This window comes from Symsagittifera roscoffensis, chromosome 8 (genome assembly GCF_963678635.1).
Source record: "Symsagittifera roscoffensis chromosome 8, txSymRosc1.1, whole genome shotgun sequence".
Taxonomy (NCBI): domain Eukaryota; kingdom Metazoa; phylum Xenacoelomorpha; order Acoela; family Convolutidae; genus Symsagittifera; species Symsagittifera roscoffensis.
Window position 1 is genome coordinate 20,058,841 of NC_087069.1, and position 72,089 is coordinate 20,130,929.

Sequence of the window (72,089 nt, forward strand, 5' to 3'; positions counted from 1 at the left end):
CGTCGAAACTCTCAATTGCCTTGACTATGAATTGCTCAGTGTAATTTGAAAAAAGTAGTGCCTCAAACTTAGGACTTCTTGACAAGTAATCGGCTATTCCTATTTTAGAGCCTGCAAGGTGGGATGTTGTGTATTTGAATGGCAACATGATGTCTGCCCATCTGATTAATCTGCACTGGTAGCTCTTATTTCCACGGTTTTCTGTCAACGCTGTAACCATAGTTTTATGGTCGGTTACAATTTGAAATTTGCTCTCAACATAGTTTCTGAAAAATCGCATGACCAAACATTTTAGAGCAGTTCTAGCTCGTTTGTGCTATACTTTTGCTCGGCTGTATTCAGAAATTTTTCCGTGAAGACAATTGGTACCCATTTGTCCTGTTCTAACTCTTGCTCCAACGCTGATCCCACTGTCTTGTGATTTGCGTCACATTTTTTCCTGCACCCTTTGGTTGCGTCGTAATGGTACATTTTGGCTGTGTGGGCAATCAGTTCTATTATCTTTTGAACAACATTAATCGCCTCTTCACTCCAAATGAACTTTGTTGCCTGCTTTTATTGATGATCGCAGTGGCTAAATGTATTTTTGTATATTAGCGACAAATCTGAACAAGCGATTCAGTGTACCCATAAAGGATCTGAGCTTTTCAGAGATTTTGGTGACTGTAGAGCCATTACTGCTTCTATCTTTGAGTGTTTTGGTCTTTTCCCTGTATCATCGATCTCGAATCCCAGCCAGATTAGGTTGGTTTTGAAAACATTTGCTTTTACTCAGTTTTAAAGCGAATCCTTCTTTGTCTAATCTTGATAAAACTTCGTCGACTATTTTGTTATGGCTGGTAATTGATCCTTTCCACACTATTAAGATATCATCTAAGATACAGAATACTTCTTGTACTCCTTGAATTGTGTTGTCCAACGCCTCCAAAATTCCTTCGGCATGTCTGTTAATCCATGAAATCCGCTTTTAAATATGTTTGTTTCTGTAAAACCCCACATAATATGCTGAAGTTGCAGTGTTTGCTGACGGATTCATCTAATGGAAGTTGACTAAATGCGTAATTCAGGTCTAACGACGTAAACCAAACTGTGCCTTCTGAATTGGACGTGATGATTTGAGCCGCAGAATCAAAAGTTTTAACAGGTTTGGCATTTGAAATTTAGTTTTCTAGATTTAAGAGTTCATCGGTTTCGCGTCCATCGCTTTTTTCACTGTGCCATCCTTTTCAGCTGTGATTACTTCTGAAGCTACAAGTTTATCACTTGTGCATTTTTGTAGATTTACTATATGGCCTTCTTTTATAATTTTTTTGATTTAAGCTCCCAATTTTGCTTGAATCTGGATTGGCACCCTTCTGCCGATTTATCGAAATAGAACTAGAGGTGATTTGAATAGAAAAAACACCTTGTGGTTTTTTGAAGCTCCGAGTCTATGGAACATGCCATTGTATTTGGTGACAAATTGGTTCTTACAAAAACCTGTTTCGGCTGATTCGAGGTCTTGATCTTCTGCAACTGTGTTGATTGAATTTGTAGGAGGCCTTAGCTGCGACGTTAGCATCCCCAGTTCTGGTTGAATGGCTAAACCTTATGGACATCTAGTCCTATTCTCGGAGGTTAAAAATTTTGCACCGTTAAGTTTCCAGCCGTTCGAACAATTATCAATTTCTTTTCAAATGTACCATAGAGTTTATAGGCTTGTGGTTACAATCAATGTACGTTGTACTCATTGGGTTCTTATCCAGAGATAGCGTTCTTCCGTAAGGATCTTTTGCTAGCAATAGTAATGTCGTACGTTTGTTACCGATTGAGGCTGGATCCCAGTATCAATGGTGCCGCTGAACAATGGGCCTCTTGATTTTAGCATTGCCCGGAGGCACTTATTTTCGCCTGTGGTAGAATTAATTACATCTAAATTTTTGACTGTTTCCGTCTGAAGAGCTAATTAAGAGATTTCTGAGAGTGAATAATTCTCTTCACTCTCTGAGTCTATGAAGTTGCGTGCTTGTGTGCTGTGTGCTGTTACAACGTGCTTGTGTGCTGTTACAGCATTTAGCGAAATGTCCCTTTTTCCCGCAGCTTCTGCATAATGCTCCCCTGGCTTGAGATTTCGCTTTATATTCGGCTGTGAATTTTTTTTCCACAAAAAAGCACGGTTTCAATTGGGTGTTCTGTTGGTCTTGTTGAGTTGTTGATTTAAAATTTCTCTTGCCTAGCGCTCTTTTCATTCTGTTTTGAACATTGTTCTTAGCTTGGATGAACATTCTTAGCTTGGATTCCTTGCGATCCTATTGCCGCTTCCGTTGCCGATTCTTAAGTTGGAATAGGTTCTGGTTTCGGCGGTGGGTCGTCATGTACCGGTGTTGGGTCTGATAATAAGGTATTCGGGTCACAAGTCTCCTTGAGTGATACGGCAAGGGAAAATTGACCTATCCATACCTCCTATGGATATGGAGGTTTGGCTGACGGTTTGCCCCAAATAGAAGGGACTCCTAGCAGTTCCGTTCTGTTTTCAGAAAGAGAAACTGCTGGCTGCACTATGTGATATTCCCTAAATCCTATCTGAAAACTGAACTAATAATAAGGTTGAAATAATTGTAAAGTTAATAAATAGTTATGGGAATAAACGAATTGTAAAGCAACTATAATCTTTCAACAGTTTACGAAGAGTGACTTAGCTTTAGCACCGCAAAGCTGGTGGACATAATAGACACAATTGGCAGGTATATTTTTCATAGCGAGCCATAAATGATTATAGGACAATTCATTTCAACCTTGTGTCCTCAAATACTTGGTGATCAACACTCTACCACCGCAGAGTTTTCAACGAATCTTACTTCCGCATTCGAGATAAAGTCAGAGCTAAAATTTACTTTCACTACAGTGGTTACTTACTTTGAAATTGTCTTTTTTTCTGGGTTTTTACCACAGTAACTTCGTTCAGATCCGCTTCTTTGTACCAATCCTAAATAATTTTGCACGCTTTTTACCCAGACAGTTTTAGTCTTGAACTCTTAACTATCTCAATCTTAGCGTTGTCTGTCCGGGTTGCTCTAGTTAAGACTCCCACATCATAATTTACCATGCATGCAAACCTTGCTAGATCAGTACGCCCAAATAGAAACAGTGACGTTTGATTTTTAGTGGGTGGAGTTTATAAAAATTGCAGACCGGCTATGGCTGGCACGACGGTTCTATTTTGTCTTTTTAAGCTATCAAAAGACATCAACATAACTCCTCAATCTCCCTCTAGGCTGTTCTTATCTGGACATAAATTGAATCGACTGAATCATAAAAAAGTGAATCAATGTCAATTTTGTAAAAGCTTTTGTTTTTGTGTACATGATCGAACAGAAGCGACCCAGAACTAAATTGAAAACTGTCTTTTTTTATTCGAATATCCCTTTTAATGATGATGCGCACGAGCTATAGTCTTGCTTGTGTTTGCCTGCAAACGAAACGACCGATTAACAGGAATCCAGTGAGTTAAGATACCATGTCGGTGATTGTGAATCGGTCTGGACGAATAGGTCGTTTCACTCCCAATATGCCTTTGCTACCGTCGTTACACTATGTAATATATCTGTAGTTTCAAATAACGATTTTTCTACTTGTTTTAAAAACATTTGAAAATTTAATATAGAACAAAACACACATACACACAAGCGAATATTCGATCGCAAAGTTTTAGAAGGTTCAGATCAGAATGTCTAAGAATCATTCAGAGCGACCATCAAATATTCCAAAGTCTTGCATCATTGGAGTTTTTTTTGAAAAAAAGTCTGAAACTCTTTAAGCAAAATGAACTCGATTCAGTTTTAAGGCTAGATAGAACGTTCGTCAAAAATTTCGTGAAAAGATTTTTGTGATCCATGAAAAAATTTTAAGTAATTGTAAGTTTCTTAGCTTGAATAGTTTGCTTAGAAAAACGTAACTTTTAACAAATTGATTCGGTCTTTCACATTTTCGCAAATTGATTTAGAAAGTTTTAAAGTTCATCAGACGAACAGCTAGCTCAGAAAATTTTTTCGCAAAACGTTTCGGTCTAAAAAACAAAGTGAAATTTTATTTTCAGTTTTTATAGCTTCAATTGGTTGCTTAAGAAAAACTTCAATGTTTCAAGATCTGAATTTTAGTTTGAGTTGAATTTTGGGTGCATATACAAAGCAAACCTATACAAAACAGTCCAATACAAAATAGTCCGAAAAATCATGTAATGGAGGGAAAAAACAGTCCAATACAAAACAGTCCGGTTTAAGGTCACCGGTGGACGCCTCTAAATTTCGTATTAAATCCTACCCTCTGTTGGCAAGCTCGCACCACGTTGGCGCGACTGCAGCGGTCACTATTTCGTTGTTTATGTTTGTTGAACGAAAGATTGAAGGACAATTCTCGGCCAACCGGCTTGTTAAAACAATTATTAATTGGGACTGTTTTTCGGACTGTTTTGAATCGGGCAGTTTTGTATCGGACTGTTTTTTCGTTCATGTTCATGTTTTTTCGGACTGTTTTGTATTGGACTGTTTTGTATGGGACTGTTTTGTACAGACACGAAATTTTTCAATTTTCATAATTTCATTGTTAAAGAAAAAACATTTTTGCGAATGACTTCGCTCTATGGAACAACTTGAAATGTTTCAAATTATCATTGCTTGAATAGCTTGCTTAGAAAAATTTTTATTTTTCGCATTTGTTAGTTGTCTAAGAAACAACTCGAAAGCTCTCATTTTTTCATAATTTCAAAGATTGTTTGAGAAAAATTTGAAACTTTTGCGTATTATGTTGCTCTATAAACTATCTTGAAATATTTTAAAGGTTCATTGCTTGAATAGTTTGATTCGTAAGCTATGTTTTTGACGGTAAACAATTGGCCCTAGAAGAGTTTGAAATATTTCGAAATTTCTTCGCTTAAATAGCAGGAAAACCGTATCATTTTTTACATTGTTCCGGTCTAAGAAGCAACGTTTGCTGATGTTTCATTGCTTTTCATTGCTTTCATTCAACTTTTCGCAAACCGTTTTGCTTAATGAAGTAATTTGAATTTTTTTTTAAACTTGAATAGCTTGAATAGCAAAAATTGAACATTTTGCAAACGATATCGCTCTACGAAACTGGAAACATTTCAAAGTTTTTTTTTTAAATAAATTTTTTCAAAAGATTGGGCTTAAAATACAACAAAAATTGTTTCAAATTTTCATCGCCAAAGTATCTCTCAAAGAAAAACTTATATTTTTTGCAAAACGATTCAGTCTAAAGTCTAAAAGCCAAGTTGAAATGTTCCAAGTTTCTTTGCTTCATAGGCTTCAATAAAAAACCGAATGTTTTCACCATTCGATTGGCATCATGAAGTAACTCGAATTATTTCATACTTTCTTAGCTGAAATAGTTTTCTTGGAAATTTGAAATTTTTGCAAACGGTCCTTTCCTGAACGTTGGGCCATCAATCCTTCTTGAATTTTTTTTTTTCGCAGAGGAAACGATGCTTCTGTGCTTTTTCTGACGAGACCATTGAAAAAACTGCATGCCAGAGAATGGAGGCCAACCGGCTTCATTGAGTTAAATACGTCCACGTTCTCCTCAACAGTTCTGAACGAGCATGATATAGGGCCGAAGTTCCTGCGATGGGTTTTCTAGCCTTTCTCTCCGGTTTGATGATTGTTCTAAACTCTTCAAAGAGGAAAAGATGAGAACGGGATTCATCCTTGGAACTATCTTTGGGAAAACAGTATTGTTCAGCTGAAGTTACAAAGGTCCAGTGTACTCTCGAGCTGATGTATGCACAGGCTCACTGTCTTCAAGAAATTGGCGTTGACGTCGTTAGTATCTCATTGAGCTCACTTTCACTGCTGATCTCTGGGTTGTTCGTTTTGTTCTTTTGTTCATTTGTCTTTCTCTGGGGCAATTCAGTGCCCCTGTAGTCGAAGAAAATTTATTCGCCAACTTCTACGGTCGTTTCGCAAACGATTATGATTTGCTTTCCTCTGGCTTTTTCGGCAAATACTTCTGCTCTTGCATTTGGTTTATTTGAGTCACATTCGCTTAGGTAGCGACCCACACACTGAATGTCGTGCTTGGCATCGATGTAGAGTTTATAATCCTTCAGATCAAAGACAAAATCCCGGTCGTTTTCTTTCAGCTTTTCCTCGTGCTCCTCAGTCGTCAGCTGTTTTTTTTTTCTGTAGAAAAATAGAAAATCACCTTTCTAGAATGTTTTGGAAAAAATACCCTTTCCTTTTATCTTGTCGATGTCCAGCGAATAAAAATTCTCCCATTCTTTTTAGTCTTCTCTAGTCTTTTCTCTATTGATTCATATTTGTTGATTCTACATTCGCGATTCGATTTATGTATTTTCGAGGTTTTCATGATGTTCATTTAGCTGACAAGCATTATGTCTTTATGACGATAAAGTAACAAAGCGAAAATTGATAGTTAAAATTTGATAGCAAGGTATTAATTGTATCAAATGACTATAAATAGTAGCAAAACGATTACACACTATACAGCTCGACCAGAACCAGGTTGCTCATAAAAACTAAAACGAAAGCAAGTGTATTGAGTTTGATACTAAGGTCGGATTTTATAATTACGGTCCACGGTTGCTGGGTTGTTGTTTTTGTCCGTGTGAGAAAAAATAAGCTTATTTTGACTTCACAAGTTTTTTTCTTGTTGTTCCGACTTTTGATACGAAAGTAACGGAATATTTGTGCTCGGGGTGGGTTTTTTTTTCTTCAGACAAATTTCGACTTTTTAACTAGCCATTTTTGACGGAATTTTTTATATCATTCAAAAGGTATTGTTGCCCTGAGCTTAAATTTGAAAAGATATTTCACCTGTGATCATTTTTCGTAAAGTTATGAGGGTTTAAAGATTGCCATTTTGACCAATTTGGGACAATTAACGCGCAATATAATTCGCGCTATTAACGCGTAAGCGGAGATTTAATCCGTCTTATAAATCGTTCCAAATTGGTTGAAAGAAAAATATTTACCATAATTGATTTGTTACAATGAGCGAAATCTATTCTTTTGTACTTTATATGGCGTGTGGGGGGATGATTTAATTTACAAAAAATTCAAATTTTAGAAAAAAAAAATTTCATTTTGTCTTATTACATTTATTTTTTTAATGTTATTGCTGCTCCATGAACCTTAAAAGGCAGTCGGAACATTTAGGGCTTCGCCCTGATACGAGCAGTCTTGTTTACTTTTTCCATCGGATGTTAGTGTAAATGTGCGAAACCAGAGCTAGAGCTCGGTTGCTGCAAAAACATACAGCGTTTTGAGAACAGTTCTCTTTTCTAAATCAGTTTCCAAATTTTGCTATTTCTACATGCAAAAGATGAAAACTGTCGAATTCTAAATTCGTTATGTTCATTGTTCCGACTTTCGATACGAAAGTAACGGAATATTTGTGCTCGGGGTGGGTTTTTTTTCTTCAGACAAATTTCGACTTTTTAACTAGCCATTTTTGACAGAATTTTTTTTATATCATTCAAAAAGTATTGTTGTCCTGAGCTCAAATTTAAAAAGATATTTTGCTTGTGATCATTTTTTGTAAAGTTATGGGGGTTTAAAGATTGCCGAAATCTATCCTTTTGTACTTTATATGGCGTGTGGGGGGATGATTTTCATTAAAAAAATTCAAATTTTAGAAGAAAAAATTTTTCATTTTGTTTCATTACTTTTATTTTTTTAATGTTATTACTGCTCCATAAACCTTAATAGGCAGTTGGAACATTCAGGGCTTCGCCCGGATACGAGCAGTCTTGTTTTTCTTGAAACAGGGCTATTGAAAAATATAAAAAGAACAAAATGAAAGGCAAGACTAGCTGAAGCATAATAAAAACATAGAAGAGTTTTTGATAACCCTGCTTTTTGACAACCCTGCTTCAGATATCTCATTAAGAGTTATTTTGATAACCCCTAGCAGAATTTTTGATAACCCTTACTTTTTGATAACCCTGCGTCAGATAACTAATTAAGTGTTATTTGTTTTCGTAGACTAAAAGCCATGTCTATCATCGTATTCTTGATGTGAGAAATAAAACTTATCAAAACTAAAAATCGGAAGACTTTGAACAATACAGCTATTTATGCAGTTCTGCGATAAATATGTAGGACATTATGTGGCATAAACATACCATTAAACATTAATACCATTAAACCATCCAATGGCACCTGCAAGAATTTAGTAATGAAATGAGGACTCGGAAAGCAATTCGTGAGCGCTTGCGTTTGAAATTGTACTAGCGCAAAAAAGCTCTCGGTGAATCATCTCAACACTTGCAAATGGATTTGACAAATGAGCACTGATGATTCGCCACACAATCTTTTTAATGAGTCATCGACAGTTTTCATCTTTTCCATGTCTTCGATTTTTGGGTTTTGCGTGTTGAATACCTGTTTGTGTATGTTGCATTAAGAATCTTTAGTTTTTTCTTGAATAACTATAAAGCATGGTGATTACACTGCAATCAGCTTAGTGTGTTACTCCGAACCTTCTTTTTTTCTAAACTAACTCGCAAATAAAAGTGTTCATTGAAAGTTGAAAGTGTTCACTTATTTAGCGGCACTTTTGCTATAATCACGATCTAGCATTTGGAAATTTCATAGCACCTATTCTCTGCTTTTTTAAGGCTAGTCTTAAATATTAGATCGATGACCAAAACGTTGATGCCACGCTATAGCTGCCATATAGCGCAATGGTTCAGAGCGACCATTGAGCTTGACGTTTAAGAAAAACTTCTGAATCTAGAATATTCCAGATGTTTTCTTTTACAAACAAATTGACGCAGCAGATCTTCTAAACATTCTAAAGTATGAAATACTCAAGAATTTTTTTAAAAAAAATCCGAAACTTTTTCAGCAAGTTGAACTCGATCCAACTTCAAGGCTAGATGATAGTACATGCCTAATTTTGTCTCAAATTTTGCGCTTACAGTTTCATTTCAGTCTGCAAAGAATCAACTGAAAGCATCAATATCCATGCTTTGAAAATGGAAAACTAACACTTAGCAAAACGATTCGTGCAATGCAAAAAATTAAAAGTTTTTCTAGCTTCGTAGCTGGAATAATTTAAAAAAAAAATATAGCAATTTAGCGAACGGAATCATTTTGTAAAATAACCTAAAATAATTCATAGCTTAGAAATCTTGGTTCGAAAAACTTGTTTTTCGCAAGACGATTCGGTCTACGAAATAACTTGAAATATTTCAAAGTATTTCAGAAGAATTTAATTTAGCGTGGACTGATTCACTTTAAGAAAGAACCTGATATGTTTCCAAGTTTCCTAATTTCATAGCAGAAAGTTGAAATTTTTAATAAGCATTTTGGTCTATGAAAAAATTCAAGCTTCACTGCTTGATTTATTTGAATAGAAAAACTTAAGCTTTCCGCGAACTGATTCGGTTCATGCAACTTGAGGCAATTCATAGCTTGTTTAGCTTGATTCAAAAAGCTTTAGCTTTTCGCAAATGGTGCCGTCTACAAAAAATTTTGGATTATTTCAAACTACTTCAGAAAAATTAAAATTTTTGTGAACTGATTTGTTTTATGAATCAACTCGGAACAATTCAATGTTTCATCTCTTGGATGCCTTATATAGAAAATTTCGGTTTTCTTAACCGATTTGTTTTATGCAATATGTCGAAACATTGAAATTTTATAAGGCGAATGGTTGCATAAAAAAACTTAAAATGTTTCCCAATACCATTGCTTGAAAAGCCTGCGTTTGACAGTTCTAACTTTTTGCAAAGCAATTTGCACTATAAATAAGCTTGAAATAGTTAAAAATTTAATCCGTTCTACGAACTATTCTGAATTATTTCAAAATTTCCTTGAATGAATATTTTGGATAGGAAACCTAACTTTTGGCAAAACATTACCTTCTCGCAGTTTTGCATAAAGTTTTAACAGAAATAGTGTGGTGCAAATTTTTTTGAAAAACTGGGGCCCAAAACTATACCCAAAAAAAATCATTTTTGACTATTTCACTGAACTAAAAATAACGCCATAACTACTTATTCAATAAATGACAAAGTTATATCAAAGTGGGTCTCTTATATAGCTCAACAACGTTTATGAAAAGTATAACCTTCAAAATAAACAAATTTCATATTTTTATTTGATAGATGAAACATCTATTTTACTAAACTTTGAGATAAGTCAGTGACTCGGTAGTTCTGGCGCAATTTTTGATTAACATAAAAAAGCCAAAAAAAAGATTGGTTTTGGAGAAAAAATATGGGCCCAAATTTTGTTTAGTTGAAACATTTGGCTATTGACGGCTTTGAAGGAACAAATTTTATGATTGTGATGTTCTCTTTCCGTTGGTCAAAACAACTATTATCTTGTTCTAGTTTTATCCTTTGTGGAACATCAAAAAATGCAGAAGAAGTGATAATGTAATTTTCCAAAGTTTTATCCCAGTTAATCATAAAATTTTTTTCCAGCCCATCCTTTTTGCGTAACCAGTGTACAGCTTCTAGGAATTTGATCAACCTATAGAACCCATATATGCTTTTTTTCCGATTTTGGGTTATGTTTCAACAATTGGGTTTTAAAAAATGTTACAGCAATTTTTGATTTTAAAGCATTTTAAGTTGAATGCAGAAACAAACATTAACCAGTGCATAGTTAGTGCATAGTTAGTTCATATAAATTTTTCAAAATTTCAGAAAAAAAGCGAAAGCCAATATTTTTAAATTTTTTTTCGATGTGGAAGAGAACAAAAGGATAATAGCTGCTAACTAATAGCTAGTTTTTGAATAAAAAAGCAACATATTCTAGTCATTGTTACTTCGCGCTCCTAGGCCTAGGTAAGTGCCCGGAAAACAACGTGTAGCAGAGATATTTTTGCAAAAAATTAAGCACATTATCCCCAATTGGTTTTTGTCCCGTATTCACCGAACTCTATACAAAACAGGTTACATCACTACAACATCTCATTCAAATCCAAGTAGGTCGCTTTACCTAGAGGAAAAGGAAAGCTTGCCAACTGTTCAATTCTCTGCTGCGACCAGTTGAAAACATCTTTGGCCAATGGCTTCACCTAGTACATCTTTTTTTCCAGTGGCTTCACCTAGTATCCACCACAAAATCAAAAAAAAATTAGATTCCAGAAAAGGAAACAAAATTTTTTTTTTAAATATGAAATCAATAAAGCACTTCGCGTTTTTTAAAATAATTTTTCTTTTTTGAACCGCATTTTTTTTCATACAATTTTTCCTGAGTTTTCGAAAACTTCACTCATTTCCAACGCCAATGCAAGCAATTGACAGTTTTTAGAAATTAAATTTTTCAATACAACAAATTATAATGGATGCGGCATACCTCAAGCTACTCCTTGGAAATTAAACATAGCTTTACTTTGCAGTGTATGGCTTTCATTAAAAAAAGCCAATTTGAAAAAATTTTCGTTGTATGATTGGATGTATCTCAATTTTTACGGTATTTAGCTTATAGATGAAAATTGCTGCACTTTTATCGAATAAAATTATTCATGCGGTAACCACAGAATTGAAAAATTTAACAAGACCAGCACGAAAAAAACGCGATGAAAATTATGATTTAGAGTTCTCATAGAATAAAGGGGTTTTAGCTCACAATATTAGAAAGAGCAAGGACAATTGAAGATCTAGAGGTTTGTGACACTTTATCAGAGTTTTTCCTCCTTTTCATTCCGCCTTACTTTCCATTAGTTAAACGCATTTTGAATAAAAAGCGATACATCTCGGTGCTAATGACGCCTTGTTTTGACCAACTAATTTACTACTGGCTACTTTAGAGCCTAAGAGTTGAATATTTTACACAGAGGCGCGGCTGCATTTCGCACCACTTGTGATACAACAAGTATAGGATTAAAACAGCAAGACACTCGGGAACTATCAAAGACCGTAGAAGAAACCACTAGAAAAACAAAAACGAAAATCAAATTAACCGTAGAAGAAACAGCAAGAAAAATGGATATGAAAATTAAATTCTAAGTCAAAGTCTTGAAAATCCCGTAATAAATATCGGAAAATTGTAGCAAACAAAATATTAGGAAAACAAAAATTGGGAACAGAATCAAAGACGACAGCCAATTAGCTGAAAATTGTTCGGCAAAATCTTATTGAAAATATACATGTTTTGCACAGATAGTATTAAAAAAGCCATATCAAGGTGGTATACATAATTCGGAAACAACTAAACCTAGAACTAAAAAAAAACATTTTGAGACCCCCTTCCCTCAGAACACACGCGCAGAAAAATTGTTCTCTGCCATCAAATGAAGAAATAGGAGGCTATAAAGTAAAAAAAAACTCAGAGGCGAAGCTGAGCTTAGCACCACTTGAAATACACAATAAAGCTCCAAAAGACCAAATATAGTCTGAAATAAATTTGAAAACTTGAATAAATTTTGTTGAAAAAATTGTAGGCAAAAACTCAAGAAAAATTTTATTGTAAATGTTGAAGAAATCAATTACTTCGGGCTTTTATCTTCTTCATCTACCAATAGATGAAAAAGATTAAAAAAAACATTTCAATCAAAAAACTAGTAAACCATGAACAATTTTCACCCTCATGAAAATGATGAAAAAAGTACTGGAAAAATCCATTTAAAAAACAGAATTAATCACCTGGCTAGTAAACTGATAAAACTTGGGTCGAAATTAATAAAAGCGGCAAAAAATTACATCTAAGATATTTTTCAGCTGTTAATCATTTTTCAATTCAGTTGTTGAAGCCAGCTGTTGAATTACAGCTGTTAGACGTGCAACTTGGGTGCAAATAGACATCAATTTGGAGATGACCACAAATTTCAGTCATTTTGAGGATAAAGTTGTTTACGGGAAAAATTCTAGTACACGCACGATTGAACACCCTTGCTTCGATCAAGTCGAAAAAGAAAAAAAACAATTTTAACAAATCGGGTTGGTTAAATTACAACCAATGTTCAAAGAAAATTTTGATTCGGCCGGAATTTTAAAACTTTTAAGACACTTAAGAAACTACTGTGAAATTTGTTTGCACCAAAAATAAACGTTTCCTAGTTCTGGCAACATAGCCGACAAATCAAGCAGACAAACAATAGGCCGAAATTTTTTGAAACGGAATTTTTCCGTTTGAAAAAATAACACGTCCTAGTCAGGCAGGTTTCGAACCCAGGACCGTTGCCTTCCCAGGCGTTTACGGGGGAAAATTCTAGTACCCGATTGCAATACCCTTGCTTATCGCAAGGGTAAATATACGAAGACAAATACTGAGCTCTTTGACCCTCAACATTCAAAATTTTTCATTTTCGTTTCAAATATGCATAGCTTTTGACAGTACTCATTGTGAAGTTCGAATGGCAAATATGCTCCATCTAGTTTTTCAGCGTACCAATATTTTTTACGCTACAGCAAAAAAAAATTCATTGATTAAGTTTTGAAAAAAGCAAAAACTGTAACATAAAAAATCTATAAAATCTGGAGCAAAAAAATTACCTCGAGCTAAAACATTAGTTGATTTTTTTCTGAGAAAAGAAACAACCAACTTCACTCAATCACTCAGAAAAACCTGAGCCAAAAATTTCTTGAGCATGTTCTATTTAAGCTTCAAATTATTATTTTTATCCCAGTCCAATTAATGTTGCATCAAATTTTAATGTAACATCTTTGCAATATTATAATTCCTTCTTGCATTTAAATTCATTCTTGATTGCATAATTCAACAAATACAAGTACAAGCTTTTAACTTAAACAATCTTAAAATTATAATTCATTTCATATACTTTGGAAAAAAAATGGTTTCAGTTTCAGCAAACTACTTTCAAGTTTATAATTCTATTGAGATATTAAAACTCATTCATCATTTGGCTTCTGTACTTAAATGTAAGTAAAAGCTTAGAAAACAGTGTGCTAAAATTTAAATGTTTTGTTCAAATTCAAACCTTCGGTTGGAATCTTTTTTTGATATTAAAGATAATTTCGGTGAAATATACAATCAGGGATGTTTCAAACAATTGCAAAAAGTTTTACTTCACGAGTTTTCTGCTACAGTTGAAGTGATCCATTGCTCATACTTCGAAACTCTTGTGAAAACTGAAAGTCCACTGTTGCATCCGAGTGGGCCATAACTCGCCAGGCCATACAAACATATGGCCTTATTGTTGCTGTCCACAAAAACCAATGGCCCACCGCTGTCACCGTTGCACACAGTTTTCTTCTCGAAGTTTGTGCAGCAAATTTGATTTTCTGGGTTGCCAATTAATCCTGCCAAAAGAAAAAGAGTTGAATAAAATCTGGCATTGGTTAGGTTTATAAATAAAGACTTTGAGTTAAGACTTGATCACTCTTTTTATCGTACTGCAATGGCGCACAAAATATCATGGCTACTTTCTAAGTGTAATTTTCTAGACTCAATTCATTAAGTAATGCTAGAAGATTTTTTTGTTTAGACTCATCAAGCGTTAACTTCAAAAAAAGCTTTATCATTTAATTGCGGAAAACATCACAAGTAAATATCTGTAGATACTCGATGGGAACGCTAGTAATGTACTAAGACAAATGCTTTAAAATTACCTGGCACTCGATCAAAGCAATCCTCATTTTCCTTCAATTCCACCTCTTGCAAAACTTCAGGATAAACAGCAGCCCCGTTCTCAAACCTTTCTACTATTTCATCCCAATTCGTCCACGTTTCGTTCAGACCCATGCCTATTGCCACTAGCTTAGAATGTCGAGGACTTCGATTTCCACACAAAGGCAGGACGTCTTGTTTGGGTACGCTTGAGCTAATCTTCAAAAGAGCTATATCGTGTGCCATTGTTACTACTTCGGGTCCATTTCCAGTCATATCAATTTGATAGCTGAAACAATTTCTCAGTTTTGTTGGCAAAAAGACAAATAAAGAAATAATTATCTTTTAAATAACATTAAAATAATTAAAGTTATTTTTTTTCTAATTTTCAGCTGCATAAGGGTAAACAGGGCGGGATTTCCAAACCCTAGAACTATTATTAAAGGTTTACATTGTTACAGTGGCAAAAAGTGCAGGGTGCATAACCCGATGAATGAAGAAAGTATTCGGGTACTGGAAGTTGATGGGAAAAAATATCAGAAAAAAAAGAACAAGAATAACATAATTCGTTTCATATTCAAAACTTTTTGAAGTTAATTGATGTTCAATCAATCACTTCACCAAGTGGCTTTTCTCCATCCATTCATTATAATAATGATCATTTAAAAAAATTCAGGTAGAAATTTTTTTTAAAAAAAGTACACCAAATTTGAATTTTAGTAAATTTATTAACGCCTGGGAGATCACCATTGGATCTACAGATCCGTTTTCAGGTGTCTCTGAGGTTCCAGGTGTCCCTGAATCGGATGATGCCTTACCCTTCGTTAATAAACATAGTGCCAAGTGCATTTCGGAGCTTCGGCTGTTTCTGGGTGAAGTCTCCAATCTCTGCTACTGCAATCTCTGAAATTAAAATCAAGTCATAAGTGGTATTTAAATATCAAGCTATTTGAAACAAAAAACGTAATTAATCAATATACTTTTTTGAATTCTTTTTGTTCCGACTTTCGATACGAAAGTAACGGAATATTTGTGCTCGGGGTGGGTTTTTTTTCTTCAGACAAATTTCGACTTTTTAACTAGCCATTTTTGACGGAATTTTTTTATATCATTCAAAAAGTATTGTTATTCTGAGCTTGAATTTGAAAAGATATTTCACCTGTGATCATTTTTCGTAAAGTTGTGAGGGTTTAAAGATTGCCATTTTGGCCATTTTGACCATTTTGGGACAATTAACGCGCGATTTAATTCGCGCTATTAACGCGTAAGCGGAGATTTAATCCGTCTTATAAATCGTTCCAAATTGATTTGTTACAAGGAACGAAATCTATCTTTTTGTACTTTATATGGCGTGTGGGGGGATGATTTTCATAAAAAATTCAAAATTTAGAAAAAAAAATTTTCATTTCATTTTATTTCTTTTACTTTTTCATGTTATTACTGCTGCTCCATAAACCTTAAAAGACAGTCGGAACATTCAGGGCTTTGCCCTGATACGAGCAGTCTTGTTTTATTTTAGGATTCATTTGCTTAAATCATTATGGATCATTTTGTATCGGCCCTCTTTGTTATGTTTAGACCTTCCATAATCAAACTTCTTTTTGAAACTATGTCAGGGTTTCAAAAATATATACATACTAAGAAATCAATTGAATACAATGGATTACTAACTAGCTGTGGCTAGACATTGAGCCGCAGTCACCACCCAATTGTCCTTAATAAGAGTGCCTCCACAAGTTCCTCCAGGGTACATTCGTAATTGGACAAAGAAACCTCGCTTGGGGGCGTCATATCCGTTTATTACGCTTCGTTTGAGATCATCGCTAGCTAACGAGAAATGATTGAAAGATGAAGCAACAATGCAAAGGGTTAAACACGCTTCGTAAACATTCATTGTCGACAAGGAGTTTTTTGTTTTCAACTTTGTATGGCCTATTATTTGATGTTATGTTTTGGTAACAAAAAATTTTAGTGAACGGTAATTTTAAACTACCGATAGTTTTTGGCAAGTGTTATTTTAATACGACTTTCGAATAAAAGTGGGGAACATTCGGGGGTGTTTTTTATTCAGACCAATTGACAAAAGAATGTTACTCTCGGGGATCAATCCCTTGATCTTTGTAATCTCCGAAGGCACGCGCTCAGCATTATACTTATCTGATTTTTCGGTAGCCGTGAAATGAGCCTAGTAAAAAGTGCTCGTTCTATAATATGATGCTGAAAATCAAACACGCAATACGAGCAGTCTTGTTTTGATAAATGTTCTGTATTGTTCAAATCGCTATTTTTGAAGAGAGTCGATGAGTTTAGCTAATTACATATTTATATTTAGAAAATGCATTATACTATCATGAATATTCTAAGTTTTAGAAGGCTAGACAAAATTAAAAAATGGAAAAAAATTGAGGGGTTTACAGAGAGCTAAGAAATTCTTAGTAAACAGCACAAAAGTTAAGTTTTTGGCAACAAAATTACTCATTGTAAAGCTAAGGATCTTACCTGAGTCCCAAGAAAACTTTTCATCGACTTAACAAGCTATTAAAAACATGTCTTTCCTAAAGGTCAAAATATACCCGACAGTTCATGAACTGTTTCAGTAAATTGAATAAAACTACAACTTGTAGCTGAACCACTTGTTTCTAAATTTCGTGTTAAGTCGAGCAAAAAGATAAAAAGAATGTAGGTAAGATTCTAAGCCTTACAATGGAAGCGTTTTGATTTCGACAATTGAAATCTTTGCGTCATTCACAGGATTTTTTCAGCTCTCAAAAACCTCCCGGACAACTATGAATTGAATAGCCAAATAAGACTTATAAAAAGCGAATTTCATTCCAATAGATGTTTCAATCATCTTGTTTCAAAGCTGTGCATCTAAATTTTGCAACAAAAAGATCGTTAATTTCGGTAGAACGACAGTTTTGAACAATCGACGATTCGTAACAAAGCATTGACAAGAAGCGACCGCTTGCTCTGGTGGCCTTGCACTCGACTTTTGTGGTAATGTATATATGAATCAGTTTTCCGACTGAGTTTACCTTCAAAAAGTGTCATTTGTTGCTAATTGTCGATTGTCAGTTTAAATTAAAATTTGCGAGTTCTTTATATCGTAGCTTCCTTCATGATTTACTCCACCAATAGCATATGCAAAAATCTATTATTTGAAACAGTAAATGGAAACAAAGAAATGCACCTTCAATTAAGAAACCCTACAATGATTTTGACAATAGAAAACTTAAGATATATTTTTTTTGTCACGCCAATTCTAAAAAAACCTGCCACGCCAAACGAATAAGATTACAAAAACTGTTGCTCAATCATTAGGTTTACAATTCATTAAGATTATGTTGCAATTCATTAAGATTAAATCTGCCTAGCCACTTAAAAACTACCGGTAGAATAAAAAAACTTCGTTTTGTTCAAGAATTACAGACGGGTAGAATTGACAAAACTTTCGAACGGAGTGATTTTTACAGAGCGTAATTTTACTTATTATGTATGACAATATTAACAGCGGATGGGATTGACTTCTTGCATCTTCTTTGACGAATTCCTTTATTGGATTATTTTTATAAGAAGTGAGAAAAATGGTAACATCTACCACCTGCACTGACCCACAAAACAACTGGCGACCAATAGGCATGAAAAAAAATTATAGGAAATTTTTGGTCAAAGTTTTAAGTTTTAACACTACAACCAATTGACTTATAAATATGAGAGTTAAATGAACCAATCAAAGGCAAAATTCATCAAGACAAGAAGCACAGACAGTTCCGACAACTTTCTTAACAAAATTTTTAAAATACGATTTTTTTTGTTCAGTTTTTAGCACGTTTTTGATGCCGCGTATGATGAGAATAATTTAATCATATTTGTTCTGGGTTCTTTAGCTGATCTCTCATTTGTTCTGGCTGGTGCCTCATGTTATGATGTTTTATTGTGTAATAAGCAAATAAAATGAGAATTAAATTCTTTGTCTTCTACAGGAGTGGTTTAAAATTAAAAATGAAAACAGAATAAACAAGAGAAAAAAGTTCAAAATAACTTTTCTAATATTCTCTGCTATTTTCTGAAAACAAAACCATTGTTGCCGGGAAGCGCTGACGGAAACTTCAGAAGTTTGTTTTTTCTCAGTAAAACTAAATTGAGGCAGCTTAAAAAAGTATAAAAATTTCAGCTTGAGCTTCCCTATTGATTACAACTCGAATAAATGACTTTCCAAATTTAACTCTGCTGCAATTTTACGTATTTTTGCGTCTCAACTTTTGTAGCGTCTCCGGCACACTTAGTCTGGACGTTACAGATATGCCTGGGACGGCAAATGTACTGGGTTCGATTTTGACCAGGACCTGTCTTTTAGAACGGGAAACATTAGGGTTCAAGGAAAATTGTCGGCCCATGATTTATCTGCTTGGTTGCTACTTCTTGAATCAGTTTTTTTTACTATCTTTACAGTAGTCTTTATCAAGCTATCTTAATCGTAGTTACTTTTAGTGTTTAGAATTACTGCTGCAAATAGCAATTTAGTACTAGCCTTGAAAATATATGTACTAGCCTTGACTTCGTATATATTTTTTGCTGAAAAACTTTATTCGTCCCAAATTAACATATTAAACAGATGTTTTATGTTTCGACGAACCGGATAAATTTTCAAACTGGGTAGCCCTTGTCTACGAAGGGACGTTAGAGATCCGGTTGTATGCACCTGGCACTCAAACGACTCGTGATTTTGAATTTTCAGCGGATGTCAACCGATTAACTAGTATTTCAAATCGAAGAACTCATCGTTCTTTTATTTACACTACCGAAAAGCCTCAGAGCTGATTATTTTGATAGCATTAGATTCCTTGAAGCTTGTCAAATTTTCTGACGACCACGAGTTGACTCCCAGTGGTTTGAAGAAAGCTTGAGACGCTTACTTGTCCTCATTTTCTTTTTATTACATCCTACGATATTTCGTTGAAGTGTGGTAGCAAAGTTCTTCAGAGAGCTTAAGCGAACCTTAGTAAATCATCATGTTTTAGTAAAAATGCTCAACATGGCGGATCAAGTAAATACAGCTTAAGCATTTTATATTGAAACAAGTTGTGTAATGGAACTGTTCTTGGCAAGGAGAATCTTACTTGCTTAAAACGTCGTTAGCGATCAGTATATTTGAAATGAATTGGAGTTATGTCACCAGCATCTGAATCGTCTAAGAATGGTCTTCTGTCATGAGAATGAAAACAGAATAAACAAGAGAAAAAAGTTCAAAATAACTTTTCTAATATTCTCTGCTATTTTCTGAAAACAAAACCGTTGTTGCCGGGAAGCGCTGACGGAAACTTCAGAAGTTTGTTTTTTCTCGGTAAAACTAAATTGAGGCAGCTTAAAAAAGTATAAAAATTTCAGCTTGAGCTTCCCTATTGATTACAACTCGAATAAATGACTTTCCAAATTTAACTCTGCTGCAATTTTACGTATTTTTGCGTCTCAACTTTTGTAGCGTCTCCGGCACACTTAGTCTGGACGTTACAGATATGCCTGGGACGGCAAATGTACTGGGTTCGATTTTGACCAGGACCTGTCTTTTAGAACGGGAAACATTAGGGTTCAAGGAAAATTGTCGGCCCATGATTTATCTGCTTGGTTGCTACTTCTTGAATCAGTTTTTTTTACTATCTTTACAGTAGTCTTTATCAAGCTATCTTAATCGTAGTTACTTTTAGTGTTTAGAATTACTGCTGCAAATAGCAATTTAGTACTAGCCTTGAAAATATATGTACTAGCCTTGACTTCGTATATATTTTTTGCTGAAAAACTTTATTCGTCCCAAATTAACATATTAAACAGATGTTTTATGTTTCGACGAACCGGATAAATTTTCAAACTGGGTAGCCCTTGCTTACGAAGGGACGTTAGAGATCCGGTTGTATGCACCTGGCACTCAAACGACTCGTGATTTTGAATTTTCAGCGGATGTCAACCGATTAACTAGTATTTCAAATCGAAGAACTCATCGTTCTTTTATTTACACTACCGAAAAGCCTCAGAGCTGATTATTTTGATAGCATTAGATTCCTTGAAGCTTGTCAAATTTTCTGACGACCACGAGTTGACTCCCAGTGGTTTGAAGAAAGCTTGAGACGCTTACTTGTCCTCATTTTCTTTTTATTACATCCTACGATATTTCGTTGAAGTGTGGTAGCGAAGTTCTTCAGAGAGCTTAAGCGAACCTTAGTAAATCATCATGTTTTAGTAAAAATGCTCAACATGGCGGATCAAGTAAATACAGCTTAAGCATTTTATATTGAAACAAGTTGTGTAATGGAACTGTTCTTGGCAAGGAGAATCTTACTTGCTTAAAACGTCGTTAGCGATCAGTATATTTGAAATGAATTGGAGTTATGTCACCAGCATCTGAATCGTCTAAGAATGGTCTTCTGTCATGGTCTTGTATGAAATGTGCCCCTGCCATCAGCGATTTGTTCAACAGTAAATTCTGTGATATTCTCGAAAGCATCAACTGGCGACTGGCAAAGCTTGGAAGTCTAGCAACCGATTTCGAGGAAATCAAACAAACAAATAGAAAATGAGTAAATGAAGCATTTTATATTGAAACAAGTATATTGAAACAGCTGAAGCAGTTTATATTGAAACAACTTTTGTAATGGAACTGTTCTTGGCGAGGAGCATTTTACTTGCTTAAAACGTCGTTCGCGATCAGTGCATTTGAAATGTATGGGAGTTATGTCACCAACATCTAAATCGTCTAAGAATGGAATTCTGTCATGGTCTTGTATGAAATGGGCCCCCGTCATCAGCGATTTGTTCAAAGGCAACTTCTGTGATATTCTCGAAAGCATCAACTGGCGACTGGCAAAGCTTGGAAGTCTAGCAACCGATTTCGAGGAAATCAAACAAACAAATAGAAAATGAGTAAATGAAGCATTTTATATTGAAACAAGTATATTGAAACAGTTGAAGCAGTTTATATTGAAACAACTTTTGCAATGGAACTGTTCTTGGCGAGGAGCATTTTACTTGCTTAAAACGTCGTTCGCGATCAGTGCATTTGAAATGTATGGGAGTTATGTCACCAACATCTAAATCGTCTAAGAATGGACTTCTGTCATGGTCTTGTATGAAATGGGCCCCCGTCATCAGCGATTTGTTCAAAGGCAATTTCTGTGATATTCTCGAAAGCATCAATATGTGACTGGCAAAGCTTGAAAGTCTAGCAAACGATGTCGAGGAAATCAAACAAATACAAACAGAAAATGATTAAGTGTTTGAAAAAGATAAAAAGCAAGGTGATGCAGAGAAGCAGCCAACTTTCAGTGAGACCATACGGAGGAAGTCTGCAGCAAATCTACGTAGGATTTGCAGATCTGCATCCACGTCAGATGATACCAGAAAAGAAGAAGAAAAATTGGCGAAACAATTGGTGAACCAAAGCAGGTAAGAATGAACCAAGTTAAATAAGAAACATGGAATCCCAGCAAGGGTTTATTGGCAACTGAAAAACTTACTTTTAGGAGACATTTGTATGTCGGTAAATGTAATACTGGAGTTACTTGTTAAATAGCGATTGACCATTGCAAAAATAAGGGAGTGAATACCATAGCTGTTCAAAAGAATGGCGTACCGACAGTTCAAACCTAATGAAGATGCAAAAGCGCGATTGAAAATTTTAAAAATAGGTTGAACAAAATAGAAAAAAAAGCAATATGTCATCTGTTGTCTATGGAATGTCAGATCTCTCCGAAAAAACTCTCATTAAATCATTTGATGTTTATTTTTTTTCTCACCGAGACATGGGTTATATATGAGAAGATCGATGAACTCGTTCCAGTTGGCTCTACCCCAAAAAAATTTAGACTCCTCAGTGCTAAAGTGAACGATAAAAGAAGAGGTGGTTCACTTCTCATTTACAACCCGAAGGATCAAGAAACCGAGATCGAGAGTTTCGAAAATTACAGTTTAGAATTTCTGTTATTGAAAATTATGGCAGGCAGAAATCCTAATATCTTTTACCACGTTTACGACCACCGTCGGCATCTTTCGTTGCTTTCTGTCGGAATTTCCAACCTAGTAACGCATTATCGCTCTTGCTTCGAACGAATTTTTATTCTTGGTGATTGTAACATTCATTTCAACAATCCTCTTGACTATAAAACAGCGAAATTCCTCGATGCCATGCTCGAGGCAGGAGTTAAAAAGATGGCGTTTTTCCACTCATTGCTATGGACATACACTTGATTGAAATATGTGTTCGCCGTGTGTGAGATTTTTTCCCTGGAGATTGTAATCTCAGTGATCGTTGCCCTTTGTTCTTTTCTACGAATATCGAAAAAACAATATTGCTGATCAGTTATTGGTGGAAACGAAAACTTGCGTGTAGTGCCAGCGCACTCAACATGGAACTGAGACGTCTTTTAGTTCTAGGATTGGAAAGCATAGAATAGACGGTGACCATCCACTGCCTTTCTAAAAAAATGGTTCGCAAAGAAAAATTTTATTGGGTTGATGATGATGATGTAGTGGCCCAGAGACGTGAAACAAGAAAAGCTGAAGGACAGATGAAAACCGTTTGCTCCTCAAAGTTTGTCAAAATACAAACACGAAGCTTGTGTTTTTCTAGAGCTCCTCGAAAAAAAAACGCTGCTCCTTTCTGTTTCTGCAAATCTTCTGTGCCGCTAGTGACTCCAAGATGTGCTACAAATCAACAATGCATGTGATCAAGCGATAACACAGTATCGTTGTGCCTGCGCCCATCTCTGAAAATCTAGCGGAAGATTTTGCATGCTTCTTTGAATCGAAGACTTCGAATGTTTTTGCCAGAAAAAAAGTATCTGCCTTTTAAACATCCGGTTGTCGCTCGTAAAATTTTCTACAAGTTTTCTCACATTTAGCGTGATAAATTGAACCTGCTGATTTAAAATATCTTGACAGCGGTAGATGCTTATTTTGATTTGAAAACTTTCATAAGTATCTATGTTGCATTTTGCAAACAATTTGTTGAAATGTTTGAATTATTCGCTGAAAACGCGCAAAACTCCAGACCTGCTGAAGAGTGACCAATCATTCACACTGTTAAGAAAAGCATCACTGAAGGGCAATGAACTCAGTCATTCTCAAAAAATCACGACCATTTCAATAATAGCAAGATCAAAACAGCCGGCTGATTTATCTAAACATTCAACTGAAACAACACTTCTGAAAGTCACATCTGATATAGCTGCACAGATAGATAAAGAATAAAATGTTCTATAGTTTGTATTGACCTCAGCAGAGCCTTTGATACTCTGCATCACAGTTCTCTATTGTCAATTTTGCAAAACGATTTGAGCATAAGGGGCAAAGGACTCACCTGGTTTCACAACTATTTGACTTACAGAGCTGACGTCATGATATGTGAGGGCGACAAATCGTTTAAGCAAAAAGGGAAAAGAAAGGTGCCAGCAAGCACCGTACTAGGATCTCTAGTGTCCATTATTGATCGCATCGTTGCTGACGATATGCTGAAAGTAATGAATGTGACACACCACAAGAATGCTAATGACAGCCACTTGTTCAAAGAAAAGTTTTTCTTGATAAAAAGTTATCAATGGACGAACAGATTGAACATGTTACCAGACTTCGTTGCTGTCAACTTGGACAATTCTCTCTAGGGAATACGTAAATATGCATCAACTGCAAACGCTGCTCGACTACCTTGCTCTTTCATTATTTCAAGGCTGGATTACTGTGACAAAATCTATTTTCGTTTGACTGCAGATCAGGTATATAAACTTCAGCGCTCAGATTGCAGCTACTCGGTTCGTTTTCTGCTTGAAACGTAAAGATCATACAACTCCGATTCTAACCGAGCTGCATTGATTGCCGATTAAATGTCGAATTAATTTTAAAATTACAGGGCTTGTTTTCCAAATATAACAAGAATACCATGTGCCAAGTTATCTCCGCAACATAGGGTTTCCCCTATTGTGTTATGGAAGAACCAATAAATCGCTACTCCAAATACCAGGAAAAACAAGATATCCAGCAAATTTTTTCTTTTTTCTGCTGCCAACATTTGGAATAAAACTCAAGAAGATGTTTGATGTGTGCAGCCTTTAGAAGTTATTAAGCGTATCTGAAGACTCACTTTTTGTAATTAATTTCAATTCTTAGTAATATTTGTAGCACTTTGTACAAAAACGTAATTTTTCTCATTCTCAAATGATTTCAGCTTAGATTTTATCACTTTAGTGATCTAATTTTGGATAGTTTACAGGGACGCGTATATTTTAAGTCGTCTGCGGATCACACAAAATGCTACAAACCTTAAAATACAATTTATAGTTCTAAAACATTCATGACAAAAAATAATATTTTCGATTCAGTGGGAAATTACCCAAGATTTGTCGGTTTCATTAAACGTCGTCAATTGTGATCCTGACGCGTATTCTGCAACTAGAACATCATTCCAGCATTCCAAACACCATATTGAAGTTTTTTTGAATTTGCTTTTGGTGGACTTAGCTGATCTCCTTTCCTTTCCTGACTGCTAACTTCCAAAGCTATTTTTGTGGTATCGCAAACAGTGCAAAACTCGGTTTTGCGTCAATAATTACCTTTTCTGTAGACCAGTGTGATCGCAACTTTCTGCGATACCTAAACAACAATCGGTAATCTTTAAAATGGGGAGAAAATTTGTATTCGGGTGATTTTTTCTTTTGTTTTCCACCCAAATTATTGGAGAGAATTGAGTGATTTATGCAATGGAAGCCTTGACAGTCGTGATTCGAACGCCAAAAATGAGAAAAAAATTCCAGAGTTGAGCAAAAAAAATCCCAGTGTTCCAGTGTTTGAAAACTTTGATTTTTCGTCTTAAATCAAGCGACCAAAGCGAGCGAGCAGGCTTACAATAGCTTGTTTTAATCGCTTAACAGCTTACAACAGCCTAAATTAAAATGTAAATATTTAGTTTTAGTCGAACAACGTTAGTTTTTTTTTAGTATTTTAGCGTCTTTTTGGAATCAAAAAAATTCGAGCTGCAAAAATTTTGAAAATTTTTCTTTTGATTATTTTTCGTTTTTCTAGTCATTTTTGTATAAAAATTGTTTATCATCTGGCTTGTTTAACTATGCCTCTCGAATATGCCTCCTTGCTAGCTAATTTTTTGTTCATCTCCCTTTATTGCACTACGCTAAAAAAACCTTTAATTGAATTTTTTTTTCTCATTTTTAAGACTATGGTTATCCTATGTTATGCCCTTTTTCATAGCGTGGAAAAAATATAATTTGAGTACTTACCGGGAACTCGAAGCGGCGACGCTCAGGAAAAAAAGTTGAATCTAATTTTAAAAAACGCCTGCAACAGAAAAAGAACTTCTAGTGCCCCACGAAATTTCACGCTCCAAGTTTGTTCTTCTAAGTTTAACTGGATGGCTAAATATATTGTCAAAAAACGTTAGACGGCGCTAGGAGGCACTTAGCACAGTGGTAAGGCGTTCACTTTGAAATCGTCAGATCGTGTATTCGATCCCATGCCATGGCAATGATAGTGTGTGAGGACAAGCTCTCGCTTGACCTCCAGCTTCAGGTCTACCACAACCTGACCAAATTTGGCTGCAATAATGGTACCACGTGAAAAGTTCTAGGCGCGAAAAAACGGCCTTGAGTCGCAAAAAACAGCTTCACTCAGCAAAATAACACTGTTTGGAATGTGGGGAGATAATAAAAATGGACTATCCTCGACAGGACTGTTAAGGCCTACTGATAGCTCCTCTGCGATTCGCAGGAACTAGAATTAATTAATTAATTAATGTTGTCGTCAGAAAAACATTCTGAGATCAGCGTGATAAAAATTTCGAGATCGATGCGATAGCTTTTGCCGTGTCATCCGTTTTCTGGATGTTGACGAGACTGTCATTTCAAAAGTCTATCAAATCAATAAATGAGAATATGACTAAAATGCAGCCAATGTAAAAAATGTAACTGTGATATACTGAGAAAGTGAAGACTACCAGTGCTTGAACTTAAGAAAAAATCACAACTTCCTCTGTGTCTATCATCTAATTTTCACTCACCTCACATAGACTTTCACTTTTTCTCAAATATATCGATGAGCGGTGCATCTAAGTAATATTTGCTCGTACAGAATATTCCTGAAATTGAATCTCATTCAAGATATGTTAGATTGAAATACAGACGCGAAACTGAGCTTCGCACCACTGGCGATAGAAAACAAGAAAGTCGTTTAGTCAGAAAATCAAAAAAAAATTAAAATGTCAAAAAATTTTTGTTTCAAATCAAAAAAGTCAAAAAATTTAGGCCTATTAAAAAATACGGCTAGTTTTTCAATTAAAAAAAAACATGCTAAGACAATGGAATGTGAAATGAGCATCGGAAGAAAATTTACCAAACGGTAACAAAGCTGAAAAATACCTTGACAGAAATCCTGTAGGCCAAAAAAAACCAACAAGACTTAAGTTAATAAGTCTCCCTCACTCTCAGAACACAGACATGAACGCACAATTTTTTTCGCTCGTCGAAAGACGCAATATGGTCGGCCATTAAACCGATATAGTATAGGTCAAAAGATATCAAGACGAAAGAAAAGTAAATTGTTGTCATGAAAAACTGAAGTAGAATTTCTATTAAGATTTTTAGCATTTTTTGCGATCCAGAGGTGAGCATAAAAGTTTTGTTTCCTTGAACCGAATTGAAAATATTTCAGTAAGTTGATGAAAAATAGGTCGAAATCCTTTGGGCAGAGTAAAGGTTCTCAGCGAAAAAAAAAGATATAAAAATACCAACATCAGAGTTAAATCAGAACACTAAAAGCAACTATAATGTTTAAAAAAACTAAAAAAATAAAACAACGATTATACAATATGACGACTAAGACGAAAAAACTTAAGAGGAAAAATAGTGAGCCGACAATTTTGTTGTGACTTAGAGTATCTCCCATTTGAAAAAAAAGGTCCTGTCAAATTCGAACCCAGGACCTTTGCCGTCCTAGGCGTATTTTTTACCTCCAGACCAAGTGTGCCAAAGACACAAAGAAGTTAGAACTAAGAACTGCACCTAATTTTAACATTTCCGATTGTGACCATTCTCTGCCTTAAGTTATTTACGGGAAAAAAGTCTAGTACCCAAATGCAATACTCTTGCTATTGCAAGGGTAATAAAGCTTTCAAAAAATTAACAGCGTTTTCAACTTTTTTTTACAGAATAGAACACTAAAACCGTGGCAAATGATAGAATGAATCAATTTTACTTTCTCTCCACGTTTTGGGAAAAGCTATAAAAACAAGAACTACCGGTTGCTGTCCAAGTAATACAGAAATTTCTTGCCTGTTGGTTTGCCTCAATTTTGTCAAGTATCGGCTATTATTTCCCACTTGAATCATATTTCCCACTATTATTTCCCACTAGTCTTAACTAACCTGTCAACATCCTATGAATAAATTTTGCGCAATTTATTTATGACAATCATTTCAAAACGCCGAGCGACGTGCAGTAAAATATTTTAAGGGGCAGGGGTCTGTATGAAAACTTTCGTTTCTTCAGGAGCCCATTACATTAGATCATGAACAGGATGCATGAACAGGATATAATAATAGAGCTCAAAAATAAATTTGTTTTAACAAATAATCAAAAGCAAATATGAAAATTCACCGTACAATGTCTGAGAATTCAATCAAATGAAACAAGCAATAGACCATCAAAAACCGAAAAAAATTGACAGACATTTCTATTGCCGGTGAAAAATCAGAAAAAAAATGCTCGAAAAAAGGTAAGTACACAAGAAAAATACAGATATTTTTGTAAACTACAACAGTCTTATTGACTTAAACTGCATAGAAAATATAGGCGAAGCCCCTCTACACAGACACAAGCAATAAACCTCCAAAAACGGCTCTAAAAAGACAAAAACGTAAAAAGGAAATATATCTAAAATAAAAGTTTTCTGAGCCGAATTTGAACCAGTGACCTCGATGTTTAAAACTTTCCACCTTCCCATTTGCTCCTGAATAGATACAAACACTAACCACTTTGAAAGCGGATGACAAGAAAATGTTATTAAATACATGCCATACTACAGTGTACACTTTTATTTTCACTTAGAAAAAAGTGAATTCGTAAGTACAAAAATTTGATTGCTAGCTCGCATGTGTAAACATTGTGAAATATGATCTAAGACTTTCCGCTTAAAATGCCTTAACATTTTCCGCTTGAATCCCTTTTTATAGCTTTGAACTAAAAGTTTAAGCCTTTTATTTAAATTTTTCTCAGCAAAAAGAAAACATTTAGTTTTTAAATGCCGTTTCAATCACGAACTGAAAAGGTTTTAATATGATATATCACTCGACTCATTGCCATGATTATTTGTGATAACTTTTTTTGAGTAGAAAAAAATTTCAAAAAATTTTAAATCCTCCTGAAGACAAATTTCCTAGTCACTTTCAGTGATCGGCACATTTGAAAAATTTCTCTAAAACGAATTGACTTTAGTATAAATAGACCAACAGGGCCCCTACAGCCTCAAAAACCGAACAAAGCTAGACTCGAAGTCGCATGTAAAATTGTAATAGTAACAACGTTTCAAAATTAACTCTTGGGTCTCCTTAAGAGTCATTAGATGGACTTCTACGTCAGTCATGCGAACAATGGCGGTTTAGTAGATATGGTACACCTAACTATCACCCGAAGAAAAAAATAACTTTCCATACTTCAGTTGCTTTAGCAAAAACTAATTCAATTCGCCAGCGATCTTCCGTTATGGTTTGAAATTGCTTAAAAATAGTCTTCAATAACCTGTTGCTTTCTGGGCTTCTTCTTCTGATTCCGTCACTAACAAGCTCACCTGAGCGCATTAAACCTCAATGCATTAATTGACATCTCTGTAAGCATCAATTCTGATGATGCTCCTCGTGAAATTATCGAAAAAAAAAATACAGTAAAATTCATGTTTAATGACCAATTCTGCAGCCATTTCGGTGACTTCAATTGATTCATCCGTGATTTAATGGTCTTTAAAAACGCATGAAGACTCCATACCAGATTCACGTTCTACATTCAACCCCATAAAGATTTGGTAATAACGACAATTTTCGACCGATCAAATGTAATGTTTTCTAGAGAGGCCAACGTGGGCTGCAGGATACGTCGAAAATAGTTGCAATTTCCTTCCCAAAGTGTTCTCCTGAAAACCCTTGATCCACCCCTGATTGTATTTCCGCAGCGACTCAATTTTCGGTTTCAAAACAGCAGTTCAAATATTGTTCCATGCTATTACAAATATAAATTGCGTAAACATTCCTGTCACCAACAACAATGAGAGCAAAGCTACTAATTATTTCAAAACTTTAAACTTATCTAATATTTCCAGTGTAATGGCTTCAAGTGCTAATTTATTTACTCACTTGCTATTTAATTTATCGTCTGTTAGCTAAAAGTTTTTTAATACCGCAATGCCGATATACACTACTTTAAATTCAAGTCGTTTGAAAATATAGGTATAAAAGCACTATGCCCGAAAAAGACTTTTGCCCGCGACAAGTTTTTGCGACATCATCTATAGGTGCTCGGTGAGGTGGCATAATTTGATTGTTTCAATCAGAACATGCTCTTCAGGGCCATATTTTAGCACTCAAATTCTTTGACTCGGGAAATGAATTCAAAATGTCCTGAGTTTCAACCAATATTACTTAGCAACCACATGCCTTAAAAATTATATCGCTCAAAAATAATTTCCATGCCTCAACAAGAAAAAAGATTTGGACATTTTTCCCGGGACAAAATGACATTAAGAAAAAATATCACTTATCCTGCTTTTCTGATACCGTTTATAATTTTTGGAAGTTTCGGCTCTGCGATATTATAATTTCAATGAAGTTCTTTTTAACAAGTTAGTTGTATTAAACTTGCATCGTCATTCATATTCTGTACAGTTTTTTCCTCCTCTTTCGAAATTAATTACAAATTCAATTCGGGAGGTGCTCTTCACATGAACACCATTCATTATTTGGCAATGAATGAACGTAATTTCTGCTAATAATTCCTTTCAAAACTTTCCAGTTAAATTCTTCCAGAAGTTTCGTCTAATAGCACCACGTAATGTTTGCTCAGAGCGAAAACATAGGCACTGGCTGGGATTCGAACCCACTTCTTAACGACTGGGTTTCGCTGCTGTTACTGCTAATAGCACTCGTAGAATTTGATGACTCGTAAACTGAAAGAAGGTACTCGAAAAGTCCAGACAAGTTTGCATTTCCACAAGTTTTCACTTTTTCCAGACAATTTCTGGCGTATCCTACATTCGTATTCCCTAGTGCATTGATAAACTCGGACGAGTTGTATTTCGTTTCTTGACTCAGACTTTCCCAATTTGCGAGAACATTTTGCACCGAAGCCCAGAGCCTCTCAAAATCTGAAGGGTCCATTTTCGGTCGCATATTTCCAATTATATAATTCAAAACATTCAGGCAATCACCAGCATTCGAATTAGAATCATTTCTGCTTTCTGATGCCACGCCATTCTGAACATTATTCTGTTTGTTTTGTGCCCCTGTTATGTTTGCTGTTCCATTAGCCGTATGGCTATCAATTGAAGTTTTAACACCATTAGCCGAACTGTTCATTGAGCCTACAAAACCCCCTTGTTGGTGTTGATTCGGTGAAATGCCATCACCGTTACTTGTAGGTGTTAAGAGCCCATTTTGACCCCGATTAAATGACGAGAAGCAAGGTTGACTAACACTTTGATGCAACGGTGAATTTTCATGCGAATATCCGTTACTCAAATAGCCTTTTGGGGTCAACAACCCATTGCTAGGCAGCGGGGGAGGCATACTATAACCTCCAGGAGCTAATCCATTCTGAGTATGGAAATTTCCATTCGATGAATTCTGGGAAGGAGGAGGTGGTGTTACGTAATGGTTGGGCGGCTGTGATGTAACACCGTAGGTCGATGACATAACTCCATATTGTTGAGGTGATGTAATAACCGTGTTCGGACTGTAATATGACGTGGGATTTGTAGAACCGTTTGTTTGAGACGGCGGCGGTGGTGTGAAAAAATGGTTCCCGTTTTTCATGCCTCCTAACCCATTCGATGTAGGAGCATTGTTTGTCATTAGGGGGTAGCCATTGTTTGATGACATTGTCGGCGGGGGTGTCATAGCATTCATGACTGCTTTTGTCGGGTCGAAAATAGAGAAAGATGACGCTGACAAATTTGCACCTACTTTTGGTTTCGCTCCTGGCGTTTGTCTTCTGAAAGGATTAACAGCAGGTGAATTTTCGCTGGTCGCTGAGTTAATACTGTTACTGCTTCCGTTGTGAGGTCCGTTGTTGTCGGTTGAGAATTGTGAAGCTGAGAGGTCGGGTGGGTCGTTCCATCCACGTGTGGGATTCGAACCCTGACCTCCGGCGACTGAGGTTGATCGCCCGTAATACCAGGCTTCCATATTATATTATACTAACTGAAATATTAATGATCAGGTCAGTAAAGGCTTCATAGATAACTCTTCTATACTAAGTGGATTTGAACTGGGGTGAACAAAGATTCAGTTCTCGTTCTCGAGTGTATTTGGAATTTGAACTTTGTACCGATAGTTGAGAAAATGTGTTTTCTAAAACCTTTTATTTATTCAACTTGACTAGTCTCAAATAAATTTGTCGCAAATCTAAGAGAGGACTTTCACGGGAAATATTAATGAATTGAGGTAAAATTAAAAATATAACAGCGGCTGAAACATTCAGCATGGCTGCGTATGAGTCATCATAAACGGGTCGAAAGACCCTAAAGGGATTAAAATGCACAGGATGTGATGATCACGTGTTGAGGAAGATCAATGTTTACTCCATTGATCGATTAGAAGTACTGCTAACTAGCACAATAATGAAAGAACGAATGAACCTAATAGACACAAGTTATAAACAGTTACATTTTTCCCGATATTTTTTTATTGAAACTGAACTAAGTCAAACTGTCAGAAACAAAAATGTTCCATTCTGAAAATTCATTTTAAAAACGAAATCAGTATTTGAAGAAATTTACCCAAAAACACGTCGAAACTTTGATGCTAATCAATTTTAACATTTTTTATATCAGCTCTTTAGCAAAACCGGAGTTTCCATGAAATTACTTAATGTAACCGTTTATAACTCTCGTTCGAGATGAATCACTTTAAATTAAAATTGAATTAAAAGGAGACTAAAACTGTATATCTAAGACTACAATTTCAATTAGATCGTAAGAAGACAAAAATTATTATCATCTTGGTACACATAATAGAGGAATCTCTCAGGGCACAAAAGTCGATTAGCCAGCCAATCACACTTCAGCATTTAAAACAGTGTAGGAAATAAGCTCGAAAAATGTCTGTTTAGGAAAATTTCAAGGATGTTGATTGGTTGGAAATCGTCCGTAATTCGGCCCTCCTGATAGAAGAAAAACCTGCACATAACATCAGTGCAACTAACAGAATTACTCGAATAGACAAGTCAAGTTCACAATTAAGAGTATTCATTGAGTTAGTTATTTAAGCAGAATAGAATTATATAGTCGAGTTGAAGTTAGACAGCTTACATGTCAAAGATTAAATTACACGCACGGTTGTAATGCCACTTATGGTTTGGTTTCATGTTGATCTATACACATTGAAGAAGTCGAGTAGATATCTGTAAGCGAGGTGGCTTTGTTCATTCAGTTTAAAAATTTTCATCAATAAACGAGCCATTAATACTTCTTAAATATTGATGTTTTTACCTTGAAAACTTGGTTTTTGATAGATGATTTGACGAAAAAAGGCAACGTTTAAACCTCTCGTTCTCTTAATTATATTATATCAGAACAAAACAGAAACGATAAAAAAACTTACCAGATATACGACATTTGACAAGCATAATTTATCAGTGCCGGATGAAATCAGCTCAAGCTCTACGATTAAACTTGACACATCCGTCAATAATTGATAACAAACCACTACCTGGTCTTCTAAAAAATTGGTCTGCGATTCAACTCAAACAAAAAAAAGTTAGAATAACCTCCAAAATCTACCGATTATACGGCAACTCCATTTCATCGTTGATCAATATAGATAAATACAAACTATAATTTATTCTAATTCATACTCTTAAGAACAGACGAATTGACAAAAGAATGACAAAAAGAACGAAAAATTCAAAATTATTATCATCTTCAGATGTTCGCCTTTTTTGGTCTAGTTGGCATACTAATTCCTTTTCAACAATTTAGTATAACGCATTAACAAAGTGGTGTCTATCGATTGGTATATAACGAAAAAAATGGATGTTTAGTTTCTAAACTGGATGGTATAATCGTATAGTCTATTCTATTTCAGTATTCTACTTATAGTTCAGTTTATTAAGAGTAGCACAACTTGTAACGTTATGCCACGTGTCAAACGGCACACAAACACAAATGCACATGTTTTGAAATCCGATTCAAATCCAGCTCTAAAAAAGGATTGATTTGAATTATCTGGAAATGAGACCAAAAAAGAAACCGTTTATTTTTTGAAGAAAGCACTCAATTTTGAACTCAGCGTTGAGTATTGAAAGCAACAAATGAAAAAAAATTACGCAAAAAAGCATTTCTTCGACTACTAAACAAAAAATGATGAGCTATTTTTTGCGCCAATTCCACTTGCACTATTGGATAGCGTATTTTTAGCTTCAAAAGTCAAATCGCTAAAACAAAAAATGAGCTTTAACCAAGTTCAAGACTTTTGATTTTGGCAACCTAAACAAAAATCATACGACATAAATTAACTTTTCATCAAAATATCAGACTGAAAACTAAATAGATTGCATTTGAATCGCTTGCTATTCAAAGAAAAATCTGGTTATATAATGATGATGGGTAATTTTTCCAAAGCCACTTCGTGAATCACAATTTTGCGCCAACACTGAACATTGACAGCAAGATATTATCCACAATTTTGTCAATTAAATCACCTTTCTTGAGTAAATGATAGACGCCCTATAAACTTCCCACTTCAATGAAACCTTTAGGGTCAAATCTGTATATAATTCTGCTTAATTCAAACTTAGAAACTTGAGCGAAGGGGAAGTTATCAAGTCCCATTGTAAAATAGATACAATATAACGTGTTAGAAGGTTCGTTCGAATTGTGATGATTAAGAGTATTCGAGTAAGTGAACAACGTCACAGAAAACAGTGAATTCGCTACCAATTCAAACTCAGTGGGTTTATATTTATAACCAGTACTATAAACCAACACCGTTATTTATACTACACACAAGAAACTTATCCATCACATCACAAGGTAATAAACGCACAATTACTTCGAGTAAGTTGTTGCCTTAGCAACAAGTTAAAATAAAATTCAAATTCTGATATCAAAAATATAAAACATGTTTTTAATTCGCACATTTTTCTTCTAATTTAAAACACTAGCACGCTAAATTACAAGTTCCAATTTAATTCAACTAAATTGATCTACGATTTTTTATCTAATTAAAATGCACGTAATAGCAGCAAAGATTTAGTTTTTAGTTAGATGATATTTAGTGTGATTAATTTGATAGTTCATATCAAACTGGTAAAATCAGTCATCAAAGGTAGATTATCCAGGCTCCTAATTATCTTTAACCAGCTTATTAGTTCTCAAAAATTCCAAAAGTTAGCTCAGAAAAAGACTATCGTACTCCTAAAAAAGTTAAAATTCACCTATATTACTTTCAAATTTTTAAATGAGCCAGAAGTTTAACTATTCAATATTAAACCAGATATTCTACCATCGACCTTTAACAAAAAATTGTTGTATATTTGTCTAAATACTGTGAAGTTTAAAAAGTCACATTTACAATTAATAGAGGAAAGATTTAAAAACAGACACGATTATTTGGTGGTAACAAACCATATATCAAAAATCGAAAAATAACAGCTAAAAATGATTGGAAGAAAAGCTTTCCAATATGTCATAAATAAGTAATAATTAAAAGGGCGATGATGACTTATGAGAACATTAGAAATTCAACATCTGCTATATTAGCACTAAAGAATACATTCAATATTCGGCAAATTGAGCTTTCGGCTTTTTGAAGCAATCATTAGCACAGTTTCTGTCAAATCAGTCGTCGGCTAGGAGAGACGAGGATGGCGAAACACACTCTGCGTTCGTTTCTAACGCGTGATCAGCTACAGATCTGCAGAGTGACTCCAGACTCGAAATCGAATCGACCTGATTAGCCGAATTTGAATGGAAAGCAGAAGATTGCGTTGGCTGGGCCATCGTTGAAACATTGGCATTATTGCAGAAATCGTAATAAGAGGTAATAGATTGCATAGATATGGGTAACATTTGAGACGCGCGTCTCTCAGTAGTTGAATTATTCGAATCAAAATTACCCGAACTGGAGTTTTGATTCAAGTAGTTCGAGCTCATTTGAGCTCCAATGGCAAAGGATTGAGGCATGGCTGTCATTGTCCGACCCGACAACGCAGGGTTCCCGCCAGCAGATTGGGTCCGCAACAACGGTTTATGCAACTGATGGTGTTCCATTCCGATAGCACCAGTTGGGGCGTTCCGATTGTTTCCAGTAACAGCCGCGGTGCACGAAAGAGTGTGCGATAGAGGCTGATGGTGATTGGCTGAAATTGAAGAAGATCGATTTGACGAGCCAATCAGATTCGAGGACCGCATTGCGTTCATAGGCTGAGGTGGTATATGTGCATATGCATTACTGTTGTTATTGTTATTCTGATGATATTGTTCTTGATGATTATGATTCATATTGTTGTTTGTGGTATTGCAGTTGTTGTGGTGGTTCATTGACATCTGGTTTGAGGCGGAGAATTGTTGGAACATTCTCGGGTCACTCAGATACTGAAAAATACACCTCAAAAATAAGTTTCTATCTCCATATTCGATAATTAACACATCTTTCACAAATTGAATCAGGAATACAAAACAAGACTGCTCGTATCAGGGCGAAGCCCTGAATGTTCTGACTGCCTCCTAAGGTTTATGAAGCAGTAGTAACATAAAAAATTAAATGTAATAAAAAGAAAATGAAAAAAAAATTCTAAAAATTGAGTTTTTTTTATGAAATCATCCCCCCACACGCCATATAAAGTACAAAAGAATAGATTTCGCTCCTAGTAACAAATCAATTATGGCAAATGAGCTTCCTTCAACCAATTTGGAATGATTTCTATGACGGATTAAATCTCCGCTTACGCGTTAATAGCGCGAAATATATCGCGCGTTAATTGTTCCAAATTGGCCAAAATGGCAATCTTTAAACCCCCATAACTTTATGAAAAATGATCACAGGTGAAACATCTTTTCAAATTTAAGCTCAGGACAACAAAACCTTTTGAATGATATAAGAAAATTCCGTCAAAAATGGCTAGTTAAAAAGTCGAAATTTGTCTGAAGAAAAAAAAACCCACCCCGAGCACAAATATTCCGTTACTTTCGTATCGAAAGTCGGAACAATTATTCGAATCAAATCTTTCTAAATAGAACGAACAATTCTGACAATTTCAGAAATAATAAAAACTTATGCCTAATAACGCATAAATTAGAAATGCAATCTTTTATGAATGCATAAATTAGAATGCAATGCGTAGCCAACAGACCGTTGGAAAATAGTCAATGGACACAAGGACGCAATAAAAAGGACTTGTTCGAACTTCCAAAATTCGGAAAAAAATTATGGCCTTAAAGCTTTTTGAATTTCAAGAACAATTTATGATTGACAATTTTGGATAAAATAAACCGAATTTAAGAAAACTAGATCAATGGGTAAATTTTTTATTGCGCTCGGAAATCTGAAAACTACAACCTACCTGCGAAACTAGAAGTTTTTTTTCACGTTTTTTTTTTCGCGTTATTTCCGGGTTGGTAATTGTAGAGCGCAATTTGAACTAATTTCAGCAGATGAATTTAAATTGAATTCAAAAAGTGTATTTATATGTAAGTGCATTCATAAACGCATTAATATGTATGAACGCACTTCAGTAATTATTTTTATGACACTTTCCTGAAAAATCAATCATCAAGACCTATATAACTGAAAATGACTTCGTTCTTTTAACCTTAATAAAAAAGAACGCAACCCGAGATTGAGCAAATACAAAAATAAATTGTCCCAGAGTTTTTTTCTGCTAGTTTGTGGATTTTTTGTAGAATAAAACTTTCTGGTCTTTGTTTGTTCAGCCTTTAAATTTTTACACTTAGCTTCGATTGTCAAAAAATCTTTTTTTTTTAAAAAAAAAACGTCTACAGAGAAGCAAGGCTTCACTAAGCAAACGCAGGTAAAAATGGCAAAAAGGAGCTTTCAATTGCAAGAACAAGCACAGATAAGCTTCGAAAAAATGCCACCTACGTAATTGGCTATTGATTCGCTGACGCGATGCTCTTAGACACGATTAGAATTAGAGCAGTACTGCAACAGATACTGCAACAGATACAGCAATTTCGCGCAGCAACAATTTATGCGAGACTGACTTTGTAAAAAATTGAAATCGTTTTCTGTTAAATAAACAATATAAAAATTTTGCCCAATGGTCAGTTCTGCATCAAACTTACCGCGTTTCTGTTCTGATTCGACGTATTCGCAAACGACGCATTCGCAACTAAATTCGAAGATGCAGTTGGAGCAAATCTCTGTCCATTTTGACTTCCAAACATCTTCGCACTTCCGTCCATAAACCCGTTAACTCCTCCCATTCCTGTTCTGTTATACTTCAAACCAAAATCCGGGTTCACTTGAGATGAATTCGAGTTTTTTTGAACATCACTGTAGCCTCTATATACATTTGTATTATTGCGACCCGATCCCACTGCAATGCTTCCGGTACAACCGGCCGCCGGCGTCGGCACTCCTGTGGCCACGTTTCCATTCTGTTGGAATAATCCATAACTATTGCCCATTCCTTGTTGGCAAATATTACTGTGCAAATTGTTGTTATTATGAGGTAGCATTGTATTGCTGTTGTTGTTATACATGGTTGTTGGAATGGATATTTTCCTCGTGTGTGAGAGGTAGGGAGAGGAATTTGAGGCCAGTGCACTGGTTGAGCCGTAGGGGTAGCTGGGTCGTCTGTACATGACTGATGTGTACCCATTTCCCAATGTCCTGAGAAAAACCGATTATTATACTCAGCAAACGTATAGTTCACTGGTAAAAATAGGATTGACATTTGGGTAGTTGTTTGAAGTCAACCTGTATTTTGATATTCAAAATGAGAAGTATCTTAAAAAAGCGTTCTTCAAAAAATTGATATATTTCACTACACGATTAAATATTCAGACTAAGAAAAACGTTGTCGCTCAGAATATTCATTTATTAGACAACTACTCACTTCTGCTGTGCAGATCGAGATATGCGTTGACACTGAGTTCTCCACTGGCTGATCTTCTCCTTCTGAGTCGACGTGAACGCCTGTTACAAAAGAGACAAAATGAAACGAAATAATGCGTCGAGTAGACAAAATAAAACTGATGCTCGCTTATTTAGATTTTATAATTATTCAGTTAGTGCGAATAATGAACCAACAACCATATGATTGCCAACAACCTTCACCTACCACTTGCGCACCAGACCCATGTAATAGTAGACTGGAAATTGTATTATCTTACCGCGTGACCATTGCATCTTTCGAGGACCTGAATGAAAGTGTTGCAGTTGTCCTCATCCGGATGCAGAAGGATCTGACTGCACACTAAAAGATACAAAACACTCATAAATATATCCTCAGGTCTTTAATTAGTGAAAAAACAGGAACTTCGTTTCAAGGTAGAAAATTTGTGCATGCTTAATTCTTTATGGGAGTAGAAGCTCTTGAATACCAAATGAAGCCGCGTATAGCAAACAAAGTCCGTAAAACTGAGGACATTACCGGTGGGTGAAATTAAATGTCTATTCGGTCAAAAATAGAACTTTTATGATAACTAGGGTCTTCTGATTGGCGTTAGAAATGACCAACGCCCACATTGTGGAGCTCAACACAAAGAATAGCTAAAAAAACGAATTTATTTGCAAAAAGCTGAAGAACTTACATTTTCCCAGAACACTGCAAATCAAGCTCGGCAAATCTTCCATTGCCAGCGGATTCTTCTGACACATCTTCGCATCATTATCATCTTCCGATCCATCGCCTGCAGCCTCGCCCGATTCACTCGGTTCGCCTTCAGTATCATCTGAATTCTGCTTCGAAGTCCGCTGATTCTAGAACAAAAATTAGTTTCTACAAAAGAAAACACATTTTCCAAACCAGCAAAAAAATTTTGGTAAGTGAGTGACATAGACAACAGACAGTTAGAAGAGTATTATTAAAAAGATTGATAATTTTGAAAAAACATCACCCAAAAAGCTCTTTGAATTTCAAGATTTTTTATGGTTGATGTTTTTTTTTGTAATAACAGTAACTCAATTTGAGAAAACTCCGAAAATACTTTTTTAGTAACAATCAATCACGTGCCGCTTTCGCTTTGAGAATATGAGCCTACTTTCCCGGCAATTTAGCCAATTGAAAACTGAATGTATATATTTTCAGCAACAAAAACTGCACAAAAAGATGAAAACATGACAAACAGACAGCTGGAAAAATGCCAATTAACGCACGGAAAATGAAAAATGACTGACTTGTTTTTTTTAAAACCTTTCGAACTTCACGAAACATAAATGCCGTTACAGCTCTTTTAATTTCAAAAACAAATTATGATTGAAAAAATAATCAACTCGAACTGAGAAAATTATATCAATAGAAGAAGTTCATACTTTGCTGAGCAATCTAAAAAATTAAAATTCACTTTCAAAACTAGAAGTCGCTCACATTTTTTACGCTATGTGCGCTTTCGTACTTGTAAAACGGTATATGCCTTCACTTCAAAAAAAATAAAAACCTATAATATCAAGTTGGGCATGGACAAAAAGGACCTTTTGCTGAAAAAAAAACCAAAAAAATCAACGACTTATGTTCGCGACCAAGTCTTCTAATTTTTTCACAAACGGGTTAAGATATAAAAACAGAAATATTGTAATTTTTCGAAAGCCCAAACAAATAAGGGGAAAAACGTTTCAACGAAATCTGCAAAAAAAACTGCGTCTCAAAGTAAATCTGCAAAGATAAAAATCTTATTTTCACAAAATGTTTAAATAATTCAAAATCTGCTTAGTAACCATTCGTACTTTCATAGGGAAACACTGGGAAAAAGTTCCACTCAAGCCATGAAAAAACATAGACACTATACTAGAAAACAATAACTTTATTTGGAAAAATTATGAAGACAAACGACAGCCAATTTTCAATTCGAAAAAAATCAGAGAAAGTACAAATTTAACTAAAATTATAGCTGAAAGAAAATCAATGTTTTATACCGTTATTTGAACTAAGCAAAAGTTTCAATGCTAAGGAGAGAGCACCGTCCGAAGAGTTAGTTGGCCTATCTCTTTCAAGATGGACTAAACAACGCAGTAGAAACATTTCTCATACAAAATCCAGAAACATCACTTCGCAATCAATGCGTTCATGATAACTGTTTGAACAATCGTGCGGCAATCGTTGAAGAGGAAACCATACAAAATCAGAATGGTTCTAGAAAAAAACACCCTGACAATTACCCTCTCATAGACATTTTTTGCATGTGGTTTTTTGAAGAAAATCAGCTTTTCTCAGATTATGTTGTTATTGGAGACGAGAAATGGTGAGTCGTCTATGTAGCTCCGACTATGCACAAAATTCGCTAATTGGGGCTATTGAGAACCCCTAATGCATTATCGAGGACCACTGCCAAGGTAAAGCCAAAAATATGAGTTGTGTTGATGCGCTCTAAGGTAACATTTTAGGACAATTTTATTACTCACGCCAGAACAAAAACGTTCTATCATCTCTCTTACAAAAACTTTTCAACTGCATGGGTTAGAAGGCAGTTTTTACTCCATTAGAAAATTCAATTGAGTTCGAGACGATATTATAGACCATCGTTATTCGAAAATAGCAAAGTTCAGTGCTAAGGAGAGATCACCGTCTGAGAAGTTAGTCGACCAACTTCTTTTCAGGATGGCCTACATAAGGCTGTAGAAAGATTTTTCATACAAAATCCAGAAAAATCACTGCGTAAAGCGTGCAAAAACTCTACAATCAAGGCGTCCTTTACAACTCTTTGAAGAATCGTGCGGCATTCGTTGAAGATGAAACATAACAAAAGCAGATAAGTTCAAAAAATTAAACCTAAAACAACTACCCTCTCAGACTTTTTGCATGTGGTTTCTTAAAAAAATGAGTTACTCTTGAGAACGAAAAATGGTGGGTCGTGGATGCAGCTCCAAATATGCACAGAACTTGCGCATTTTGGCTTCTGCGAACCTTAATTACTTTATTGAAAGCCACTGCCAAAGCAGAACCAAATTTATGAGCTAGGTTGGCGTGCTCAGGGTGCCATTTTAGGTCCTTTTTGGTTTGTCGACCAGAACGACCAACCAGTAAGCTACGAAGCTATTGTTGAAAATCAATAATGTCCTCTCCTCGAAAACAGGAGAGCTACGTCGATGCTGGTTTATGCAACACAGAGCACCCACACACCTTGCATAGGGTCACGACATTGCTACCAACCAAATTTGGGGATCAAATATTCAATCAAAAGGCACAACTACCGCGTGCGGCTCAGAAACCTGAGCTGAATATCCAGTTTTGAGGGATGGTCAGGGCTAAAGTCAAAAACGAAAATCTCCGAACTATCGTAGAGCTCAAAATATCGGAAAAACACGTTGTCCATGCCATAACAAGTGCCGAAGTATTAAGGTCAACTCAAAACATTGTAAAATAAATTAAAAAATGTCGCGCAGTGAATGATCGGCATTTTCAGCAACTGCTGAAATGAACATAGCCAATCGAAGATTGGAAAAGAGTAATGAACGCGAGTAAATATAAAAACACACTGACTGTAGAAAAATCTCAGCTTTCGAATTTCAAAGAAAAAATGGATGCCCTTTGAATGGAAACTCTTTGAAATTCTAGAACAAATTATGATGGGCGCTTTTTTGATAACATTAACCCAACTAGAGAGAATTGGATCAACAGCTAAAGCTTTCATTCCGCTGGAAATCTAAAAATGAAATTCCACTTTCGAAACTAGAAATCGTTCACGTTTTTTTTTGCGCCATTTCCACGTTCGTATTTGAAGAGTGCTATTTATGTCACTTTCAGCCAGACTGACCACATGGGGAAAGAGTAAAAAATGACCATCACAATTTTGTAAAAAGTGACCAAAACAAGATAAAAAAGTGACCAAAAGTGACCTTCGCTCTCCAACACTCAAACAAAAAAACCTTCAAGGCGTTCAAAAAACTTAATTTAGCTGTAATTAAACTAAAAAAATTGTTCGATGACAAAGGTAACGAGAAGTTTTCTTGCCGAAAACAACATAGGATGTCCAGAATTCAATGCGAATTTTCCCATTATAAGTTGTCTCGTCTAGATGCAGGGCATAGCGTTTCATAATTCCACAGGTTAACATTTTAGAAAGGTGACTTTGAGACAAAGAGTGACCAAAATGTAACCAAAAAAGACTGGTCACTCATGAGTGACCAAAGTGGTCAGTATGCTTTCAGCAGATGAATTTTAATTGAACTCAAAAAGTGAATTAACTAAGTGCATCAATATTTTAATTCTTTTTCCTGAAAAAAAATCAGCAAGCCCTATATGAAAGTCTTCACTACGTTCATTATTCTTAAAAACTTTATTTTAAAATGTTTTACAGAAATATTCAATTATCAATCGATTCATACCATATTCAAAACGATCGGTTTTGAAGTAAAGAAATGGCAGCGTTTCCAAAATGCGCATAATTAAAAAAAACATACTATGTAAAGCATGAAGCAATCAGTTGATGGCGCAAAAAAAAATCCTTAAATGATGCACAAAAATTCATAAACTCAGTTACCTCCACCAAAAGTATGTGACAATGACAGCCGATTTAAGATATCTTGACAGAAAAACTTGACACCAATAGAAAAAAAATAACTATTTTGTTTTTATCCAGTTCATTAGAGACGTTATGAGATTGATTTTGAGAATTTAGCCAAAATTAAAAAATATCAACAGAATTAGGCAAAATCTGAATCATTTCAGGAAATAAGCCGACAGATTTAAAGAAGACAGTTTTTAAAAGCCATTAATCAACCAAACATTTTCTGAAAAAAAACGAACATTGCAAGAACGATTAACATAGACAGCAAAATAACAAGCAAATAAATAGTCTTGTACCCGGTTGTAATATTCTAGCACCTGGCTAATCACAAAAGTAAAGAAACTATAAATCAAATCAAATATAAATTTGAGCGACATTGTTTCAGAAAAAAAACACACGACCTGCATAAGACTTATCATTTCGTACATTGACTAACAAATGGAACGAAAAATAAACAATTAACGACGAGGAAATTTTTCCTAGCTCACATTCTCAATTAATTTCTTTTTCAATAAAAATCAAGTCAATTTCAGCCAAACTACTTGAAAACATACCTGATTCTGATTCGCAGTGGTCTGTGTGTTGCCGTCTCCGCAGTATTTGATTGGAGTGTTCACTATTAGTTTGAGGTCGCACAACAGTTGTTTCACATTGCCTCCACAGTCCACGGCGTCTTTTTCCATCTGCCTCAATTCTTTCGACCTTGAAAAACAACTGTGTGTTAGTTTTGTCCAAATTTTCTGGTAGATTTTGGAAACCACAATTGATGCGAAAAAATTTATACCCTGTTCATGGATGGAATCAATCAATATCTTATATTTTTAGTTTAAAAAAATTAGTTTTTTTTTCTCCAAAATGCAACTCTCCAAAATGCAATTTAGTTTTTTATGCAACTCTGGAAATGAAATAATTACAATCTATTTCTTTCATTCAATTTGATTAATGAGGTCACACTTTTTAACATTTAGCACCAGGATTTTGACAATTGATTTTTGATACTCATTTTTCGAACAGAGGGATTAGTGTGGATTAAGGCCACTAACTTAACTTTGGTCTGTAAAATTTTCCCCAGAATCTACAACGATCTTTTGAAACCATGGTTTTGAGCTTAGTTTAAACAGCTGACTTCTTTTGCGAGTTAAACCTTCCCAGCCGACAGTTGGAAAACTGCCACGGAACTCAGGAAAGACTGATTTATAGAGTAAAGTATAAATCAAATCGACCTATAAAAGTGTCGTCAATACGTTCATTCACACTTAATAAGATGAAGAAACCAGAAGAGAAAACGAAACGAAACCCGCTGTTGATGAAGGAGATGAGGCCACAACAACAAAAACAAACCTCTCATTCAGTTTGGTGACTGAGATCACAATCTTGTGTCTGGCTCCTTTGGTCACACCCAGAGCAGTCAGTTTCTCATCGTCCAGACTCAGCATCTCCTCATAGCTGAACTGACTGAACATGGCAGAGTACTTGTGCAGACGAAGACTCTTCAGCCATACTGGAACATCTGCAACAAATTAATGGATTTAAGAAAGCTGAAACATCTGGAATATATCAATGAATTTCAGAAGAGGGTCAGCTGGCTTTGTGGCTCTTTTCGACTTACCTATTTAAAATTTCGATGAGTTTTTTTCAAAGTTATCATTTTGCAATAAATTACAATTATTTGGGCCATACATACGGGAGATATTCTCAAGACAAGAAGTGAACACATGTTACTTTTCCGTCTCTCGACTATCCAAAAGTGACCAATTTTTTAAGTAATAGGTCTTCACTTAAACGGTCCAATTTTTCAAGAACATAGCCAATCGAGCATCGGAAAAGAGTAATGAACGCAAGTAAACAAAAAAACACTGACTTTCTTGAAAAAATCCTATCTTTCGAGTTTCAACGAAAAAATGGATGCCCTTTAAGCTCTTTAAACTTCTAGAACAATTATGATTGTTCTAAAGATCAGTGAGCTTTTTTGATAAGATGAACCCAGCTAGAGAAAAGTTTTCATTCCGCTGGAAATCTAAAAATTAAATTCCAGTTTCGAAACTAGAAATTGTTCACGTTTTTTCGCGCTTTTTTCACGTTCGTACTTGGAGAGTGCTGTTTACGTCACTTTCACCAGAATAATTTCAACTGAACTCAAAAATTTCATGTATACATAAGTGCATTCATAAATACACCAATATGTATGAATGCACATCTGTAGTTATTAGAGACTTTAAGACTTTTCCTGAAAAAAAAACTTAAATCAGCAAAAGCTATATAAGAGTCTTGACTACTTTCATTACTCTTAATCAGAACATATATAAAAAGTATTGAGAAAAATTGCACATGATAGGTTAAATGAAAAAAAGTAACCATTATAATTAGACTCTTGCGTTGAAAAAATCATGCGGTTTTGTTGACTTATTTTGATGTAAAAATGCGATTAGCAAAACAGCCAGGCATTATTTGAAAGCTACGAATTCAAACAATTCGGCATCAGCTTTAAGCTTATTATCGCAGTAACATCAAAGCAAGTATCAAGTATTGCATTCTTATATGCGGCTGTTTTACTTTTTCCTCCTTGCTGCCTATTTTTATCCTTCAGAAAAAGATATTGAATTGAAATGTTTTAGAAAGCGTGATGACCACTCAGAAGACATTCAAGTGAAAATTTAGCTGCTACCAGTGCGTGAGCTTTATGCCTACGAGCCACTAAAAGTCGTACCGCGATCTATAAAAAATTTTCATAGTGAAGATTTTTGAAAAAATCGTAGTTTAGTTTTCAAAATCCATTACGAGCAATATGTAGGGGGTAAACCTAACATGCTGAAAGAAACATTTAGCGTAAAACATTTTGAAAGGCAATATATAGTCTACCGGGGAGCTGGACAAATTAATTTGCTTAAAACGAGGAGCCGTTCCAAAAAAGGATTAGAAAAAGCAAATATTCCAAAAGTAAAAGTTTTAACCATAAACTTAAAAATGGATACTTCTAAGTAACGAGCTGGAAACACAAATTTTTAATATCAAGGAATTACAATACCTTGGAAAAAGCTACAACCGTGGATTGCGATTTATATGGTGAAATATGGCGGCCCAGAGCCTTTTTAAATTGTGGGGATATGATAACTTGTGTGACTTTTTTGAAATTCCTCGACAATTTTTTCGAACAGAACCAAAACAATGTTTTTTTTTAAAAAATCCTGTTTACAACTAGTGGTGTTTGGTAAACATTAGTCGTAGTGCTGTGTTTAGCGGTTTTCATAATGATTTATTCGTTCCTTTGTTCATGATGCTGTCTACCATTGATGCGCTATTCAAGGTTTTTTTTACTAGCCTCATAAATTTTACTATCCCCCGGTCCTGCTCAATGCCGAATCAACAGTGGGGAAAGTGATGTGATCAAATTCGCCATAGCCGGTCCCACCTTGAGGAGGCGGATGACACTGGGACCCCTCCAACCGTGACAGACGTGGGATTCGAACGCACGATTCTCATGTTGAGAGACCTGTGCCTTACACCACTCGGCCACGGCTGGCCCACCCTCAAGGTCTCGTTAGCGGGCCCTTCCGATGAGTTATTATTCTGATGAATTTCGGAAAAATAAATTCTTCTTTCTAACCGTTTAAGGCTCAAGCTTATTTGTCTCATATTTTTCAATACCGAATTCTGTTAGCTAACAAAATTTTCGGCAATCCGTCCGGTTTACCCGAGAGATCCTTCCAAAATTATATGAAGATACTCATCAAACTTAATTCGTATAAGCAGCCATTAAACTCATTCAAAAGAAGCAAAAGAGCTCAGAGGTAAAGGTGCACGTAGCATACACAAGCAAAAGGAGCAAAAAAAACGCAGGAAAGAATGTATACGCATTTTAAGTTAGCCCGGAAAATATAACGTTCGATTCAAACTCCTGCTGCTAATGCGATAAGCGCAGGCATTAACGAAGGCGCTTGATTTTACTCAACAACCAATTTCGCTAGTTTCTAGCATTAATGTTCATTAAGTTGCTTAAACACTTTCTACATCAAAAAGAAATTTCTGAATGAACCTCAAGAATTACCTTTCATTCCTGATCTGTCCACTTCCTTCGACGTACACCCTCCAGACGATGATGCTTGCCCTCCATTGCCTACACTCATAATCGCATTCTCACACGTCTCCACTAGACTACCTGTTGACCCCCCGTACGAACTGTCGTAGTCTGGGCTAGTAGAGAGTGGGGTGGGGGGAGTTGGCACTTGAAAGTTTGTAGCGATTGCACCATTGGCGGGGTGTTGTGCGTAGTAATTATATGGCATATGCAATTGTTGGCTGTTTGTATTGCTTACGAAAGCTGAAAAAAGAACGCCTGGTCAGTTTCGAGTGTCTACAAAACTTGACTCAGACAGATTTAAACATTTTCAAACAACTTTTTAAGTAATTTTTGACTTTCTTCAGGTAAAACCGAAGCCCATTGCTTTAAAATCAACACGTAGCATTCAAATAGGTAATTTTTTGCTGGATCCAACATTAATACCAAAATGATATGATTCCTTTAGATAAGAGTAGTTTCTATTTTTATACTATAACTTATCAGAGTATTAATTTCGAGCAAGATTTGAAGCATATCTGACGTACATGGAGGTGCGGATAGAGTGGCTGAAATTGGCAAGTGTGTGTTGGCTGAGGATGACACTCCATTGGCCTCAAAGTCACGCATATTGCTGTTCTGTTCACTGCTGCTCTTTGAGCACTTTCCGTTTTCTATATTTAACCTCCTAAACAAAAATAAATAAATCAAAATCCTGATTTAAATTCAAATTTTCTCGCAAAAGTATGTTCTAGGAAGAAAAGGAAATCAAGAAATTCTAAACGCCAGATCAATAGACCGTTATGCATACGCTACGTAAAACATAAGGTAAAGATATATCCCTATATCAAGACATTGGAAACAGCAGGCAAGTTCGATTTTTGCCATTTTCAGGAAAAAACCAGGCGTACTTTTTACAATTACTTTTTCGCCGGACCAAGTATCAAATCTGCGCCATTTATTGCGACAATCTTATCGACTTACTCTAGCTTGAAAGAGAGATCTGAGAACTTCTCTGAGCCGCCTCCATTATTCATCTGATCTAAAGCTAAAAACAAATGCGACAGAGAGCCTCGTTGTTCACTGTTTAGAGCGGGGTGGATCAAAGCGTAACTCATCAACTGCCGACACTCTTCCAAGTTCTTTGCGTTCTCTAGACACAAATCGATGCAAACAGGGATGAGTTCCGTGAACACGGTGGATGCTTCGGAGCTTTCGGGTTTGAGAAGAGGAAGTAGAGACAGAAGTTGAAAAACTGAAGAGTGGTCTTTCATATCCAAGGATTTCAGATGTTCTAAACAATTGAACAAATATGTTGCTAATACTTACGCAGAAATTAACTCATTAATTCTTCCCTCATTAGACCAGGTCAAAATACCTATCAGGATTTGGCTGATTAATGTGGTTGCGTTTCAATGAAACAACCAAATTCATAAAATAACCGCCTCACGGCTAAGCTTATCCTGGGTGTACATATTTATTTTAGAAAATTAGAGAGCTTTTTGGTGTCATACGCCTAATCAGTTTTGTCCAATTTGACCGCTCAATGACTGCCCGAGTCAGCTGATGAAAAATTATAAGCGTAGCATAAAGACAAAACGTGTGTACTCAATGAACATCTTCATTCTTTGACCATGTATAGTATACTTGCCTATGCTGTTAGCAAGAGACTCAAGGTTCGAAAGCTGACTCGATCCACAAGCCAGTGACTGCTCCAATACCATCATGACAAATTTGGTTTGCTTAAAATTCAATCTTTTGATCAAAGAAAATAAAACAACTGTCTGCTCACACTCATTCCATGAATTAAACCAGTTGGTAATTGAATCAACTTGTTCTCTGTAGACGTTCGCAGAAGACCGATTAACTGTCAAATCGCCCATATCGGTCTTAAACAAAATCGCTTATGCGAAAAAAAAGCAACAAACAGAAAAAAAATACAATTTCATGTTATTTGAAAGCAGCCCTTCCGCAATGTGCCTTTCAACCAGAATAATGTGCGGCCATTGAACACACGTTTTATGTGAATGAAAAATTAGGAAAGCTAATCGGAAAAATATCAATTTGCAGGCAAGACACGATTGTTACAGCTTTAAGGTTACTGCCAAAATACCCCCTCCCCCCCCCCCCCCCAATATAGATTGAAATTGGTGCTCCCCCATGATAATGTCTCTGAACGCCTAAAACACGATATTAGCCTAAATGTTGTGATAAACTTATTAGATAGTCTTTTTCATATTAAATGTCTGGTGCTACGACGAGCTCAAGATTGGCCTCTAAAAGTCATGAGTGTTGCACCATGTGTTCCAAGTCAGTGGGGGAAAACTGGCTGATGTGCGAGGGCTGCGAAAAGTGGACGCATAGCTCGTGTATGGGATACTCTCATCATATCTTCAAATTTCTGGAGAGGACCGCAAATGTAAAGTTTCTGTGCAATGAATGCCTAAGTGCTGATATTCGTCCAAAATCTACCGTGGATGTGGGCGAGCTGTCAAAAGGCATTGTGTGCCAGTCGGTCATATTTGGAAGTTTGACCTTGAGCAACGCAAGAAACATGATTTTGTGGTGAAATGGAATTTTTCAAAAATTCGAAGTGAGCATTTCATGCTCAAGTTTCTCGCATGAAATGCTCTTGCATGAAAGTTTCTCGCATGAAAATCTATTCTCTTCATGCGAGAAACTTTCTCGCATGAAAGTTTCTCGCATGAAAATCTATTCTCTTGAGTAGATAAAAATCATCATCTCCATCGAAGATGGATCAACCCTTTCCCCCCAACTCTTAGCACCTCATCCTTGTCAAAACTAATCCAAATATCAATTAAATTCAAGTCAGGACATGACAGGATGCTAAAAGTTCATATGAGTCAATAAAAGTTTTCCGTCCCGAGACCCTTCCGGATTCTTGAATCCGGTGAATCAAGCTCCTTAAGTTCGATTTCACGACAACACGGAAGGCTGGTTTCTTACCCTTCACCGTTGTTCGCAACGTCCTTGCAACTATTGTAGCAGCACAATAGTTGCAACTCGGAACGTTCTCTGCAATCTGCTGCTGTTTTTCTTCAATTTCGACTTCTTCAATTTCGATAAAGTTGTTCTCGTCAGCGCAACTAATGTTGTTGTGTTTTTTCTCTCGTTTCTTGTTAAAATGGCCGTTTCAGCATTTCTCAGAAATGTGACGTCATCATTCGAATTTTTGAAATTTTAAAATACTAGAATATTCCAGCCTTCACCGTTTGGCTAAACGTTCCAATAACGCCCTTAGTTCTTAAAAAACACCAATCCGGAAGGCTTACTGCTAAAATTCCGAATTCTGCAGAGATTGCATTTTTGACATTCTGGTCGAATGTCACAAAAGAATATCGGAAGAACCGAACTACAATCGCGGGAAAGTAGTCGAAAAAGCAGCGGGGAATTGCTATTCGCAATTTCCAGATATAAGATTATACGAGAGTAGAGCTGTCTCATTCTTAACAGAAAACAGAGTGATCGCGAGTGGAGAAGAAAGCGAACCAGTATTGGACCAGAGTGAACCTTCGATGGAAAGAAGGAAAACCGAAGACTCCCAATGGTCCAGCCCAAAAACTCATTTCTCAAGCTGGAATTTATTCATTTAAAACTCCTCGAGTCAAACTTAATTCCTCAGTTATTCTAGAGTTGCTTGTTAACTTAGTTACTCAAATTCTAGAATGTGCCGGTATGTGAGTACCCAATTTAAATTTCTTGAGTGTGTTTTATATTGTTATGTTGAGGAAAGAAAAGTTTTAGGTTGATCCATCTGAAACGGACCAAGGTCCACTGTCTAATAAAAAGTAAATATGCGGATTGTTCCGACCCTGTTTTTAATGGCGTTCGCGTGTTTTAGTTATTTTGAGACTTAAGTATGGGGACGTTCTTATTTTCTAGAGTTGGGGGTACTTTGGTAGTGGCCTTTAGGCTGTAACAAATGTTTTAGTCTCATGTCGCAAGTGAACCGAATTGGCTCCGACCGTTTGAGGTAGAATAACACAAGAGATAGTGTCCCTGACTCTTGCGCTAATGTTATAGGGCCTATTTTTCCTTAACCTCATATGTGAATTAAGTAGGCGACTGTTACATAGTGTTCTTATGGCGCTCCTGGGTGTATTTACGACATCAAGACTACAGGATTAAACCCACTTGACACAGCTCCGGGCTACTTGCCCATTCTAGAGTACCGGTGGTACGGTTCAGCGGGAATAGGTAAACCTTCCGGTTGTACCGTGATAGCTTTTTAAGAAAACTCGAGAAAGTTTCCGGGCACGCTCTCCGAACGAGGCCTAGCTAACCGAGTAAGAGGGGGTAACTAGGGGGACAAAAAACGAGCAAAAGAGGAAAAGCAAAAAAAAAAGAATAGAAAGAGGAACAAAAAAACCATAAAACTTGCTCAATTCGAATTTTTTAAAAATTGCATTTCACATTAAAATCAAGACAACATTTTTCTCAAGGTCAAACTTCCAAATATGACCGACTGGCACATACTCCCCGGACTCAAGATCGATGTCCTCATCGCGTGTCGTCGTCTGTCAGTGAGCCCCCAGAATGTTGAGTGCGGCTCAAGATACGGCGTCAGTGGTCATTTACAGAAGTTTGCAGGAAATTGAAGTTTATATACACCCCGAAATTCACAATAAAAAGTAAATATGCGGATTGTTCCGACCCTGTTTTTAATGGCGTTTGCGTGTTTTAGTTATTTTGAATCTTAAGTATGGGGACGTTCTTATTTTCTAGAGTTGGGGGTACTTTGGTAGTGGCCTTTAGGCTGTAACAAATGTTTTAGTCTCATGTCGCAAGTGAACCAAATTGGCTCCGATCGTTTGAGGTAGAATAACACAAGAGATAGTGTCCCTGACTCTTGCGCTAATGTTATAGGGCCTATTTTTCCTTAGCCTCATATGTGACTTAAGTAGGCGACTGTTACATAGTGTTCTTATGGCGCTCCTGGGTATATTTACGACATCAAGACTACAGGATCAAACCCACTTGACACAGCTCCGGGCTACTTGCCCATTCTAGAGTACCGGTGGTACGGTTCAGCGGGAATAGGTAAACCTTCCGGTTGTACCGTGATAGCTTTTTAAGAAAACTCGAGAAAGTTTCCTGGCACGCTCTCCGAACGAGGCCTAGCTAACCGAGTAAGGGGGGGGGGGACTAGGGGGACAAAAAACGAGCAAAAGACAAAAAGCAAAAAAAAAGACTAGAAAGAGGAACAAAAAAACCATAAAACTTGCTCAATTCAAATTTTTTAAAAATTGCATTTCACATTAAAATCAAGACAACATTTTTCTCAAGGTCAAACTTCCAAATATGACCGACTGGCATATACTGCCCGGACTCAAGATCGATGTCCTCATCGCGTGTCGTCGTCTGTCAGTGAGCCCCCAGAAAGTTGAGTGCGGCTCAAGATACGGCGCCAGTGGTCATTTACAGAAGTTTGCAGGAAAATGAAGTTTATATACACCCCGAAATTCACAACCATGCAAAATTGTCACATTATCGCTAAACAGTGATCAGAATATGCATACACCTGCTGCCTGAATTTCCGTTTTGTAAGCTAATGATTGAAAATTCTTTTGTTTTACCCATTCAGAAAAATGTCATGCAGCATTTTGATTTATATAGTAGGCATATTATACTAGTAACAATAATTTTCCAAGCTCAAGAGTTCCTTTCACCAGATCTCACTCAAGTTCGCTCTTTGGTCCTCCGGCACAGCTCCCAGGACACTTGGGTATCGAGAAGGCTTTGTCAATTACCACCCTCTGACTGGATGCTTCCACCATCGCCATATGTAAGGGGTAGTGGCTTCCACACAGATTGGCCATTACCGATCCCAGTAGAGAATTTGCATTCGTTGGCAAACTGTAAGCTTCACTCACGGGAAATGCCATCTCCGCCTCAAGAACCATCTTCCATCCTCTGATGTGCTTTTGGGCCATCTGCAACACTCCAGGCCATGATTCCACGCTAAACGCCGTCACTAGTTGGTGTTCGGTTTCTAGCATCTCCAGTGATTGCAAGCTGCACGTCCTCGAGAAGAATTCCAACGCCGTCGCTATGTTCACCGTGGTGCTCGTATAGCACTCAGCTACTATCTGCACCTCACTTTTCTCCTTCTCCGTGATGTCTCTAAACCACGTGGCTAGGTCATCCTTCTGAAACGATTGTATTCTGACGCAGGATCGTCCATCACAGGCATGTTCTCCACCTCCACACACCAGGTCCAGACAACTACCCGGTTCCATTTTCTTCACTAGCTTTTCTTGTTTGCCCGTCGTTTCCTCGATTCCTTTCGCTGAGGTAAGATTAATTTGTGCACCACGTTCAGATTCCCCAAATCTTCTTCCTTCGCTGGTGACAGTCTCACTCGCTCCGTGATTTCTTCAATCAAACTCGCGTGTGGATGAGGGCACCAAGAGGGTCAGAGCAACTTACAAACAATCCCCAAATTTGTGACCAACATGTCTGTTAGAGTGCGGCCTGCTGATCACCACTAGCATATTCTTGAGTAACAGACTCCGTCGGATCGATCTCGATGGTTTTCTCCGTCCACAACTTCAACAATTCTGCCACCTCAAAATTCATGTAGGCAGTTCCGGCCTCCGAATCCAAAAAAAAGGTTGTAAGCTATTCCCATTACTCCAAACACATATTGATAATCTCCACGTTTTGTGGGTTTCGCATAATCTTCTGCTCGGACCAAGCTACGATGTACGTCGTGCCCCTCCTCGATTTTCTTGTTGTAGAACCTCCGTATTTCATCAAGTTTCCCATGGCTCTCTAGAGACTGCCTCGAGCTCTCTTCTTTTTCCGATTCCAGTGCCCTGGTGTACGTTCAAGATAAAAATGGAGACTCTCCTTTCCAATTTTAGTTCCCTTCGCTTTTTGATAGCAAATTTGTACAGTAGTGTCGGTTATCACTGACATAATCCACTTCAAGAAACAAGTGGCATCTTTTCTTCTCGCTAGGCTTAATCCCGACTTGTCTCGAGCAATATGTTGCACCAGCATTTGGAACACCTGGAGATTCTCTCCGCCCAGTTTAAATTTATTGTGCGAGGTCAACGCTTCCAATGCCACTCCCGCAAGACTCCACGTGAACATCAACTATCCTGCCGTTCGGACAAAAGGATTCGCCATCAATGGCAACTCATCGCATCTTCAAAATACTCAAGCAGCAGGTTCTCCCAAGATCGCCCCAACTGGTTTCCCAATTCTAGTTTGTTAACTTCGGCCTTCTGCTGGGTAGCCCAATGCCGCCGCTTGCTGGATACCCTGCGATCAAGCTCCTTCAGGCGCTTCTCCAGTTCTTTCGTGGTCTCCAGAGCTATCCACCAAGTCCGAGCGGTATTCCTCGTCGCATTACTCTCCAAAGGATCGCAAGTCACTTGCTTCCCAATGGCTTGGTGTTGCGTCGAAAACGACTCCTTGCGGATGCCACTTCCCACGTCTGTCCACTAGTCGAAACCTGGGTGCTGAGCTTCTCTTGTAGGCCGCTGTTTTCCCTCATGCGAGAATAATGGCAGCCGTCTCTTTTAGATTCTTCTCTGAAACCGCATCCGCCGAAGGACTCGTTCCCTCTGTCTCCCGTTTCCTCTTCCTAGACCTTTTTCCCTTACTCGGGGCGTTGTCACCACCATCATTGTTTCCACTTCTTTGTCCAGGTCCCTCTTTCCCGACTCTTGCCTCCCCCTTCTCTAGCTTTAAGAATATTAGTATTTTCAATCATATTACTAAACTTACTTTTATCATCAGTTTTCATGTTTAAAATAGAGCTATATTTACATGGGTTGGCCCCGGCATCCTGATTCTGCTTCCTTAGGCCAATCATCTTCTCGAGCAGTCCTTTACTCCCTTTCTTGTCCAGTCCAGTGGCGACCAGGACTGGCTCCATAAACTTCACTACTGTGTTCCACAGGTCTTCCTTGAAGTCATCTACTCCAACTTTGTTTTCCACCCCCTCGTTGAACACATCCAGGAAGTTTCGCCACGCCTCCTCGTCCAACGTGCTCAAGAACATGTCTTTGTTGCCTTGAAAGGTGTTCTCCTCTCTTGCTTCGTCGGTTAGGAGCACCATACCCATGTTGGATGGTTCACTCGTTAGTGGCAGCTCAAGATTCTTCCGGGGATATCCCGAAGGTGGGGTGGCCGTGTTTGCCCAGTCGTCCCCACTCAGTTTTTGTAGTAGCTCACGTGTGGTGCCGGGGCTAAACTCACTGTTCGTTGCCCCTCCGTCTGGCGTATTTCCCATCTCCATTTCCTCTCTAGCTTCACTGAGATTTTCGTCCATACTCTCCCCTCTCCTGACTCTGACTGGTTCCTCTCTAGCGCTGCAGTGAAACTGTTCTCCACTGGAAGGTTCTTCCTGTCTCATTGGGTTCCCACAGTCAGGGGTGAAGGTGCCGTCGGGTCTGCTGTCTTATAATCCGTGAGGGATACACACAGGGGTCCTGCTGCATTCAGCCTTTTCCCTTCTTGCCTCAACTCCAACGCCTCCAGACCATAAGGCGCTCGGTATTTTCTAGTGGCAAACATCATATTTACTTCAGTGCAATATGATCCTCCGCCACGATCATCCTTCCATCGTCATGAATCGGCAGTTTGTTCTCGAGTCAAGCCTCCTCAAGTGTTCTCAAGACATCTCGAACCTCAAACTTAGGGGTATCGAGCCTCGCATCTTCTTTTCTTCTTTGCTTGTGTAGTCCACGAATTTATCTTAATCTCACACGTGTGAAAATACACCGCTGCCGAGTATCCAATAAGCAAAGGATCCCAGCCCTCCTTGAATTCTCTCTGTTGTCTCTCTACCGTGGCTCTCGCGCGCAGGGAAGGAACTACCGGGGGTCTGTTGATTCCAAGGTCATTCTTCTCACCGTGGCGAACTCGGGGACGGCAGCAGGGAGGACATCTCGCTCTAGAATCGTTTCCAATTCCTTCTTCGTGAATTCGAAACTTTTCGTCCACGCAGGGATTCTCAAGACTTCCCTCTTGTCCCTTGTCACTGGATTCAGGTTTCAAAACTTGGGATAGACCTCGATGGGACCCTTGCCTTTTCCTCCCATTCTCCACTGCAGTTGTCCCCTGAAATTGTATACCACTAGCTCTGGATCCTTTATTTTTCCAAAAAGCACAGTCTCGCTCATCTGCGCTCTCAAGACTTCTTGTCTGCACCAGTTGAGTGCTGTCCCATCTAGAGTGCTGATCAGGCTCACATGCACCACCGAGTGTCGATACGCAACCACGAGTGGATCCGGGACTGCATACGTCACTGCTGGCCCGTAAAAGCAGGTCGCCACTTCCCCCAAGCTTCTGATCATCCCCAGTGGATCAGATCTCATGGCCAAACACCAGTCAGTAAGAAGGGGTATGCCCCATTTGCCTCTCTCAACTCTTCTCTCGTCTTGGGGCTTCTCACCTCGCCCGTCAAGTATCGATTTGGCATCAGCAGGTTTTCCACAAGCAATGTCTTCACTCCGGCAGCATACTTGTACGAATAGGTCTCCATACTCGAGTGAGCCTTCGTTACCAATAGGGGTTCACCATACTTCATCAACCGATGGAACACCGTCATTTCCCCATGCGTCAAGAGTATCAGCGTCAGATAACCATCAACCCGGAGTGTTCTTACGCCCCTACTGAACATCTACGCCGGCCCCATATCGAATAGGTACCTGGGGTACACTAAGTACAAAGCCAGAAAGAGGTACGAACGCTTCAAAGATGTTGTTTCCTGCGTAGAACTTTTTTCAGATACTTTTTTCCCCAGCATGAAATCAAGAATCTCAAGATCTCGTAGTCCCTCCTTGTCTTCACCTCGCCTTCGCATGATTTGTCCAAAAATCACCAACAGTGACTTCATTAGCTGCTGTGACAAATCTTCCCAACGTCATCTCCCTCTCTTCTGCCACCTCTAGCTGCTCTTCAATAAAATTCCATATTTGTTTGATGAGGGGTGAAGCACTCTCCCTCATCTAGTCCTTCGCATTCTCAAGCCTCGGGTTCAGAAACGGCCATCTCCCTCTTTCTTGTGTTAAGCGATATCCTATCGACCCTCATTGTTTCTCGGCCGCGGCCACATTCTTTCTTTTCTTATTTGGTCCACTCGCACTGCTGGTGGAGCTCGTGATTGTCAGGCTGGCTGTAAGATGGGTTATCGCAAGATGATCGTCCCCAATATCCGGGTTGAACTTCAGCTGTCTGGCGAGGTTCGACACCTCAAGGAAGAGAACCTCATCCAGCACAATCAAGATATCTGCTAACTCGCAGAATCCCCTCAGAGCATGAGATACATCTGCCCATGCCGCTGCCTGTCCAGACTTAAAGAGTCTCAAGTTTGTTGGCTCCAACTCAAGATTCGGAGCGGCCATAGGCATCCGCCACGCATTGCCCTCCGCTATCAAGAATAAAATTGCATATACAAACTGGAATGCTGGTGGCATGCTCGCGTAGCCTGGCGATGAAGTGAAATGTGGACAACCGAAGTTTTCCAATGATCCAGCCCAAAAACTCATTTCTCATGCTGATACTTATTCATTTAAAACTCCTCGAGTCGAACATAATTCCTCAGTTATTCTAGAGTTGCTTGTTAATTTAGTTACTCCAATTCTAGAGTGTGCCGGTATGTGAGTACCCAATTTAAATTTCTTGAGTGTATTTTATAATGTTATGTTGAGGAAAGGAGAGTTTTTGGTTGATCCATCTGAAACGAACCAAGGTCCACTGTCTAATAAAAATAAATATGCGGATTGTTCCGACCCTGTTTTTAATGGCGTTCGTGTGTTTTAGTTATTTTGAGACTTATGGGGACGTTCTTATTTTCTAGAGTTGGGGGTACTTTGGTAGTGGCCTTTAGGCTGTAACAAATGTTTTAGTCTCATGTCGCAAGTGAACCAAATTGGCTCCGATCGTTTGAGGTAGAATAACACAAGAGATAGTGTCCCTGACTCTTGCGCTAATGTTATAGGGCCTATTTTTCCTTAGCCTCATATGTGACTTAAGTAGGCGACTGTTACATAGTGTTCTTATGGCGCTCCTGGGTATATTTACGACATCAAGACTACAGGATCAAACCCACTTGACACAGCTCCGGGTTACTTGCCCATTCTAGAGTACCGGTGGTACGGTTCAGCGGGAATAGGTAAACCTTCCGGTTGTACCGTGATAGCTTTTTAAGAAAACTCGAGAAAGTTTCCTGGCACGCTCTCCGAACGAGGCCTAGCTAACCGAGTAAGGGAGGGGTAACTAGGGGGACAAAAAACGAGCAAAAGACAAAAAGCAAAACAAAAGAAAACAAAAAAGAATAGAAAGAGGAACAAAAAAACCATAAAACTTGCTCACTTCGAATTTTTGAAAAATGGCATTTCGCCTTAAAATCAAGACAACATTTTTCTCAAGGTCAAACTTCCAAATATGACCGACTGACACATACTCCCCGGACTCAAGATCGATGTCCTCATCGCGTGTCGTCGTCTGTCAGTGAGCCCCCAGAATGTTGAAGGCGGCTCAAGATACGGCGCCAGTGGTCATTTACAGAAGTTTGCAGGAAATTGAAGTTTAAATGCACCACGAAATTCACAACCATGCAAAATTGTCACATTATCGCTAAACAGTGATCAGAATCTGCATACACCGGCAGCCTGAATTTCCGTGTTGTAAGCTAATGATTGAAAATTCTTTTGTTTTACCCATTCAGAAAATGTCATGCAGCATTTTGATTTATATAGTAGGCATATTATACTAGTAACAATAATTTTTCATTGTAATTTCTTTTCCGTGCCCTCAGATTTTATCCGAGTTCACACTCAAGCCCATTTTTCTTTGTACCACTTACGACTCAAAAACCAATCTTTGAACACCCTCTTCAGTTCGTGCTCCTTGTCTTCGAGGTACTGGGTCCTGACACATTCGACATCGTAATCTGCCTTGCCAGTTCTTCTTCGTCATCGGAACTGATTACGATCTCTTCCCGTGCCTTCAGCTTTTCTTAGGACCCTATTCACTCCCTTTGCTCTTCTGGTCTTTTCTCCTGATTCGGTAGTTCTTTCACTTCAGATTCCCTATTCCTGTCAAGTCTTCCTCCGATATCAATTTCCTCGCTTTGGTATTGTCTCGAGACACTCAACCAACTCTTTTGCAACCGGTGGTTATCGCATTACGACGGTTTAACATGGGCCCCTTGAAAGCTTCCGGTCAAATTTCGGCCAGGAACTGTCGATACTTCTTCTGATGTTTCTTCATGTGATCCTTCGTCACCGTGTATAACCAAGACGTCAACGTCGCTCGAAATCAAGGGAAGAATCTTATGCGACTCCACACGTGCCTCAACTTCATAGGTATAGAGAATATTTTGCACGCAGTCTCAAACAACTCAAGCCTCCGGTTGTAGTCAATGGCATGTATTGATTCCGCTGTAGGTGCTCTCGACTCTCGATATTTTGTCACATTTTCCTCGATCCATCGCAACGCCAGCATCGAGCTCACCACGAAAAGGGTGACCTTTTGCTGATGGTCAGGTAATCCGACTGACCGAATTTCTTCCACGTCACATATCAAGCAGAGGTTCGAATGCTCTGGATACCACACTGTCTGCGCCAGGCAGTGACATGGGCATTCACCATGTGTCAGGTTGATACTCCGGATGTTGCGTTCTCCGGAAGCTTCCAACAGAGGCTCAAACTCCATCATCTTCTCATGTGTTACGTCATTCCCTTCCATAGCTGAGGCACTATTCATCGCTTTCCCGATCGTATTTTGTCTCTCGAAATCACTCGTGTTTTCGTTTTCCAAGCTCATGAGTTCCTTCCACCAGATCTCACTCAAGTTCGCTCTTTGGTCCTCCGGCACAGCTCCCAGGACACTTGGGTATCGAGAACTCTTTGTCAATTAACACCCTCTGACTGGATGCTTCCACCATCGCCATATGTAAGGGGTAGTGGCTTCCACACAGATTGGCCATTACCGATCCCAGTAGAGTGTTTGCATTCGTTGGCAAACTGTAGGCTTCACTCACGGGAAACGCCATCTCCACCTCAAGAACCATCTTCCATCCTCTGATGTGCTTTTGGGCCATCTGCAACACTCCAGGCCATGATTCCACGCTAAACGCCGTCACTAGTTGGTGTTCGGTTTCTAGCATCTCCAGTGATTGCAAGCTGTACGTCCTCGAGAAGAATCCCAACGCCGTCGCTCTGTTCACCGTGGTGCTCGTATAGCATTCACCTACTATCTGCACCTCGCTTTTCTCCTTCTCCGTGATGTCACTAAACCACGTGTTCATCCTTCTGAAACGATTTTATTCTGACGCAGGATCGTCCATCACGGGCATGTTCTCCACCTCCACACACCAGGTCCAGACAACTACCCGGTTCCATCTTCTGCACTAGCTTTTCTTGTTTGCCCGTCGTTTCCTCGATTCCTTTCGCTGAGGTAAGATTAGTTTGTGCACCACGTTCAGATTCACCAAATCGTCTTCCTTCGCTGGTGACAGTCTCACTCGCTCCGTGATTTCTTCAATCAAACTCGCGTGTGGATGAGGGCACCAAGAGGGTCAGAGCAACTTACAAACAATCCCCAATTTTGTGACCAACATGTCGTTTCCTTTTCCTATCTTTAGTTCCACCCTCTTGTTAGAGTGCGGCCTGCTGATCACCCCTAGCTTTTTCTTGAGTAACAGACATAGGCTTGGCCTTTCCCTTTCCGTCGGATCGATCTCGATGGTTTTCTCCGTCCACAACTTCAACAATTCTGCCACCTCAAAATTCATGTAGGCACTTCCGACCTCCGAATCCAAAAAAAGGTTGTAAGCTATTCCCATTACTCCAGACACATATTGATATTCTCCACGTTTTGTGGATTTCGCATTTTCTTCTGCTCGCGCCAAGCTAAGATATACGTCGTGCCCCTCCTCGAATTTCTTGTTGTAGAACCTCCGTATTTCATCAAGTTTCCCATGGCTCTCTTCTTTTTCGATTCCAGTACCCTAGTATACGTTCAAGATAACAGTGGAGAAACTCCTTTCTAATTTTACTTCCCTTCGCTTTTTGATGGCAAATTAGTGTCGGTTATTACTGACAAAATCCACTTCAAGAATCAAGTGGCATCTTTTCGTCTCGCTAGGCTTTATCCCGAGTTGTCTCGAGCAATATGTTGCATCAGCATTTGGAACACCTGGAGACTCTTTCCGCCCAGTTTAAGTTTATCGTGCGAGGTCAACGCTTCCAATGCCACTCCCGCAAGACCCACGTGAACATCAACTGTCCTGCCGTGCGGACAAAAGGATTCGCCATCAATGGCAACGCTGACGACGGTGCTCTCATCGCATCTTCAAAATACTCAAACAGCAGGTTCTACCAAGATTGCCCTAAGTGGTTTCCCAATTCTAGTTTGTTAACTTCGGCCTTCTGCTGGGTAGCCCAATGCCGCCGCTTGCTGGATACCCTGCGATCAAGCCCCTTCAGTGGTCTCCAGAGCTATCCACCAAGGCCGAGCGGTATTCCTCGTCGCATTCCTCTCCAGAGGATCGCACGTCACTTGCTTCCCAATGGCCTGGTGTTGCGTCGAAAGCGACTCCTTGCAGATGTCCACTTCCCACGTCTGTCCACTAGTCGAACCCCTCTTCACATTTGTCTTCTGGGGTTTGAAGTCATCCTCCGTTCCCGGAGTCGTCGAGGCTTTCATTTCCCGCAGCACCTCGGCTAGACTCCTGGGTGCTGAGCTGCTCTTATAGGCCGCTTTTTTTTTCTCATGCGAGAATCATGGGAGCCGTCTCTTTCAGATTCTTCTCTGAAACCGCATCCGCCGAAAGACTCGTTTCCTCTGTCTCCCGTTTCCTCTTCCTAGACCTTTTTCCCTTACTCGGGGGCGTTGTTACCACCATCATTGTTTCCACTTCTTTGTCCAGGTCCCTCTTTCCCGACTCTTGCCTCCCCCTTCTCTAGCTTTAAGAGTATTAGTATTTTCAATCATATTACTAACCTTACTTTTATCATCAGTTTTCATGTTTAAAATAGAGCTATATTTACATGGGTTGGCCCCGGCATCCTGATTCTGCTTCCTTAGGCCAATCATCTTCTCGAGCAGTCCTTTACTCCCTTTCTTGTCCAGTCCAGTGGCGACCAGGACTGGCTCCATAAACTTCACTACTGTGTTCCACAGGTCTTCCTTGAAGTCATCTACTCCAACTTTGTTTTCCACCCCCTCGTTGAACACATCCAGGAAGTTTCGCCACGCCTCCTCGTCCAACGTGCTCAAGAACATGTCTTTGTTGCCTTGAAAGGTGTTCTCCTCTCTTGCTTCGTCGGTTAGGAGCACCATACCCATGTTGGATGGTTCACTCGTTAGTGGCAGCTCAAGATTCTTCCGGGGATATCCCGAAGGTGGGGTGGCCGTGTTTGCCCAGTCGTCCCCACTCAGTTTTTGTAGTAGCTCACGTGTGGTGCCGGGGCTAAACTCACTGTTCGTTGCCCCTCCGTCTGGCGTATTTCCCATCTCCATTTCCTCTCTAGCTTCACTGAGATTTTCGTCCATACTCTCCCCTCTCCTGACTCTGACTGGTTCCTCTCTAGCGCTGCAGTGAAACTGTTCTCCACTGGAAGGTTCTTCCTGTCTCATTGGGTTCCCACAGTCAGGGGTGAAGGTGCCGTCGGGTCTGCTGTCTTATAATCCGTGAGGGATACACACAGGGGTCCTGCTGCATTCAGCCTTTTCCCTTCTTGCCTCAACTCCAACGCCTCCAGACCATAAGGCGCTCGGTATTTTCTAGTGGCAAACATCAAATTTACTTCAGTGCAATATGATCCTCCGCCACGATCATCCTTCCATCGTCATGAATTGGCAGTTTGTTCTCGAGTCAAGCCTCCTCAAGTGTTCTCAAGACATCTCGAACCTCAAACTTAGGGGCATCGAGCCTCGCATCTTCTTTTCATCTTCGCTTGTGTAGTCCACGAATTTATGTTAATCTCACACGTGTGAAAATACACCGCTGCCGAGTATCCAATAAGCAAAGGATCCCAGCCCTCCTTGAATTCTCTCTGTTGTCTCTCTACCGTGGCTCTCGCGCGCAGGGAAGGAACTACCGGGGGTCTGTTGATTCTCAAGGTCATTCTTCTCACCGTGGGGAACTCGGGGACGGCAGCAGGGAGGACATCCCGCTCTAGAATCTTTCCAATTCCTTCTTCGTGAGTTCGAAACTTTTCGTCCACGCAGGGATTCTCAAGACTTCCCTCTTGTCCCTTGTCACTGGATTCAGGTTCCAAAACTTGGGATATACCTCGATGGGACCCTTGCCTTTTCCTCCCATTCTCCACTGCAGTTGTCCCCTGAAATTGTATACCACTAGCTCTGGATCCTTTACTTTTCCAAAAAGCACCGTCTCGCTAATCTGCGCTCTCAAGTCTTCTTGTCTGCGCCAGTTGAGTGCTCTCCCATCTAGAATGCTGATCAGGCTCACATGCACCACCGAGTGTCGAGACGCCACCACGAGTGGATCCGGGACTGCATACGTCACTGCTGGCCCGTAAACGCAGGTCGCCACCTCCCCCAAGCCTCTGATCATCCCCAGTGGATCAGACCTCATGGCCAAACACCAGTCAGTAAGAAGGAGTATGCCCCATTTGCCTCTTTCAACACTTCTCTCGTCTTGGGGCTTCTCTCCTCGCCCGTCAAGTATCGATTTTGCATCAGCAGGTAATCCACAAGCAATGTCTTCAGACCGGCAGCACACTTGTACGAATAGTGCTCCATACTCGTGTGAGCCTTCCTTACCGATAGGGTTTCACCATACTTCATCAACCGATGGAACACCGTCATTTCCCCATCCGTCAAGAGTATCAGCGTCAGATACCCATCAACCCGGAGTGTTCCTAACGCCCCTACTGAACATTTACGCCGGCCCCATATCGAATAGAAACCTGGGGTACACCAAATACAAAGCCAGCAAGAGGTTGGTGGGCATACTCAAGAGCTCCTGTACGAACGCTTCAAAGATGATATTTCCTGCGTAGAACACCTCTTTCAGATACTTCTTTTCTCAGCATGGACTCAGGAATCTCAAGATATCGTAGTCCCTCCTGGTCTTCACCTCGCCCTTCGCATGATTCGTCCAAAAATCCCCAACAAGGACTTCATTAGCTGCTGTGACAAATCTTCCCACCGTCATCTCCCTCTTCTGCCACCTCTAGCTGCTCCTCAAAAAAATTCCATTATTGTTTGATGAGGGGTTGAGCACTCTCCCTCATCTTGTTCGTCGCATTCTCAAGCCTTGGGTTCAGAAACGGCCATCTCCCTCTTTCTTGTGTTAAGCGATATCCTATCGACCCTCATTGTTTCTCGACCGCGGCCACATTCTTTCTTTCCTTATTTGGTCCTCTCGCACTGCTGGTGGAGCTCGTGATTGTCAGGCTGGCTGTAAGATGGGTTATCGCAAGATGATCGTCCCCAATATCCGGGTTGAACTTCAGCTGTCTGGCGAGGTTCGACACCTCAAGGAAGAGAACCTCATCCAGCACAATCAAGATATCTGCTAACTCGCAGAATCCCCTCAGAGCATGAGATACATCTGCCCATGCCGCTGCCTGTCCAGACTTAAAGAGTCTCAAGTTTGTTGGCTCCAACTCGCGATTCGGAGCGGTCATAGGCATCCGCCACGCATTGCCATCCGCTATCAAGATTAAAATTGCATATACGAACTGTAATGCTGGTGGCATGCTCACGTAGCCTGGCGATGAAGTGAACACTACTCCCGTTTTTGGTCCAAATCGAGAAGCTACAATTTCCTCCACCTCATTCATTGCTGCAAACAGCGTCTGAGTAGCTTCTCAGATCTTCTTGGGGGTTGGTTCCACGCGTTTCAAATGCTCTAGAAGTCCTGCCGCATGCAGGAGGTCATTCATCCCCGCGAATAGCAGCAGCTCTGGTTCGCACGGCGTTTCCGATTTCATAGCCGGCACCATGGTCAGCATCTGGTTTAGTTCCGATCCAGGCAGCAGGCACATTAGAGTTTCTGGCCAAAATAATTTCGGTCTCGAAACCCTCGAAATCCGATCCGGCCACGTTGATTGCTCTCGCTGCTCCGGGATCTGATCGATCGTACACTACCAAGGTTTTTGCTAGCTGTGAAGTCCCACAGGATCTACCATACCTCGGGTCTTCAGCGTGCGCCAGCCCAGGTATCCGTTGTCCAGGATCCCCATTTTCTTCGGCTCAAGAAGTTCTTCGACCATCCTTAGTTGTACAGGAATTGCCACTCTGATCCTGGCCATACCCGATCGATGCTTGGGAGGTTCCACGATTAGTCCGGACTCTCTAGCTGCTTGAGGGGTCTGTAATTGACTGGCCCATTATCAATTACTGTGGTATTCTCGTTACATCTGCAGTTTCCAATGTCTTGGCTATCGAGAAATGCGCTCCTCTCAGTGATGTCTGCTCAAGTCTTTGATCGACACATTCTTCAGCCCCAGAACCTCCACTAACTCTTGTCTGCATGCCAGGTCTTTCAGTTCCAGATCCTTCATTCTCTCAAGATATCGGACTTTGCTCGCCTCTCCTGGTTTCTCCATCTTCTTATTATCCACCAACAACACCACCGAGGACACTACCGAGCACTGGGGTGTGGATGACTCCTCCTCGTCTCCTTCCATTGGCGTGGCGCCTAGTAGCCTACTCCTGCTGCTCCTTGAGCGTTCTCTCGAGACGGTCCTTCCTCCCAAACGATCGGACAAGGGCCTAACAGTGAAAAAGGGAAGTATTGGGGGTGGACCAAAGGTGAACTGGCCTGTCTCCAGCAGGTCTGACTCCAGAAGGTTTATGTGTCTTTGGAAGACACTTTTCAGCCATTCCGTACCCCTGAGCCAATCAAAGTGGATGCCATCCAAAGACGCATCATCCGGCTGGGAGTGCTCCATCATGCTTGCCACATCGAGTAGTTTCACGGGGAGTACGCTTCTTTGCTGCATCTGCCTGATAATTTCATTGAGGTTGCGCACCCTGTCGTTCATCTCGCTCGTGTTCTGATCAGCCATCATGTTGTAAGGGACGGCGCAAATAGTGAGTATGGCTGGATCTAGATAGATTCTCAATTCCTCAAGAATGCAACTCATCTTCTCCTGAAGCTTCCTCACTTTCCTCTGTTCGCCTCTGGACACGTCATTGGTTCCTAACATCAGCGTGACTGTGTAGATCCTCGTCATATCCAGCATCTCCAGCGACACCAGCATCTGGGGTGCTGCCGCACTAGAGAAACTCAAGATCCCCACCTGCCAATGCGCCTAGATTCGTGTCAACACCCTTATCAGGCTGTCCTCTATTTTAAAGTGAACTGCACCCTCGGGTATCCTGGGATGTGTGAAATAATCAGCCCAAGAAGTATCGTGGAAGACATCCCTCCTCGCGCGGTGCGCCGCTGTCCAATCCATCCGGTTATGCCTGTGATAGTTATCCGGCTATCTTTTTGTAACTTGCGATGATTACGCTCATCACCGGGTGTTCCCTCCAGGTCAGTGGTTGCTATTCTCGTGCTGAATTCTCTCGATCCCTTGACTGCAACCTCTCTTGCAATTCCCTGAGGTGCGACGTACCCGTCCCGTTTTCACTACTACAGGTTGAACTGGGCGTCCATGAGATTTCCATTAAAGGCCTAACTGGGTTTGCCTCTAGATTGCACAGGGAAGGAACCGGTTCGGTAGTCGTCCATGCTTCCACGGTCCATGTTGAAGCAACCGCCCGCTCGCGGAGCTTCGTGTACCTCCATTCGCGACTCCGGTCTTGATCTCGTGACAGCCGGTTCAGTCGTAGTCCTCTTTTTCTCTTTCCAACTCGCGACCGCTTGCTGCCTCCTTTGTAGTCGCTCTAGTTCTGACTTTGTTTGGTCACAATTTGCTACGCTTTCTTGTAGCCTCTGCTCTTGTACTCGTTCTGCCATCAGGAGATCCCGATCAAGAATCGCCTTATCCCGCTCAAGTATTGCCTGCTCGCGATCAAGCTTGGCTTGATCACTTTCAAGAGTCGCCTGATCCCTTTCAAGATTCCTGAATGCGAGCGGAACTTCGACGGTGGCTTACTTGTGGACTGAGTCGCTGCTCTTGCTAGAGGTCCGGTCGGAAGTTGAAATTCTCCCGCGCCATATTCCGTGTCGCTACTCAATCCAGGGTTTCTCGCAAGGTCATACCCTCTCAGGTCTCTATCCACATTCCAGGATATCCGTGTGTTCTGCTCCTGATTTGATATTCCGTCTGAAGTGTATCCCACCATCATCCTTCTAGAAACGATCCGCCATTGTTGATTCTTTTCTAGCGATCTCACGTGTCAACCAGCTCACAAAATATCCTTTACCAAACCAACTCAAGAAATGCCTTTCCAGTTAAACTCAAGAAATATTCTTTACCAAACCAACTCAAGAAATGCCTTTCCAATTAAACTCAAGAAGTATCCTCCTCTAGTAGTGCTGGTGAAGAAATGTTCGCAATCTCTCTTGTTCTGTTCGAGTGAGTGTAGTTTGATTGTCAATTCAATTTGCAAATAAATCTGAAAAAAAAAATTTGTTTTTAGACTAAGATGCTTTCGCTCATGCCTAGCCTAAACCTCCCCATTAATACCTTTAAGACATTGTCCTAACAATTCCATTAAAATGATTCTTTTCCGATGTTAAAAACATGCAGATTCATTTTATGTTTTAGCACCAATCCTTCTCCAGATTTTAATTGTCATGCCAATTACATTAAAATTCATCTATTTGACTGGTGCCTTCTTTTACCTAGCTCAAGAACCCTGTGCCTCCCAACTCAAGACTTCCATTTCCATTCAAAGCTCAGGCGATACTCAAGTAGTACTTCTTGTGTAGGTGCACCATTATCTCCGTTTCTGCAAAGACCACGTGTAGGATGGCGTGTAATTCCCTAGGGTTCAACCTGCCCCTGTTTGGATTGTAAACCGGCATTGAGACGTCATGTATCCCTCTTTCGACCATGACGGGACGTGAGGTTTCAGATTTTCGTAGTGCGCCGCACGCCCTGTGCCCAACCGATAGGACCAGCCCTGCTCGTGTACCTCTGTTATCCAAACGGTCCTCTCCATTTCGTCAGTAATTTATTAGTCACTTTTGGGGGTATGACATTCTGGAACACCCAGACGTATTGTCCCACAGCATACGGTTTCGCCTGAAGTATTTTTTATCGTACTTTTTGCGCTGTCTCATCTGTGCCTGCGCCGTGTTCCTTCTACAGAGCTCGTTCAGTTCTTGTTGTCTCCTGGCCGCTTCCTTCACGTACGCCTGCGGCGACGTCTTCTTCCCTTCGTATTCCGGATAGAAGAATGTCAAGGGCATTGCTCTCTCTCTCTCTCTCTCTCTCTCTCTCTCTCTCTCTCTGCCAGTCAACATCATAAAAGGACTGATCCCTGTTGTCGAGTGCTGCGTGCTGTTATACGCCCTTTCTAGTTGTGGCAGATATTCGTCCTAATCTGTCATGTATCTCGAGCAATATACCCTGAGCATGTTCACCAGAGTTCTGTTCTGCCTCTCCACTAATCCGTTCGTTTGAGGATGGTAGGTTGTCGAATGCGCGACCTCGTTCAATTCCGAGCTTTCCATGGATTTAAGTGGGAATTTCAATTTTCTAGGTTCCTTCACTTGCAAACACGACAAAAATGCGTTCACCCACCTTTCGCAAGCCTTTCTCAACGCTGGCCAATCAAACCTGTGAAGTAATCTTTGTTGTACCTTCTCTATACCTTGATGTCCCATCTGTTCGTGCGATCTGAACACCACTTTCGCCTGATATAGTTGGGGTAATATGATGAGATTATGCTTAAGTAATATCTTTTCCTCATCTTTCCTCTCGCAGGCTACGACACCATCAGCTGTGTGATAGAGTAAGTCGCTTCTCTCCTTGTAGAACTGGCTCAAGATCTTGTAACTATCCCCCTCCAGGTCTCCATTCTCCTTTTCCCCAGTCCGGATCCATTTGGAGAGTTTGCGCGTCATCTTGTCATTCTCCTGCTCTCGTATCAGATCCGATAGTCTGTATCTCGCTTTGACGTGTTCCTTCAATAACATCATTTGACCATTCAGTTCTCTGGGACTGTGGATGTCGTCTTGTAGTTTAACGCAAACTATCCTTCTCAAGACCTCCCTGTCATCATCCGGTTCCAGGTTCGTCCTGAAGATTGAGTTGCACGATAGCTCCCCGAAATGTTCTCTTGACACCGCTTTTTTCTCAAGCTCTTCTCCTCCGAACTCATCCTGTTGCTCTAGGTTGTAGTTCCTGTGGAAGAGTCAGTTTGTAATTCTCTGTCGTGGTGCCTCATAGTCTCCTCTGCTAAAATCATGCAAATACTGTCTTGATCATCACCCCTCTTCTCTGAGTCATCCTCCCATTCATCCGACTCCCCGGACAAATTCTCTTCCTCACTGTCTCTCTCTGATTTTGACCACTCCCCGGACTCTTGATCTGGTCCTATGTGTTCGGCTTCCTTCCTGAAAGTCACTTTCTTCTTCCGAAGCGTAATCTGTCTTAGTATGTCCTCTGAGATCTTCTCGACCAATGTCCCCACAACTTCTTTGCCGTCAAATTGCTTTATTGTTGAGTCCTCGCCTTGAGCCGCTTCCGCTCTTTTTAAACTGGTGCCTTCCGGTTTATCTTTATCGTTGTTCCGGGCTACCGGTTTATCGTCGGCTAGTTTCTCGAATAGTCTCCTCAGATCTTCTCCTATCGTCAACCTTCTCGTCACTTCGTCGTGGTCATAGCCTTTTGCTTTTAGTGTTTCCTTTACTATCTTCGACTTGAGCATCATTTCCATTGGCATCCCTGTTTTTCTCTTGAGAATTTCTTTCGTCTCATGTTCTGCTGGTAGCTCGGGATGTTCCTCTATTGGTTTCCCTGACTTGTCAAGCCACCTCGTGAGTGGAAGACTGTCATACGTCTCCTTGTGCAGAAACGAGAAGCCATCTTTGATCTCCGGCCTTTCGGCCTCCTTTTGCTCCTTTTTCTTGTAAAACTCCGTCTTTTTGCTCAAACTGTCGGCGTTCTGATGTTTGTGCATTGTTCTGTGCTCGATTATCATATCAAAATCATCGAGGCGTACTATCCATCTCCCAATGTAGCTCAGGTCCATTGAAAACGACTCGTAGCTTGAATGGCTCGCCGCCCAGGTATGATCTATATTTTTCTACAAAGGTCACTACCGCAAACATTTCCGCTTTGGCTGCTCGGTACTTCATCTCTGTATCATTCAAGACTTTGCACTCAAAAGCTATTGGTCTCAAGACTGTCTTTCCTGTCCTTTCTTGTTCTTGGTGGAGTATTCCAGAGATCGCTACGAACGATGCATATGTGTCCAGCACGTTCATTCCCTTTTCTGTGGGCATCTCCAGCACTGATGCTTCGCACAACTGCGTTTTTATATTTTGGAATGGTTGCTACGCTGCGTTATTCCACGTGAACTTCTTACCCTTGTGCAGGAGGAAGCGCTGCCATTCCTCCTAACCCTGGTCTCTGCCTGAAAAGAAACTCCACTTTCTGATATTATCATATGATGTCTGCTTCCAGTCTCGTGTTGAAGCTCATGTCCGCTGTTATAAAGATTGCACTAGTCCTATCTGACATAATGAAATCGCTGTCTGTGCTCAGGATGTTCTCTGAGTACTCATTCGGTATCTCGAATTTTGTAGTAAGTTTCTTCCTATGGTAGGCTCAGCTTCCTCTTGATCCAGTTCCAATCCGTTAGTCTCTCTTATTTCCCTGAGCTTCTTCTCATCAAAATTTTGGTGTGAGTAAACCCTACCCCTACTCCCTGGACAAAATTTTTTATCGACGTCCCCGTCGATGGTGCTGGATTCAAGTTATCCAGTGGTATTTCTAGTGGGCGGTCTGTGGCTGTCCAACCAAATAGTGGATTCCGTGTCTTCACATGTTTCATTGCTGATACGTCTTTTTGTTGGGTGTTTTGCCCTTCCTTTTCTTCAGTCCCAAGATTTTGCATCCAATCCAGCACCTCAGCTTTGTATTTTCCCTTCTTTCTATCTCGCTCTGTTCCAGGTCTCTTTCTCGTTCCGGCACGGAGTTGTCGGGGTTGTCTTCTTGCAAGGAGTGCTCGCTGTCGTGGACGATCTGCCATTCTTCATCGGCTACCAGGTCGCCCACGTTCACCAACTCCTCTCCTATCTCAGCGGTTTGTATGTTGTCAATCAAGAAGTCGTCATCATACCTGTTGTATCTCATGCCTGTCCGTTTGTGATCGCCTTTCCTCGTCTCTGTGGTCATCGGCTGCTCTGATTCTGTCCACTTTGCTAGCTCGTTTTGCTCTGGATCATTCCAATCTTCTTCCACAAAAGATCCTTCGTCCGAATCCACCTCTATCTTCTCGTTATCATTCATGATCACGTCCTCATTGCCGTCATTTTTCTCTCTGGTGCCTTTCTCGTTCACCTCGCATGCTGGTTCTACTAGTAGATACTCTAGTCCTTTCATGTTTTGTGCTACCAACCAGTCTTCCGGAGATGGGACGTGAGGTTTCAGATTCTCGTAGTGCGCCGCACGCCCTGT

The 72,089-nt window shown here is 39.0% G+C and overlaps 2 protein-coding genes across 2 annotated transcripts; both read right to left on the reverse strand.

Annotated features, from left to right (window-relative positions):
- Positions 1-29,781: 29,781 nt before the first annotated feature.
- Positions 29,782-34,000, reverse strand: LOC134853148 (GATA zinc finger domain-containing protein 7-like). Its single transcript, XM_063869100.1, has 2 exons — positions 33,400-34,000; positions 29,782-31,998 (listed from the first exon to the last, which is right to left on the reverse strand). Exon 2 carries the CDS (start codon positions 31,981-31,983, stop codon positions 30,640-30,642), a length of 1,344 nt encoding a protein of 447 aa, XP_063725170.1. The 5' UTR covers positions 31,984-31,998; positions 33,400-34,000; the 3' UTR covers positions 29,782-30,639.
- A 1,268-nt stretch (positions 34,001-35,268) lies between these two features.
- Positions 35,269-49,426, reverse strand: LOC134853255 (protein Smaug homolog 1-like). The gene is made up of 11 exons (XM_063869228.1): positions 49,193-49,426; positions 48,526-48,835; positions 48,090-48,229; positions 47,533-47,805; positions 44,829-44,997; positions 44,042-44,189; positions 39,576-39,744; positions 39,156-39,238; positions 38,879-38,958; positions 38,103-38,652; positions 35,269-36,392 (listed from the first exon to the last, which is right to left on the reverse strand). The coding sequence occupies exons 1-11, from the start codon at positions 49,422-49,424 to the stop codon at positions 35,637-35,639; spliced, it is 2,910 nt and encodes a 969-aa protein (XP_063725298.1). The 5' UTR covers positions 49,425-49,426; the 3' UTR covers positions 35,269-35,636.
- Positions 49,427-72,089: the final 22,663 nt, after the last annotated feature.

Coding starts and splice junctions, on each gene's coding strand:
- LOC134853148 (XM_063869100.1), bottom strand. CDS start 31,983: ATGGAAGCCTGGTATTACGGGCGATCAACCTCAGTCGCCGGAGGTCAG.
- LOC134853255 (XM_063869228.1), bottom strand. CDS start 49,424: ATGGGCGATTTGACAGTTAATCGGTCTTCTGCGAACGTCTACAGAGAA. Junction 47,806..48,089: donor CACTCTATCCGCACCTCCAT/GTACGTCAGATA, acceptor TTCTTTTTTCAG/CTTTCGTAAGCAATACAAAC. Junction 44,190..44,828: donor GTCACCAAACTGAATGAGAG/GTTTGTTTTTGT, acceptor TTGTTTTTCAAG/GTCGAAAGAATTGAGGCAGA.